This window comes from Trachypithecus francoisi, unplaced genomic scaffold (genome assembly GCF_009764315.1).
Source record: "Trachypithecus francoisi isolate TF-2019V2 unplaced genomic scaffold, Tfra_2.0 Lachesis_group2, whole genome shotgun sequence".
In the NCBI taxonomy this organism is placed as follows: domain Eukaryota; kingdom Metazoa; phylum Chordata; class Mammalia; order Primates; family Cercopithecidae; genus Trachypithecus; species Trachypithecus francoisi.
This window is the reverse complement of record NW_022681465.1, coordinates 37237715-37308949: the sequence shown is the minus strand read 5'-3', so window position 1 is coordinate 37308949 and position 71235 is coordinate 37237715. Positions and strand designations below refer to the sequence as shown.

The window sequence follows — 71235 nt, the reverse complement described above, 5'->3', positions numbered from 1 at the left end:
TGAAGTCTAAAAAATATTTGGATGGGTTTAGTAGCAGAATGGAGGTGATGGCAGAAAGTCAGTGAACTTGTAGTGAGGTCAACAGAAATAACTCAGTCTGAAGAACAGAAGAGAAAGAGAACACTGAAAAAATGAATAGACCTTCAGAGACCTGTTGAACAATATGAAAATGTCTAACATATACATAAGCAGAGTTATACCAGCAGAGGAAATAACGAAAAAAAATTTTTTGAAGAAAAAGTGGTGAAAATTTTTCAAGTTTATAAAAGTTAAAACAGATTCAGTAATCTCAGAGACCCATTAACTCCTCATAGAAAATTCCAAAGCCTGAAGACAATGAAACAACATCTTTAAAGTGCTGAAACAATGTAACTGTCAACTCAGCATTCTATACCCAGTGAAAATATTCTTCAAGTTTAAAGGCAAAATAAGGACATTTTTAGGCAAAAGAAAATGAAAAAAAAATATTGCCAGCAGGATTGCAGTACAAGAAATACTAAAGGAAGTTCTTTAGGCAGAAAATAAATATCAGATTGAAAGAAATCTTCAGTAAGAATGAAGAACATAAGAAATGGTAAATATCTGGGTAAATATAACAGTATTGTTTTCTTTTTTTTTTTTTTTTATTATACTTTAAGTTCTAGGGTCATGTGTGCATGACGTTTATATCATGTATAACTCCCCAATGCAATCCCTCCCTCCTCTCCCCTCCCCATGATAGGCCCCAGTGTTGATGTTCCCCTTCCCGAGTCCAAGTGATCTCATTGTTCAGTTCCCACCTATGAGTGAGAACATGCGGTGTTTGGTTTTCTCTTCTTGTGATAGTTTGCTAAGAATGATGGATTCCAGCTGCATCCATGTCCCTACAAAGGACGCAAACTCATCCTTTTTGATGGCTGCATAGTATTCCATGGTGTATATGTGCCACATTTTCTTAATCCAGTCTGTCACAGATGGACATTTGGGTTGATTCCAAGTCTTTGCTATTGTGAATAGTGCCGCAATAAACATACGTGTGCATGTGTCTTTGTAGTAGAGTAATTTTAATCCTTTGGGTATATACCCAGTAGTGGGATGGCTGGGTCATATGGTACATCTAGTTCTAGATCCTTGAGGAATCGCCATACTGTTTTCCATAATGGTTGAACTAGTTTACAATCCCACCAACAGTGTAAAAGTGTTCCTATTTCTCCACATCCTCTCCAACACCTGTTGTTTCCTGACTTCTTAATGATTGCCATTCTAACTGGTGTGAGATGGTATCTCATTGTGGTTTTGATTTGCATTTCTCTGATGGCGAGTGATGATGAGCATTTTTTCATGTGTCTGTTGGCTGTATGAATGTCTTCTTTTGAGAAATGTCTGTTCATATCCTTTCCCCACTTTTTGATGGGTGTTTGTTTTTTTCTTGTATATTTGTTTGAGTTCTTTGTAGATTCTGGATATTAGCCCTTTGTCAGATGAGTAGGTTGCAAAAATTTTCTCCCATTCTGTAGGTTGCCTGTTCACTCTGATGGTAGTTTCTTTAGCTGTGCAAAAGCTCTTTAGTTTAATTAGATCCCATGTGTCAATTTTTGCTTTTGCTGCCGTTGCTTTTGGTGTTTTAGACATGAAGTCCTTGCCCATGCCTATGTCCTGAATGGTACTACCTAGATTTTCTTCTAGGGTTTTTATGGTATTAGGTCTAACATTTAAGTCTCTATCCATCTTGAATTAATTTTCGTATAGGGGTAAGGAAAGGATCCAGTTTCAGCTTTCTACTTATGGCTAGCCAATTTTCCCAGCACCATTTATTAAATAGGGAATCCTTTCCCCATTTCTTGTTTCTCTCAGGTTTGTCAAAGATCAGATGGCTGTAGATGTGTGGTATTATTTCTGAGGACTCTGTTCTGTTCCATTGGTCTATATCTCTGTTGTGGTACCAGTACCATGCTGTTTTGGTTACTGTAGCCTTGTAGTATAGTTTGAAGTCAGGTAGCGTGACGCCTCCAGCTTTGTCCTTTTGACTTAGGATTGTCTTGGCAATGCGGGCTCTTTTTTGGTTCCATATGAACTTTAAAGCCGTTTTTTCCAATTCTGTGAAGAAACTCATTGGTAGCTTGATGGGGATGGCATTGAATCTATAAATAACCTTGGGCAGTATGGCCATTTTCACGATATTGATTCTTCCTATCCATGAGCATGGTATGTTCTTCCATTTGTTTGTGTCCTCTTTGATTTCACTGAGCAGTGGTTTGTAGTTCTCCTTGAAGAGGTCCTTTACATCCCTTGTAAGCTGGATTCCTAGGTATTTTATTCTCTTTGAAGCAATTGTGAATGGAAGTTCATTCCTGATTTGGCTCTCTGCTTGTCTGTTACTGGTGTATAAGAATGCTTGTGATTTTTGCACATTATTTTGTATCCTGAGACTTTGCTGAAGTTGCTTATCAGCTTAAGGAGATTTTGGGCTGAGACGATGGGGTTTTCTAAATATACAATCATGTCATCTGCAAACAGGGACAATTTGACTTCTTCTTTTCCTAACTGGATACCCTTGATTTCTTTCTCTTGCCTGATTGCCCTAGCCAGAACTTCCAACACTATGTTGAATAGGAGTGGTGAGAGAGGGCATCCCTGTCTTGTGCCAGTTTTCAAAGGGAATTTTTCCAGTTTTTGCCCATTCAGTATGATATTAGCTGTGGTTTGTCATAAATAGCTCTTATTATTTTGAGTACGTCCATCAATACCGAATTTATTGAGCGTTTTTAGCATAAAGGGCTGTTGAATTTTGTCAAAAGCCTTTTCTGCATCTATTGAGATAATCATGTGGTTCTTGTCTTTGGTTCTGTTTATATGCTGGATTACGTTTATTGATTTGCGAATGTTGAACCAGCCTTGCATCCCAGGGATGAAGCCCACTTGATCATGGTGGATAAGCTTTTTGATGTGCTGCTGAATCCGGTTTGCCAGTATTTTATTGAGAATTTTTGCATCGATGTTCATCAGGGATATTGGTCTAAAATTCTCTTTTTTTGTTGTGTCTCTGCCAGGCTTTGGTATCAGGATGATGTTGGCCTCATAAAAAGAGTTGGGAGGATTCCCTCTTTTTCTATTGATTGAATAGTTTCAGAAGGAATGGTACCAGCTCCTCCTTGTACCTCTGGTAGAATTCAGCTGTGAATCCATCTGGTCCTGGACTTTTTTTGGTGGGTAGGCTATTAATTGTTGCCTCAATTTCAGAGCCTGCTATTGGTCTATTCAGGGATTCAACTTCTTCCTGGTTTAGTCTTGGGAGAGTGTAAGTGTCCAGGAAATTATCCATTTCTTCTAGATTTTCTAGTTGATTTGCGTAGAGGCATTTATAGTATTCTCTGATGGTTGTTTGTATTTCTGTGGGGTCGGTGGTGATATCCCCTTTATCATTTTTTATTGCGTCTATTTGATTCCTCTCTCTTTTCTTCTTTATGTCTTGCTAGCGGTCTGTCAATTTTGTTGATCTTCAAAAAACCAACTCCTGGATTCATTGATTTTTTGGAGGGTTTTTTGTGTCTCTATCTCCTTCAGTTCTGCTCTGATCTTAGTTATTTCTTGCCTTCTGCTAGCTTTGGAATGTGTTTGCTCTTGCCTCTCTAGTTCTTTTAATTGTGATGTTAGAGTGTCCATTTTAGATCTCTCCTGCTTTCTCTTGTGGGCATTTAGTGCTATAAATTTCCCTCTACACACTGCTTTAAATGTGTCCCAGAGATTCTGGTATGTTGTATCTTTGTTCTCATTGGTTTCAAAGAACATCTTTATTTCTGCTTTCATTTCGTTATGTACCCAGTAGTCATTCAGGAGCAGGTTGTTCAGTTTCCATGTAGTTGAGCGGTTTTGATTGAGTTTCTTGGTCCTGAGTTCTAGTTTGATTGCACTGTGGTCTGAGAGAGAGTTTGTTATAATTTCTGTTCTTGTACATTTGCTGAGGAGTGCTTTACTTCCAATTATGTGGTCAATTTTGGAATAAGTGCGATGTGGTGCTGAGAAGAATGTATATTCTGTTGATTTGGGGTGGAGAGTTCTATAGATGTCTATTAGGTCCGCTTGGTGCAGAGATGAGTTCAATTCCTGGATATCCTTGTAACTTTCTGTCTCGTTGATCTGTCTAATGTTGACAGTGGAGTGTTGAAGTCTCCCATTATTATTGTATGGGAGTCTAAGTCTCTTTGTAGGTCTCTAAGGACTTGCTTTATGAATCTGGGTGCTCCTGTATTGGGTGCATAGATATTTAGGAGAGTTAGCTCTTCCTGTTGAATTGATCCCTTTACCATTATGTAATGGCCTTCTTTGTCTCTTTTGATCTTTGATGGTTTAAAGTCTGTTTTATCAGAGACTAGGATTGCAACCCCTGCTTTTTTTTGTTCTCCATTTGCTTGGTAGATCTTCCTCCATCCCTTTATTTTGAGCCTATGTATGTCTCTGCATGTGAGATGGGTCTCCTGAATACAGCAGACTGATGGGTCTTGACTCTTGATCCAGTTTGCCAGTCTGTGTCTTTTAATTGGAGCATTTAGTCCATTGACATTTAAGGTTAATATTGTTATGTGTGAACTTGATCCTGTCATTATGATATTAACTGGTTATTTTGCTCGTTAGTTGATGCAATTTCTTCCTAGCCTCGATGTTCTTTACATTTTGGCATGTTTTTGCAATGGCTGGTACCGGTTGTTCCTTTCCATGTTTAGGGCTTCCTTCAGGGTCTCTTGTAAGGCAGGCCTGGTGGTGACAAAATCTCTAAGCATTTGCTTATCTGTAAAGGATTTTATTTCTCCTTCACTGATGAAGCTTAGTTTGGCTGGATATGAAATTCTGGGTTGAAAATTCTTTTCTTTAAGAACGTTGAATATTGGCCCCCACTCTCTTCTGGCTTGTAGAGTTTCTGCCGAGAGGTCTGCTGTTATTCTGATGGGCTTCCCTTTGTGGGTAACCCGACCTTTCTCTCTGGCTGCCCTTAAGATTTTTTCCTTCATTTCAACTTTGGTGAATCTGGCAATTATGTGTCTTGGAGTTGCTCTTCTGGAGGAGTATCTTTGTGGTTTCTCTGTATTTCCTGAATTTGAATGTTGGCCTGCCCTACTAGGTTGGGGAAGTTCTCCTGGATGATATCCTGAAGAGTGTTTTCCAACTTGGTTCCATTTTCCCCCTCATTTTCAGGCACCCCAATCAGACGTAGATTTGGTCTTTTTACATAATCCCATACTTCTTGCAGGCTTTGTTCATTTCTTTTTCTTCTTTTTTCTTTTGGTTTCTCTTCTCGCTTCATTTCATTCATTTGATCCTCAATCGCTGATACTCTTTCTTCCAGTTGATCGAGTCGGTTACTGAAGCTTGTGCATTTGTCACGTATTTCTCGTGTCATGGTTTTCATCTCTGTCATTTCGTTTATGATCTTCTCTGCATTAATTAGTCTAGCTGTCAATTCTTCCACTTTTTTTCAAGATTTTTAGTTTCTTTGCGCTGGGTACGTAATTCCTCCTTTAGCTCTGAGAGGTTTGATGGACTGAAGCCTTCTTCTCTCATCTCGTCAAAGTCATTCTCTGACCAGCTTTGATCCGTTGCTGGCGATGGGCTGCGCTCCTTTGCAGGGGAGAGATGCGCTCTTATTTTTTGAATTTCCAGCTTTTCTGCCCTGCTTCTTCCCCATCTTTGTGGTTTTATCTGTCTCTGGTCTTTGATGATGGTGACGTACTGATGGGGTTTTGGTATAGGTGTCCTTCCTGTTTGATAGTTTTCCTTCTGACAGTCAGAAGGACTGTCTGTTGGTCTGTTGGAGATTGCTTGAGGTCCACTCCAGACCCTGTTTGCCTGGGTCAGCAGCAGAGGTTGCCGAAGATAGAATATTGCTGAACAGCGATTGTACCTGTCTGATTCTTTCTTTGGAAGTTTCCTCTCAGGGGTGACTCCACCCTGTGAGGTGTGGGGTGTCAGACTGCCCCTAGTGGGGGATGTCTCCCAGCTAGGCTACTCAGGGGTCAGGGACCCACCTGAGCAGGCAGTCTGTCCGTTCTCAGATCTCAACCTCCGCGTTAGGAGATCCACGGCTCTCCCCAAAGCTGTCAGACAGAGTCATTCGCGTCTGCCACGGCCCCGCTCTTTCCCCTAATGGACTGCAGCTGTGCGCTGTCCGCAGAGGTAGAGTCTACAGAAACAGGCAGGCTTCCTTGAGCTGCTGTGAGCTCCACCCAGTTCGGGCTTCCCAGAGGCTTTGTTTACCTACTTAAGCCTCAGCAATGGCGGGCGCCCCTCCCCCAGCCTCGCTGCTGCCTTGCGGATAGATCGCCGCAGATGGCTGTGTTAGCAGTGAGGGAGGCTCGTGGGCGTGGGACCCTCCCGGCCAGGTATGGGATATATTCTCCTGGTGTGCCTGTTTCCTTAAAGCGCAGTATTGGGGTGGGAGTTACCCGATTTTCCAGGTGTTGTGTGTCTCAGTTCCCCTCGCTAGGAAAAGGGATTTTCTTCCCCCTTGCGCTTCCAGGTGAGGCGATGCCTCGCCCTGCTTCAGCTCACGCTGGTCAGGCTGCAGCAGCTGACCAGCACCGATTGTCCGGCACTCCCTAGAGAGATGACCCCAGTACCTCAGTTGAAAATGCAGAAATCACCGGTCTTCTGTGTCGCTCGCGCTGGGAGTTGAAGACTGGAGCTGTTCCTATTCGGCCATCTTGCTCCGCCCCCTCTATTGTTTTCTTTTTATTTCTTTAAAACACATAGAATTATTAGGGTTCCAAGATGTCTGAATAGGAACAGCTCCAGTCTACAGCTCCCAGCATGAGTGACACAGAAGATGGGTGATTTCTGCATTTCCAACTGAGGTACTGGATTCATCTCACTGGGGCTTGTTGGGCAGTGGATGCAGCCCATGAAGTGTGAGTCGAAGCAGGCCGGGGCATCACCTCACCCAGGAAGTGCAAGGGGTCAGGGAATTCCCTTTCCTAGCCAAGGGAAACTGTGACAGACAGTACCTGGAAAATCAGCACACTCTCACCCTAATACTACGCTTTTCCAATGGTCTTAGCAAATGGCACACCAGGAGTTATATCCTGCGCCTGGCTCAAAGCGTCCCATGCCCACAGAGCCTCACTCACTGCTAGCACAGCAGTCTGAGATCGAACTGCAAGGTGGCAGTAAGGCTGGGGGACGGATGTCCACCATTGCTGAGGTTTGAGTAGGTAAACAAAATGACTGGGAAGCTCAAACTGGGTGGAGCCCACTGCAGCTCAAGAAGGTCTGCCTGCCTCTGTAGACTCCACCTCTGTGGGCAGGGCATAGCTGAACAAAAGGCAGAAGAAACTTCTGCAGACTTAAACGTCCCTGTCTGACAACTTTGAAGAGAGTAGTGGTTCTCCCAGCATGGAGCTGGAGATCTGAGAACAGACAGACTGCCTGTCAAGTGGGTCACTGACCCCCCAAGTAGCATAACTGGGAGACATCTCCCAGTAGGGACCCACCGACATCTCATACAGCCAGGTGCCCCTCTGGGATGAAGCTTCCAGAGGAAGGATCAGGCAGCAACAGTTGCTCTTCTGCAATATTTACTGTTCTGCAGCCTCCACTGGTGATACCCGGGCAAACAGGGTCTGGAGTGGACCTCCAGCAAACTCCAACAGACCTTCAGCTGAGGGTCCTGACTGTTAGAAGGAAAAATAACAAACAGAAAAGACATCCACACCAAAACCCATCTCTAGGTCACCATCGGCAAAGACCAAAGGTAGATAAAACCACAAAGATGGAGAGAAACCACACCAGAAAAGTTGAAAATTCCAAAAAATAGAGTGCCTCTTCTCCTCCAAAGGAATGCAGCTCCTCACCAGCAATGGAACAAAGCTGGACAGAGAATGACTTTGACAAGTTGACAGTAATAGGCCTCAGAAGATCAGTAATAACAAATTTCTCCAAGCTAAAGGAAGATGTTTGAGCCCATGGCAAAGAAGCTAAAAACCCTGAGAAAAGATTAGATGAATGGCTAACAAGAATAAACAGCATAGAGAAGACCTTATATGACCTGATGGAGCTGAAAACCATGGCACGAGAACTATGTGACATATGCACAAGCTTCAGTACCCGATTCAATCAAGTGGAAGAAAGGGTATCAGTGACTGAAGATCAAATGAATGAAATGAAGCAAGAAGAGAAGTTTAGAGAAAAAAAGAGTAAAAAGAAATGAACAAAGCCTCCAAGAAATAAGGGATTATGTGAAAAGACCAAATCTCTGTGTGATTGGTGTACCTGAAGGTGACAGAAAGAATGGAACCAAGTTGGAAAATGCTCTTCAGGATATTGTCCAGGAGAACTTCCCCAACTTAGCAAGGCAGGTCAACATTCAAATTCAGGAAATACAGGGAATGCTACAAAGATACCCCTCGAGAAAAGCAACTCCAAGACACATAATTGTCAGATTCACCACAGATCAAATGAAGGAAAAAATGTTATGGGCAGCCAGAGAGAAAGGTCGGATTACCCACAAAGGGAAGCCCATCAGACTAACAGCGGATCTCTCGGCAGAAACTCTACAAGCCAGAAAAGAGTGGGGCCCAATACTCAACATTCTTAAAGAAAAGAATTTTCAACCCAGAATTTCATATCCAGCCAAACTAAGCTTCATAAGCGAAGTAGAAGGAGAAATAAAATCCTTTACAGACAAGCAAATGTTGAGAGATTTCACCACCAGGCCTGCCTTACAAGAGCTCCTGAAGGAAGCACTAAACATGGAAAGGAACAACTGGTATCAGCCACCACAAAAACATGCCAAATTGTAAAGACCATCGATGCTCAGAAGAAACTTCACCAACTAACGAGCAAAATAACCACCTAACATCATAATGACAAAATCAAATTCACACATAACAATATTAAATGTAAATGGGCTAAATGCTCCAATTAAAAGACACAGACTGACAAATTGGATAAAGAGTCAAGACCCATCACTGTGCTGTATTCAGGAGACCCATCTCATATGCAGAGACACACATAGGTTCAAAATAAAGGGATGCAGGAAGATCTACCAAGCAAATGGAAAACAAAAAAAAAAGCAGGGGTTGCAATCCTAGTCTCTGATAAAACAGACTTTAAACCAACAAAGATCAAAAGAGACAAAGAGCCTTTCTCGCTCCCCAGCCATCTTAGCGGCTGCTCTTGCTTGGGGGCCTTCCCGCACCTGAGGCAGGAAGATGGTGGCCGCAAAGAAGACGAAAAAGTCGCTGGAGTCGATCAACTCTAGGCTCCAACTCGTTATGAAAAGTGGGAAGTATGTCCTGGGGTACAAGCAGACTCTGAAGATGATCAGACAAGGCAAAGCGAAATTGGTCATTCTTGCTAACAACTGCCCAGCTTTGAGGAAATCTGAAATAGAGTACTATGCAATGTTGGCTAAAACTGGTGTCCATCACTACAGTGGAAATAATATTGAACTGGGCACAGTATGTGGAAAATACTACAGAGTGTGCACACTGGCTATCATTGATCCAGGTGACTCTGACATCATTAGAAGCATGCCAGAACAGACTGGTGAAAAGTAAACCATGCAAAATTTTCCTTTAATAAAATTTGCTTGTTTAAAAAAAAAAAAAAGAGAGAAAGACAAAGAAGGCCATTACATAATGGTAAAGGGATCAATTCAACAAGAAGAGCTAACTATCCGAAACATATATGCACCCAATACAGGAGCACCCAGATTCATAAAATAAGTTCTTAGAGACATACAAAGGGACTTAGACTCCCACACAATAATAGTGGGAGAATTTAACACCCCACTGTCAATATTAGATCACTGAGACAGAAAACTGACAAGACTATTCAAGACATGCACTCAGCTCTGAATCAAGTGGACCAACTCGCTACCCAATAACAACAGAATATAAATTCTTCTTGGTGCCACATGACACTTATTCTAAAATTGATCACATAAGGAAGTAAAACACTCCTCAGCAAATGCAAAACAACTGAAATCATAACAAACAGTCTCTCAGACCACAGCAAAATCAAATTAGAATTCAAGATTAAGAAACTCACTCAAAACCACATAACTACATGGAAATTGACAACATGCTCCTGAATGACTCCTGGGTAAGTAATGAAATTAAGGTAGAATTAAGAAATTCTTTGAAACAAATGAGAACAAAGAGACAATGTGCCAGAATCTCTGGGACATAGCTAAAGCAGTGTTAAGAGGGAAGTTTATAGCACTAAATGCTAATGTCAAAAAGCTAGAAAGATTTCAAATTGACACCCTAACATCACAACTAAAAGAATGAAAAAACCAAGAGCAAACAAACCCAAAAGCTAGCAGAAGACAAGAAATAACCAAGATCAGAGCAGAACTGAAGGAGACAGAGACACAAAAAGCCCTTGAAAGAAATCAATGAATTCAGCAGCTGGTTATTTGAAAAATGTAATAAAATATATAGACCACTAGCTAAACTAATAGAAAAGAAAAGAGAGAAGAATCAATTAGACACAATAAAAAACAAAAAAGGAAATATCACCACTGACCCCTCAGAAATATGCACAACCATCAGAGAATACTATAAACAACTCCAGGCAAATAAACTAGAAAATCTAGAAGAAATGGATAAATTCCTGGACACATACACCCTCCCAGGACTAAAAGAGTAAGAAGTTGAATCCCCGAACAGACAAACAATAAGTTCTGAAATTGAGGCAGTAAGAAATAGACCATCAACCAAAAAAGGCCAGAACAAGACAGATTTAGAGCTGAGTTCTACCAGAAGTACAAAGAGGAACTGGTGCCATTTCTTCTAAAACTATTCCAAACAATTGAAAAGGAGGAACTTCTCCCTAACTCATTTTATGAGGCCAGCATCATCCTGATACCTAAATCTGGCAGAGAAAATAATAATAATAATAATAATAATAATAATAATTATTCAGGCCAATATCCCTGATGAATATCAATGCAAAACTCCTCAATAAAATGCTCAATAAAAATCTGGCAGCACATCAAAAATCTTATCCAACATTATCAAGTCAGCTTTATCCCTGGAATACAAGGCTGGTTCAACATATCCAAATCAAAAAACATAATTCATCACATAAACAGAACTAAAGACAAAAACCACATGATTATCTCAATAGATGAAGAAAAGGCATTCAATAAAAATCAACATCCCTTCATGTTAAAATCAGTGAACTAGGTTTTGATGGAACATATCTCAAAATAATGGCTATTTATAACAAACCCACAGCCAATATAATACTGAATGGGCAAAAGCTGGAAGCATTCCCCTGGAAAACTGGTACAAGGCAAGGATGCTCTCTCTCCCCACTCATATTCAACATAGTATTGGAAGTTCTGGCCAGAGCAATCAGACAAGACAAATAAACAAAGAGCAGTAAAATAGGAATAAAGAAGTCAAGCTCTCTCTGTTTGCAGACTACATGATTCTATATCTACAAAATGCTGTCTCAGCCCAAAACCTCCTTAAGCTAATAAGCAACTTCAGCAAAGTCTTAGGATATTAAACCAATGTGCAAAAATCACAAGCACTCCTATACATGAACATCAGACAAGCAGAGAACAAAATCATGAGTGAAATTCAATTCATATTTGCTGCAAAGAGAATAAAATACTAGGATACAGCTAACAAGGGATGTAAAGGACCTCTTCAAGGAGAACTACAAGCCACTGCTCAGGGAAATAAGAGAAGACACAAACAAATGGAAAAACATTCCATGCTCGTGGACAGAAAGAATCGATATCATAAAAATGGCCATGCTGCACAAAGTAATTTATAAATGTAATGCTATTCCTATTAAACTATCAGTGACATTCTTCACAAAATTAGAAAGAAAAAAAAAAAAACTAGCTTAAAATTTATATGGAACCAAAAGACAGCCTGTATAGCAAAGACAATCCCAAGCAAAAAGAACAAAAGCTGGAAGCATCACTCTACCCCACTTCAAACTATACTACAAGGCTACAGTAATCAAAACAGCATGGTACTGGTACAAAAACAGATACATAGACCAAAGAAACAGAATAGAGAACTTATAAATAAGACCATACATCTACAATCATTTTTTTCTTTGACAAACCTGATGAAAACAAGCAATGGGAAAAGGATTCCCTATTTAATAAATGGTGCTGGAAGAACTAGCTAGCCATATATGGAAAATTGAAACTAGACCCCATCCTTACACCTTATATAAAAATTAACTCAAGATGGATTAAAGAATTAAATGTAAAACCCAAAATTATCAAAACTCTAGAAGAAAATCTAGGCAATACCATTTAGGACATAGGCATGGGCAATGATTTCATGACAAAAATGTCAAAAGTGGCCAGGCATGGTGGTTCATGCCTGTAATCCCAGCACTTTGGGAGGCCAAGACGGGTGAATCACCTGAGATCAGGAGTTCAAGACCAGCCGACCAACCTTGTGAAACCCTGTCTCTACTAAAAATACAAAAATTAGCTGGATGTGGTGGCAGGTGCCTGTAATTCCAGCTACTCAGAAGGCTGAGGCAGGAGAATCATTCGAACCCAGAAGGCAAAGTTTGCAGTGAGCTGAGATCACGCCGTTGCACTCCAGCCTAGGCAGCAAAGCGAGACTCCATCTCAAAAAAAGAAAAAAAGAAAAAACATGTCAAAAGCAACTGCAACAGAAGCAAAAATTGACTAATGTGATCTAACTAAACTAAAGAGCTTCTGGACACCAAAAGAAACTATCATCAGAGTGAAAAGACACCCTACAGAGAGGGAGAAAAGTTTTGCAATCTATCCATCTGACGAAGGTCTAACATTCAGAATCTACAAGAAATTTCAACAAATTTACAAGAAAACAGCAAACAACCCTATTAAAAAGTGGGCAGAGGACATGCACAGACACTTCTCAAAATAAGACATTTATGCAGCCAACAAACATGAAAAAAAAGCCCAACATTACTGATAACTAGAGAAATGCAAGTCAAAACCACAATGAGATACCATCTCATGCCAATCAGAATGGCAATTATTAAAAAGTCAAGAAACAATAAACGCTGGTGAGGCTGTGGAGAAATAGGAACACTTTTACACTGTTGGTGGGAATATAAATTAGTTCAACCATTGTGGAAAACAGTGTGGTGATTCTTCAAAGACCTAGAACCAGAAATGCCATTTGACCCAGAAATCCCGTTACTGGGTATATACCCAAAGGAATATAAATCACTCGATTATAAAAATACATGCAAATGTATGTTCATTGCAACACTATTTGCAATAGAAAAAAAATGAATCAACTCAAATGCCTATCAATGATAGACTGGATAAAGAAATGTGCCAACACAGCATGGAATACTATGCAACCATGAAAAAGAACAAGATCATGTCCTTTGCAGGGACAAGGATAAAGAAATGTGCAAATACACCATGGAATACTATGCAACCATGAAAAAGAACAAGATCATGTCCTTTGCAGGGACATGGATAAAGAAATGTGCAAATACACCATGGAATACTATGCAACCATGAAAAAGAACAAGATCATGTCCTTTGCAGGACATGGATGGAGCTGGAAGATATTATTCTCAGCAAACTAACACAGGAACAGAAAACCAAACATCAACTTATAAGTGGGAACTCAACAATGAGAACACATGGACACAAGAAGGAGAACAACATACACTAGGGCCTGTCAGGCATGGGGATCAGGGGGAGGGAGAGCTTCAGGATAAATAACTAATGCATCCAGGGCTTAATACTTAGGTGATGGGTTGATAGGTGCAGCAAACCACTATGGCACAGGTTTACCTATGTAACAAACTTGCACATCCTGCACATGTATCCCAGAACTGAGAAAGAAAAGAAAAGAAAGAAAAGAAAAGAAAAGAAAAGAAAAAAGAAAAGAAAAGAAAGAAAGAAAGAAAGAAAGAAAGAAAGAAAGAAGAAAGAGGAAGGAAGGAAGGAAGGAAGGAAGGAAGGAAGGAAGGAAGGAGAAAAAGAGAGAAAGAAAGAAAGGAAGGAAAGGAAGGAAGAAATGCAAGCAAGGCACATGTTGTGAAGAATAGTGAATACCCATAGTTGGTTATTTCACCATCCAGCATCTATTCATGTTCCTCTGGGTAACAGTGCCCTGATGCTACCTCTCCCTCCCTCTCAGCACATGGGCTCCAGGTGAGCCTCCACATTCAGCTTAGGGGTGAGAATCAGCATGTCACATTACCCTGGGATGTATTGATTGGTTCAGTGATGGGCACATGATTCAATTAGAGACAAAGAAACACTTGTAGGAAACAGAGACAAAGGTTCTTGCCTTTTTGCATGGGATTTGAAAACCAGACCACAGAAACCAGAAAAATCTTGGAAAGATTTCTAGGATTATAAATTTAAAAACAAAAAAGGTAATATTCCTGTTGGTCATGAGGAGAGAGCCCTTCTGGGGTCAAAGTCAACCAAGACAATGTAGACATGAGAGAGAGAAAGAAAGTCCCCAGTTCCAGTTGTCATGGATTGGGCCTCCGGATGCAGCTGGCCTATGTATCCGTTGGTCAGTGTTATTTTGAAACACAGCTTCCAGAAAATAAAATAGAACCGCAGGAATTTTTCTCTATATTATATAATCTTGTATTTTCTCTACTGTCACCAGAACCTATTACTATATCTCTTCCCCTTTTCTTTACTCATCTGTGAATCACAATCATCTTTATTTTCTGTGAGTCTATTCATTCTACCCCTTTTCAAATGCACTTATGATGCAGAATTGTCTTGGTTACAGGCCTGTCTCCCTTCTGAAATACAAGTTCCCCCAGGAAAGGGGTTATGCCTCATTAATTTCATAACCATCAGCCTACATAGTTTAATTTACAGAACATAGTAAGTGCTCACACTAATTTTGGGGATAGTTGGGGTGTTGTGGAGAGAAATTTGAAGCAAGCACACCTAGGTTCAAACTAGCTACTTATCTAATTTACAAAACATCTTAGCACTGCAGAATCCTCATACAAAAAATGGGCATAATAATGTATCGTCCATCATTGCTCTGAAAATTAAATAATATTTGAAATATGTCTATATGATGCCTAGCTCACAGAAAGTCCCCGATAATTATTAGTTTTTTCAACCCCATTCCCAAAATCATTGTATAAGTTGATAATTCAAGGAAGAGATAATGAGAATATGACAAAAGACTGTTATAAGCAAAAAGACCAAATTTAGGAGATAATGTGAATGGAAAAACAATTTTGGGCAAAGGAGTAAATAGAATGAAAAATGCGGATAATTAAATGTAACCTAGAAAAGATTTGAGGACTCAGAGATGCCAGTGACAATTTCATCATGATGTGGAAAATAAGCACAGACCATATTATCAGCTTGTTAAGAAATTCTTCTCTAAGGTTGTAACGATGTAACTAGCAGTAGTAATGGTAAACTATAATTTAACTGCTGTGAACTTGTTAATTAGTCAGAGTCTAATTCTCTGTTAGGGCCTCCATCAGCCATTCCAGTAATTAATTGTCTGAATTAGTTGTAATTATTGAGCTCGTTGATAAAAATTTTCATGTTAACACAGAGCATAGGGCAACAACAATAAAAAAGAAACTGCTGAATATCCAAATTAAGTGTATTAGTCCATTTTCACACTGCTATAAATAGATAACTGAGACTGGGTAATTTATAAAGGAAAGAGGTTTGGCCAGGCATGGTAGCTCACATTTGTAATCCCAGAACTTTGGGAGGCCAAGGCAGGCGGATCACTTGAGGTCAGGATTTCAAGACAAGCCTGGCCGACATGGTGAAACCTCATCTCTACTAAAAATTGAAAAATTAGCTGGGCATGGTGGTGCACACCTGTAGTCCCCAGGAGGCTGAGGAAGGATATTCATTCAAATTCGGGAGGCAGAGGTTGCAGCCAGCTGAGATTACACTACTGCACTCCAGCCTGGGCGACACAGCAAGACTCAGTGCCCCAAAATAAATAAATAAATTAAGAGGTTTAACTGACTCACAGTTCCACATGGCCAGGTTGGTCTCAGGAAACTTAAAATCGTGGTGGAAAGTGAAGGGGAAGCAAGGACCTGCTCCACATTATGGCAGGAGAGAGAAGTGCAAGCAGAGAAGTGCCAGATGCTTATAAAACCATCAGATCTAGTGAGAACTCACTCACTATCACAACAGCATGGGGGGAACCACCCCTATTTATCCCGTCACCTCGCTCCCTTGACATATGAGAATTACAAATGAGATTCAGGTGGGGACACCGAGTGAAACCATATAACTAAGATCGAGCTACCCAGTAGAAATTACCTTAGTACTACTTAGTTGATACCATTCTCTCACTAACTACTTGAGGTCTCAGGTCTTCCTATAAAATTTCCAATGAATCCTTATGATGAGGTTTGCTGACTGGAAACATCAAAAATAAGTCTAAATATCAAAGTGAAGTGTAGGGTGAAACATCTGTTCAATGCATAGACACTGGATCAATGTGTGAACTATCTAAGCCCATTAATTTCTTTTTTATTACTAGAAAAAAGTTAAATTTAACTATGACAATGCATTTCCACCAAGGATGTGAGCAGTGCCAATAAAGGCCAATAAGATCATTTATAGATTAGCTATCGTATTAACCACATCTCTATTCAATCAACATAAATACATATACACAGATTTAGACAGAGTGAAAGGTCTTGGCTATGGAACTCTTGACGAATGGATATTTATGGATGGCTAACATTTCTTGAAAATTAACTTCATACTTGTACATAGCCAAACTCTTTTATCTTAATATTATTGGAATCATTTCCAAAATAAATAACTTACTTGCCTGACTCTTTCAATGAAGAATATTAATAACTCAAGTTTATCATTATAATGATTATTAAAGCCTTAATTTTCATAATCATGAGATTTAATAGTATGTCAGTGACCACTGAAACCAATCACCTTCTAAATGCTTAAGTCACCTGATTGACAACCTGCCAAGATGCCATCTCCCTGAACCTTGTACCCATTCGCTTATGACAGCTCACTTCTTTGACTGCCTATTTTTTCAGTTTTGTGAATTTCTTATGTATATTAAATCAAAATCAGTTTACCTTTTGGTTTTAGTGCTAACATTCAGGGCCATTCAAATTTAAACCCTTTTCCAATTACAGTTCTTCAAATATCTGAAAATAATTATCATGGTACACAAAGTCTTCTCTTTTTCTTCATTTTTCATTCGCTTCATGAATCATTATCAAGTGTCTACTTTGTGCTGGACCCAGTCTAGATGTTGGGAATATAGATAGTATTAAATAAGACCAATAAGTTTCTGCCCTCATCAATCTTATTGGTGGAGAAGATAATAGACAAGAAAATAAATAAGCAAACAAGATCATTACAGATCACAGTAAGTATCAAGAAGACACTGAATAGGCTTCTGTTCTGGAAAGGTACTGGGAGACACTGAGTGCATAGGGAAGACTCCCTATCTGAGCAGAGACCTGAAAGTTAAAGCTCCACCCAGAAGAAAAGTCAAGAGAAAAGTCCTTTAGACAGAAAGAACAGTAAATTAATTCACTGTAAGAGAAGAAAACTCTCGAAATCATCAAGGAATATGAAGGAGGCCGCTGTGGCTGGAGAGGTAAGAGTGGGAGAGGTAAAGGGCCTGAGATAAGGGGGAGAGGGGAGCAGTACCTGATCATGTAGGGACTTGGTAGAAGCCTTCCATTCCCTTCCAAATGCAGTGGCAAGTGACAAACATGAGAGCAATAAATCTGAGGTACATTTCTGAAAATCACTCTGGCTTCCTGAACCTTACAAATTCCTGTAACCATTTCTCACAGGAATGATCGCTTCTCTAATCCTGCTCCAGGTTTTCCACATTCTCCTCCAGAAGAGAGTCCATAAATGAAGGCACAGCTTTCCAGGTGAGCTGATCATTCAAAGTTAGGTGAAAATAATCACCTTAATTCCTTTAATGTTCTCCTCGTTTACTTAACGCAACTCAAGGTTAAGATTTCCTTTGGGGTATTCCAGGGATAGAAACCAAATAAAGAAGCTTATCAGAAACCAAAGTAAGTAAACTCTGTTTGAGGGCTTAAAAGCAGCAATTCTCAGTCTTGCCTGCCCATTGGAAATATCTGGGGACCTTTTAAAAACCCCTAGTGTGCAGACAACATCCCAGACCAATTAAATCAGAACCTCTGAGGGTATTCTTTTTCAGATCCCAAGATGATGTTATTATGCACTCAGAGGACAAACACCATGACTAGTGTTCCCCAACTGTGGCTAGCGCTGTGCTCCCCAACTTTCATGTATAGACAAATCATCTGAGGATCTTATTAAAAACATGTCCTGATTCAGTAGGTCTGGGGTAGGACCTAAGAATCTGAATTTTTAAATAGCTTCCAGGTGATACCTTTGCTACTGGTTAAAGAACTAAACTTCGCGTAGCAAAGGGCTTAGCCCGAAGGTCCTCACAACACGCACCAGAATCACCTGGTGGCAGAGAGGTGGGGAGGGGTAGTCGTTAAAACACAGGTTGCTGGGCCCCATCCTCAGGGATTCTGATCCCGTAGATCTAGGATGAGGCCTGAGAATTTGCATCTCTAACAAATTCTCAGGTGATGCTGATGTTACGGGACCAGGGACCACACCGAAAGCCACCGGATTAGTCGATTAGCAAAAACCACGTGAACTGTAGGCTCTCAAGTTTGGAGCACAGACTTTATAATTTTAACTTTCATTACCCAGAATGCTTTTCACCTATTTTCATTCTTCCCTGAATTCCATTTGGGCACACTGTTACCGTACATTCTCCTCAGGAAAATGCTAGCTAAAAGGAGTTTTATTTGAGGAAGGAGAAATATGACAATAATAGGCCAGCAAACAAGCTTTGGATGAGGAAAGGGAAATGTATCTGAAACGCTGAAGCTTCCCCGGATATGTCTTATCACTAAAAGCAGCTTAGACTAAATTTCGAATTGTCTCTTTCTCATAGATTTTAGCTATAGTGTGCAATCAGTTCTCCCATTTAACGAAAACTTTAATGTTCTCCATTGTTTTCATTGCGTGTCTGCCTCTCTGATTTCTTGTTTGCTTAGTTCCAATGCATCTTTGTGTCTCTTTCTTATGAACATGCTGCATAATGCAAACTAATAAGAATATATGCCTCCAAAGTGTGGAGAGTTGAGTGTCATAAATAGAAAATAAAGTGAATTATTCTTCCAACACCAAGTGTTTCTCAGGAAGCATTTTTTTTCCTGAAGAATATTTTTCCCTCAGGGTGATTTGCATACCAGAAGTGACATATATGTTATACTTCATCTGTTATACATATTTCCAAGGTGACATCACTTATTTTTTTCTTAGTATTATTGTAGGACAATTATTTAAATTGTTCTATTAGTGAAATGTGTTTTAATGAACCAGGGCATCTCTATTTTCCCTATATAAATGTTTATTCAATAAATAAGTTTTTGTTCATGTCTAGGAGTTGAAAATAATATGTCTATAAAGTAGACATATAACTGTCTATAAAGTAGATATTTTAAAAAACTACCACACTTGGCAATCTTCTGTGAATCAGTTAAGATTTCATATGGTTATGATATAATCAAAACCTTTTTTAAAAACCCTAAAACAATTATGACACAATTCACCTCAAAATAGCATAGAATCTTACAGCTCTAAATTGTGGTATGACAATGGTAGCAGCTAACTTGTCAAATCAGATAAGAGAGTGCATGATTAGAAAACTAAGTGTTCTATCAATCACTTATTATTCCCAGAAAAGAAGGGACAATAATAGAAGGTACACTGAGACAACATAACAGGACTTTTTTCTCTGCTTTAATTTAAAACGTCAAATTACTTTTTAAAACCCTCTCAATTAGAAATGTACTCTGAAGGATAACCAAAAACAGTCCCTTTGAGCTGTATTTTATTGTTATTTTTAAGAAAATAGAAAACAAAGTTTTGGCTTGAAGACTTACCTACAGTAAATCTATTCTGGCAGACACTCAAACAGATACTAAAAAATGGGATTTGATTGACATCTTGCTTGATATCTGTCTTGATAGTTTAAGAAAATCATTGAGTTAACAGAGAGTGCCTTGCAAAAAAGTACAGAAAAACCAAGGAACATTCCAAGACTCAGATTCCACGTGATAAATGTTAGAAAGGTAAATTTTGGGCAATGAGTTCAATGATACATGGCTTCATTATTTCTTTATTGACTCACTGGGATTACCCAGTATTGACCAGCGGCAGGAGCCATAGCTGAAAATGCATTCCCAAAGTCACTAGGTTATGAGTATTGCATGTGATCTGTTTGTTTGTTTTTAAGTGAGTTTGTATTTGCAGGCAGCCCTTGGGGACAATTAGAATTTTGGCAGCTGAGAAGGCAAAATGACTAACAGGCCCTGCAGCCAAAATAGCTTTACATAGAAATTCTTATTAAAGCCAATACTAAGTATACACAATTTCATCTATGACTAAGATCCTATAGATGGGAGAAACTAAAATTAAATTATTGGTTAAAATGACATTGCTATAAAACAACATGACCTTTGGCCCCCCCAAAAAATCAAACCCCAAAAGTAATTATAAATGTAAGGTATCCTTATTGGGAGAAAATGCTACTTAGAGTTTCACAGAAGTCCTTTAAAACCCAGTATCATTGAACATTTTTATTAAAAGCTTTGAGTGGAGATGTTAACACTAATCAAACTTACAAATGGTTAGAATTACAGTGTCTTAGAAAATTAAGATTAAAGTCGAATATGAGCATGAAAAGTTTGAGAAATGGGCAAAAAACAATAAAATGCTATGTTCAATAAAGGAAATATGTGAAGTGGTTTACACAGAAAATGGTGAGTACTACAAAACACTAACAAGAACAAAACACCGAAAAGTATGAGAAAAACGAAAAATGTCAATAATGTGTCACTAACACAAAAATGCTATATTTTATTCTTCATTTAAAAGAGTATTTAATACATTGAGTGAATTTCATTTGCATTGCTTTGGTTTAGTACAAGTGAAATTTGAAGTTCACTCTGGCAGAATTATGTAATAAGAGACAGTCAAATTACATCATTCAGAAAAGAATAGAATAATTAATAAAAGGTTAAGAAAGAAATACCTTCATGGCAAAAGTTATAGAAAGTTAATAGTCCAGAAAAAGAAAAGGCAGCAAAGGGGAAATGATAGAACTCTTGAGTAATATATAAATAGAAAGAAGTAGTAAGTATAAAGGTTAAAAGACTTTTTAGAGCTATACATATGGATTTGAATCTAATATGGTTTGGCTCTGTGACCCCACCCAAATCTCATTTTGTAGCTCCCATAATTCCCACATGTTGTGGGAGGGACCTGGTGGGAGATGATTGAATCAATTATGGGGTGGGTCTTTCCTGTGCTGTTCTCGTGATAGTGAATGGGTCTCGCAAGATCTGATGGTTTTAAAAACAGGAGTTTCTCCGCACAAGCTCCCTCTCTTTGCCTGCTACTATCCATGTAAAATGTGACTTGCTCCTCCTTGCCTTCTGCCATGATTGTGAGGCCTCCCCAACCATGTGGAACTGTAAGTCCAATAAACCTCTTTCTTTTGTAAATTGCCCAGTCTTAGGTATGTTTTTAATCAGCAGTGTGAAAACTGACTAATATAAATCCTACCTCTTCAACTTCTTACTGTGCAGAGAAAAATAAAGTCATGATTTAGTAAGTTTCCTCAATTCTCTAAATTTCCTCATCTGTAGAATATAGAAAATAAAGGTATCTAGGATTGGACAATTGTTGTGAGAATTAAGTGTGATAATACATTTAGTGCAGAGTTTGCATTGGTTTCTGGGTCTCATTTCCCTCATTAATTAATCAAATTTAGCTAAAATGATGCTTTTCTAAAGTCAAAGAGAGACAATGCTAGAGTAGATCCCAGATATGAATGTTTTGTTTGTTGTTTATTTTTGTTTTTAATTTTCTTTCCAGAAAAAACAAAGGAAGGAGATCAACAAATATAGATTATTTTAAGACCAAGTTATCCTTTCCCTCAAAATAAAGGGAATGGTCTAACTCAGATTCCCAAATTTGCAAACAAAGCTTGTTTATGATATTTTACCTTTCAGGAGTGCCTTTTGTCCTTGGAATCTGGATTACTCTTACTCTTTCTATCTTCTTAAATTAAACTTCTCAACATTTTCTTTCCTACCTAAACCCTGTATATTATCATCTTTTCTCTTTCCAAGATACATATAATCTGCAGTCTACTTTTTTTCCAGCCTCTTCCCTTAAGGTCCACATTTCTTATCACTTCTCTGACCACTTTGATCAAACTTTGGCTGTACTAGATGTCATATGAAATATGAGATATTCTACGAGGGTTGTTGAGAGGACTTTGGGAGAAATCCAGACCAAGAACCCATAATGTTATAACTAAACACACCAATCTATGTATTTTATTGTATGTAGTTATCAAAACTATTTTGATGTAACTTTAAGAGAATTTACTAAAGAAAGGTATAATTTTCCTAATTTACTGTACATCTAAGTGCCTAAAAGGGAGAGAACACATATATGTAGATAGGTGTGAATATGAAGTCAATCATGGTAAGCACCTTGCAGTCTTTCGTGATTCATGAAGCCTATCACTGAGATGCAGGATATCTGGTGGCAGGTGAAGTCTCCAATTTTGTTGAAATAGAGCATTTAGTAATGTGAAGGCTGTTAAAAATGAAACTATTTATATAATAAAAAGAAAATAATTAATCGCCTACATCTGTCTGCTGAAAGGAAATAAAAATTGGTTATTCAAATGACATATTGTTACATGTAATGTGAGAATTCAGGGATAGATGCAGCAAACACAAAGAAATATTGAAGAAATTCTCACTAGGAATTCGAACAAATCTTAAATTTAGTAAGTCCAAAATTATACTCATGCTTTTCCCCTGACAATGTTCAACTTCATCTGAGCACTCTGCTCTCACTCTTTTGTGTTCAAATAAATGGGGAACCACACAGAACCATCCTGCCCTTTAATATTCCAAGATAACCCATCTCTACCTTCCTCAATGACTAGGTTAAGAGGCCTCTCAACTCCTTCTCACCACTCTCAGAAGATAACCTGATGACATTCTTGCCTATCTGCCCTTCATGCAAGGCCTCTTTTCTTATCTTTGAGATCATCCTAGTTAATGAACTATCTCTGTATTGCAACAGAGTTTATGAAACCATTCCCTTAATTGTCTGGTGCATTTTGTCTAGTAAAAACTATTTCAACTGTTACCTTAGTTGATGACAATTCCTTTTTTTTTTTTTTTTTTTTGAGAGAGGGTCTTATTCTGTCTCCTAAGCTGGAGTGCAGTGGCACAATCACAGCTCACTTCAGGCTTAACCTCCCTGGGCTCAGGTGATCCTCCCACCTCAGCCACCCAAGTAGTTAGGACCACAGGTGCACACCACCATGCCCACATAATTTTTGTTTTTTGCGGGTTTTCTTTTGTGTGTGTGTGTGTGTGTGTGTATGTGTGTTTTGTAGAGATGGGGTTTTGCCATGTTGCACAGGCTGGCCTTGAACTTCTGGCTCCACCTTGGCTTCCCAAAGTGCTAGGATTACAGATATGAGCCCAGTGGCAATTCCATCTTGATGGCAGCTCAAGCCAAAACCCTGGAACTCATTCTTGACTCCTCTTTTCTCAAGCATCCCCATCCAATCTACCAAGGAATCCTTTTGGTTTTCACCTCAAAATACATCCAGAATCCTATCATTTCTAACCAATCCCATTGGTACCCCTATGGTTTGAGCCATTACCATCTGTTGCATAGATTATTTTTAAAAACCACCCCACAGGCCTCTCAGCTTCCACTATTGCCTGGCTATAGTACACTCTCAACAAAATTACATGAATGAACTAAAATTCAGATCATGTCATTTATCTGCTCAAAATTCTCCAAAGGTTACCAATTTCAGTCAGAGTTCTTACAATGGCTTAGAAGTTCTCTATGGTATTGCTTCTCCATGACCTGTCTGAACTCGTCACCTACCAGTCTCACTTGAATCTGACAGAACGAGCCTCTTTTCTCTGTCTTGAATATGCCAGGCATGCTTCCACCACAGAATCTTTGCACTGGCTATTTCCTCTGACTTAAATTCCCTGTTTTCAGATAGTTATATGGATCACTCTATCACCTCTTTCAAGTGTTTGCTCAGAGGTCACTTTCTCAGTGAAGGCCATTCTAACCACCCTTTTAAAACTTGCACATTCAAATTGGCATTCTGCACCCCATTATCATGTCCTATTTTTCCCAAAACACTTTAACCTTTTAATATATTATAGAATATCCTCATGTCTATGACTTATGCCTGTCTTCTCTTCTAAGAGGGAGAAGGATTTTTATGTTTTAATCATTAATGCATATCTTAGTTCCCTTTTCTCTTTCATTGCTATATTCCTAGTGCCTAAAAGAGTGTCTGACACATAGTAGGTAGTTCAATAAATATCTGTTGAAAGATTGATTAGCCAAATAACTAATTGATTGGTTGAATGAATTGATACATGAATATAATAATATTATCTGTTTAAAGTAATAACAAGTGCTGCAGCTATGCACTGATAATCTGAATTATTTTCCATTCTGATTCTATTCAACTTTTTATCAATACCCCTAGTACTCTTTCCAGGCTCTGAATGTGGTAAGAAACCATTAGTATTGCTGTGTTTCTAGCACCATGGACACCACACATGCATTACCATAATCACACAGCCCTACACAGGAAAACAGTGAGGAAATGGCATAAGCTAAGTTGTGAGGCAGACAAGAGAATGTCCATCAGATAATTCTGATTGTGAATTCATTAAAAACTAGGACTCCGATCAAATCAGTTGGAGTGTATATCAAAATTATATTCTCAAGATCAAGCCATAGGCTACTAGGCATTTAATCAAGCCAAGAATATTCATTCTTGACAAGTACTATATAAACTGGCAGAATGTAAATTGAGGAAATAAGAGACTCTTTAGCCCTCTCTTTTATTGAAAAGAGATTCTTGATTGGTCTAGGAGGGGACCACAGGATTAATTTAAAATTTCTAACAATAATTCCTAAGGCCTTTCTTTTAACTAGTTCATTTTTGATTTCCCTATTAATTACACTGACTTGATTTATCATTGCCTCAAAACTTTTATGACGAATCTCTGTGCATTTTAACATCAGAACTCTCCGGTAAATAATATAGAGCAAAGAAGTCTAATGAAAACAACTGTACTTTAGAATCAAAAAGACAAAGTTCAAACCCAGTACTAACCATTTATTTGTATCTTTAGCAGGTTATTTTTAATTGTGGTAGGAATATTTAACATAAGATCTACTCTCTTGATAAATGTGTAAGTGTACAGTTTGTTAATTATAGGTACAATGTTGTACAGCAGATTTCTTTTTTTTTTTTCTTTTTTTTTTTTTTTGAGACGGAGTCTCGCTGTGTCGCCCAGGCTGGAGTGCAGTGGCGCGATCTCGGCTCACTGCAAGCTCCGCCTCCTGGGTTCCCGCCATTCTCCCGCCTCAGCCTCCGAGTAGCTGGGACTACAGGCGCCCGCCACCGCGCCCGGCTAGTTTTTTGTATTTTTAGTAGAGACGGGGTTTCACCGTGTTAGCCAGGACGGTCTCGATTTCCTGACCTCGTGATCCGCCCGCCTCGGCCTCCCAAAGTGCTGGGATTACAGGCTTGAGCCACCGCGCCCGGCCTGTACAGCAGATTTCTAGAACTTATTTGTCTTGCTCAACTGAAACGTTGTGCCCGTTTGACTAGCAACTCTCCATTTCTCCCTCCCCTTGCCCCTGGCATCCAACTTTCCACTTTGATTCTATGTATTTGACTATTTTAGACATTTCATGTAAGTGGAATCATGCAGTGTATGTCCTTCCGTGACAAGTTTATTTCACTTAGTATAATTTTCTAGAGGTTCATCCATGCTCTAACATATTGTAGAATTTCCTAATTTTTTAATTCTCAGTAACATTTCACTTTACTTACACAGTACATTTTCTTTATCCATTAATCCATCAATAAACATTTAGCTGTTTTCACATCTTGGCTATTGTGAATAGCACAGCAATGAACATGGAGGTGATAATATCTCTTCAAGATCCTGATTTCAGTTCTTTTAGGTGGAAACCCAGTAGTGAGATTGCTGAATCATATGCAGTCCTATTTTTATGTTTTGAGCAATCTTCATACCATTTTTGATAGCAGCTGCATCATTTTGCATTCCCACCAACAGTGTGCAAGGGTTTCAATTGCTGCAAATCCTAGCCAATATCTGTTGCCTTTTTTTTATAACAGAGATTTTAACAAGTGTGAGGTGATATCTCATTTCTCTGATGATTAGTAATGTTGAGTATTTTTCATATACTTATTGGCCATTTATATGTCTTCTTTACAAAAATTTCTATTCAAGTCTTCAGGCCATTTTTTTGATAAGGTTATTAGGACTAATTTTGCTATCCAAGCGTAGTTCCTTATATATATATATTTTTTTTGTTTTGTTTTGTTTTTTGTTTTTTTTTGAGACAGAGTCTCGCTCTGTCGCCCAGGCTGGAGTGCAGTGGCCGGATCTCAGCTCACTGCAAGCTCCGCCTCCCGGGTTTATGCCATTCTCCTGCCTCAGCCTCCCGAGTAGCTGGGACTACAGGCGCCCGCCGCTTCGCCCGGCTATTTTGTATTTTTTAGTAGAGACGGGGTTTCACCATGTTAGCCAGGATGGTCTTGATCTCCTGACCTCGTGATCCGCCCGTCTCGGCCTCCCAAAGTGCTGGGATTACAGGCTTGAGCCACCGCGCCCGGCCGTTCCTTATATATTTTGAAGATTAACTCCTTATCAGATATATAGCTTGCAAATATTATCTTCAATAGCACAGTTTGCCTTTTCACTTTGTTGACTGTTTTCTTTGCTGTGCAGAAGCTTTTTAGTTCAATGTAGTTCCACTTGTCTGTTTTTGCTTTCATTGTCTATGTTTTTGGCATCAGATCTGTGAAATCATTGCCAAGACCAATCCGTAGTAGAGCTTTTCCCCATTTTTTCTTCTAGTAGTTTTACAGTTTCACTTCTTATGTTTACATCTTTAATTCACTTTGAGACGATTTTTGTGTATGTTGTGAGATAATAGTTCAATTTCTTTCTTCCCATGTAGGTATCCATTTTTCCCAATTCCATTTGTTGAAGATACTATTCTTTATCCATTGTGTATTATTGGCACCCTTATCAAAGATAAGTTGACTGAATATTTGGTGATTTATTCCTAGGCTCTCCATTCTACTCCATTAGTATATATGTCTATTTTCATGTCAGTACCATATTGTTTTAATTATTATTTCTTTGTAATATATTTTATATTTATGTATTATATGATATATTATAAATACTAATATTTATATACTGTAATACATTGGGCAGGTTTTTAAATCTTTCAACCTAAATTTTTTCATCTATAAGAACAATAATCTGTGCTTCAGAGAGAGGTTATGAGGATACATTTAGATCTCCAGATCAAGTGGAATTAAATTAAATAGATTTGAATTCAATAAATGCCTCTTCTGGGCCGGGCGCGGTGGCTCAAGCCTGTAATCCCAGCACTTTGGGAGGCCAAGACGGGCTGATCACGAGGTCAGGAGATCGAGACCATCCTGGCTAACATGGTGAAACCCCGTCTCTACTAAAAATACAAAAACTAGCTGGGCGAGGTGGCGGGCACCTGTAATCCCAGCTACTCGGGAGGCTGAGGCAGGAGAATGGCGTAAACCCGGGAGGCGGAGCTTGCAGTGAGCTGAGATCTGGCCACTGCACTCCAGTCCAGGCGACAGAGCAAGACTCGCCTCAAAAATAAATAAATAAATAAATAAATAAATAATAATAAATGCCTCTTCTGTTCCTTATTTCCCTGCGATTTGGAAACAATAAAAAAACAAAAACAAAAACAAAAACAACTCCCTCATTCAAATGCCAATTGGAATTAAAGGACTCTGCCTTAGATTGCTAAAAAGTCTTCCGGGTATGGCACTTTCTGCCATAGTTTTTCCCTGTTCCTTGCACACTCCAAAATTGTTTTCACCTTGAGACATTGACCTCTGCCTTGAATGCTTTTCCCCATTTTACTACATAATTATCTTGTACTCAGGCCTGAGCATGGGATCTCAGAAATTTATTTCCATTAATGGTGGCTCTTTCTCCCCCTTTTACTCTCTATCATAACACCCTGTTCCTTAAGCCCTATAGCATTATTGAATATTGACTTGTTTGCCTGCTTATACTTCCTTTTCTTTTCTTTTTTTTTTTTTTTTTTTGACAGAGTCTCACTGTTGCCCAGGCTGGAGTGCAATAACACCATCTCGGCTCACTGCAACTTCCACCTCCGGGGTTCAAGAGATTCTCCTGCCTCAGCCTCCCGAGTAGCTGGGATTACAAGCATGCACCACAACACCCGGCTAATTTTTGTATTTTTTTTTTATTTTTATTATACTTTAAGTTCTGGGGTACATGTGCATAACGTGCAGGTTTGTTACATATGTATACTTGTGCCATGTTGGTGTGCTGCACCCATCAACTCATCAGCACCCATCAATTCATCATTTATATCAGGTATAATTCCCAATGCAAACCCTCCCCCCACCTCCTCCCCATGATAGGCCCCAGTGTGTGATGTTCCCCTTCCCGAGTCCAAATGATCTCATTGTTCAGTTCCCACCTATGAGTGAGAACATGCGGTGTTTGGTTTTCTCTTCTTGTGATAGTTTGCTAAGAATGATGGTTTCCAGCTGCATCCATGTCCCTACAAAGGACGCAAACTCATCCTTTTTTATGGCTGCATAATATTCCATGGTGTATATGTGCCACATTTTCTTAATCCAGTCTGTCACAGATGGACATTTCGGTTGATTCCAAGTCTTTGCTATTGTGAATAGTGCCGCAAGAAACATACGTGTGCATGTGTCTTTATAGCAGCATGATTTATAATCCTTTGAGTATATACCCAGTAGCGGGATGGCTGGGTCATATGGTACATCTAGTTCTAGATCCTTGAGGAATTGCCATACTGTTTTCCATAATGGTTGAACTAGTTTACAATCCCACCAACAGTGTAAAAGTGTTCCTATTTCTCCACATCCTCTCCAACACCTGTTGTTTCCTGACTTCTTAATGATTGCCATTCTAACTGGTGTGAGATGGTATCTCATTGTGGTTTTGATTTGCATTTCTCTGATGGCAAGTGATGATGAGCATTTTTTCATGTGTCTGTTGGCTGTATGAATGTCTTCTTTTGAGAAATGTCTGTTCATATACTTTGCCCACTTTTTGATGGGGTTGTTTGTTTTTTTCTTGTAAATTTGTTTGAGTTCTTTGTAGATTCTGGATATTAGCCCTTTGTCAGATGACTAGATTGCAAAAATTTTCTCCCATTCTGTAGGTTGCCTGTTCACTTTGATGGTAGTTTCTTTTGCTGTGCAGAAGCTCTTTAGTTTAACCATATCCCATTTGTCAATTTTGGCTTTTGTTGCCGTTGCTTTTGGTGTTTTAGACATGAAGTCCTTGCCCATGCCTATGTCCTGAATGGTACTACCTAGGTTTTCTTCTAGGGTTTTTATGGTATTAGGTCTAACATTTAAGTCTCTAATCCATCTTGAATTAATTTTCGTATAAGGAGGAAGGAAAGGATCCAGTTTCAGCTTTCTACTTATGGCTAGCCAATTTTCCCAGCACCATTTATTAAATAGGGAGTCCTTTCTCCATTTCTTGTTTCTCTCAGGTTTGTCAAAGATCAGATGGCTGTAGATGTGTGGTATTATTTCTGAGGACTCTGTTCTGTTCCATTGGTCTATATCTCTGTTTTGGTACCAGTACCATGCTGTTTTGGTTACTGTGGCCTTGTAGTATAGTTTGAAGTCAGGTAGCGTGATGCCTCCAGCTTTGTTCTTTTGACTTAGGATTGTCTTGGCAATGCGGGCTCTTTTTTGGTTCCATGTGAACTTTAAAGCCGTTTTTTCCAGTTCTGTGAAGAAACTCATTGGTAGCTTGATGGGGATGGCATTGAATCTATAAATAACCTTGGGCAGTATGGCCATTTTCACGATATTGAGTCTTCCTATCCATGAGCATGGTATGTTCTTCCATTTGTTAGTGTCCTCTTTTATTTCACTGAGCAGTGGTTTGTAGTTTTCCTTGAAGAGGCCCTTTACATCTCTTGTAAGTTGGATTCCTAGGTATTTGATTCTCTTTGAAGCAATTGTGAATGGAAGTTCATTCATGATTTGGCTCTCTGTTTGTCTGTTACTGGTGTATAAGAATGCTTGTGATTTTTGCACATTAATTTTGTATCCTGAGACTTTGCTGAAGTTGCTTATCAGCTTAAGGAGATTTTGGGCTGAGACAATGGGGTTTTCTAAATATACAATCATGTCATCTGCAAACAGGGACACTTTGACTTCTTCTTTTCCTAACTGGATACCCTTGATTTCTTTCTCTTGCCTGATTGCCCTAGCCAGAACTTCCAACACTACGTTGAAGAGGAGTGGTGAGAGAGGGCATCCCTGTCTTGTGCCAGTTTCCAAAGGGAATTTTTCCAGTTTTTGCCCACTCAGTATGATATTGGCTGTGGGTTTGTCATAAATAGCTCTTATTATTTTGAGGTACGTTCCATCAATACCGAATTTCTTGAGCGTTTTTAGCATGAAGGGCTGTTGAATTTTGTCAAAAGCCTTTTCTGCATCTATTGAGATGATCATGTGGTTCTTGTCTTTGGTTCTGTTTATATGCTGGATTACGTTAACTGATTTGCGAATGTTGAACCAGCCTTGCATCCCAGGGATGAAGCCCACTTGATCATGGTGGATAAGCTTTTTGATGTGCTGCTAAATCCGGTTTGCCAGTATTTTATTGAGGATTTTTGCATCGATGTTCATCAGGGATATTGGTCTAAAATTCTCTTTTTTTGTTGTGTCTCTGCCAGGCTTTGGTATCAGGATGATGTTGGCCTCATGAAATGAGTTAGGGAGGATTCCCTCTTTTTCTATTGATTGGAATAGTTTCAGAAGGAATGGTACCAGCTCCTCTTTGTACCTCTGGTAGAATTCAGCTGTGAATCCATCTGGTCCTGGACTCTTTTTGGTTGGTAGGCTATTAATTATTGCCTCAATTTCAGAGCCTGTTATTGGTCTATTCAGGGATTCAACTTCTTCCCGGGTCCGAGGTGATATCCCCTTTATCATTTTTTATTGCGTCTATTTGATTCTTCTCTCTTTTCTGTTTTATTAGTCTTGCTAGCGGTCTGTCAATTTTGTTGATCTTTTCAAAAAACCAACTCCTGGATTCATTGATTTTTTGGAGGGTTTTTTGTGTCTCTATCTCCTTCAGTTCTGCTCTGATCTCAGTTATTTCTTGCCTTCTGCTAGCTTTTGAATGTGTTTGCTCTTGCTTCTCCAGTTCTTTTAATTGTGATGTTAGAGTGTCAATTTTAGATCTTTCCAGCTTTCTCTTGTGGGCATTTAGTGCTATAAATTTCCCTCTACACACTGCTTTAAATGTGTCCCAGAGATTCTGGTATGTGGTATCTTTGTTCTCATTGGTTTCAAAGAACATCTTTATTTCTGCCTTCATTTCGTTATGTACCCAGTAGTCATTCAGGAGCAGGTTGTTCAGTTTCCATGTAGTTGAGCGGTTTTGATTGAGTTTCTTAGTCCTGAGTTCTAGTTTGATTGCACTGTGGTCTGAGAGACAGTTTGTTATAATTTCTGTTCTTTTACATGTGCTAAGGAGTGCTTTACTTCCAATTATGTGGTCAATTTTGGAATAAATGCGATGTGGTACTGAGAAGAATGTATATTCTGTTGATTTGGGGTGGAGAGTTCTATAGATGTCTATTAGGTCCGCTTGGTGCAGGGATGAGTTCAATTCCTGGATATCCTTGTTAACTTTCTGTCTCGTTGATCTGTCTAATGTTGACAGTGCAGTGTTGAAGTCTCCCATTATTATTGTATGGGAGTCTAAGTCTCTTTGTAAGTCTCTAAGGACTTGCTTTATGAATTTGGGTGCTCCTGTATTGGGTGCATATATATTTAGGATAGTTAGCTCTTCCTGTTGAATTGATCCCTTTACCATTATGTAATGGCCTTCTTTGTCTCTTTTGATCTTTGATGGTTTAAAGTCTATTTTATCAGAGACTAGGATTGCAACCCCTGCTTTTTTTTGTTCTCCATTTGCTTGGTAGATCTTCCTCCATCCCTTTATTTTGAGCCTATGTATGTCTCTGCATGTGAGATGGGTCTCCTGAATACAGCAGACTGATGGGTCTTCACTCTTTATCCAGTTTGCCAGTTGGTGTCTTTTAATTGGAGCATTTAGTCCATTAACATTTAAGGTTAATATTGTTATGTGTGAACTTGATCCTGCCATTATGATATTAACTGGTTATTTTGCTCGTTAGTTGATGCAGTTTCTTCCTAGCCTCGATGGTCTTTACATTTTGACATGTTTTTGCAATGGCTGGTACCGGCTGTTCCTTTCCATGTTTAGTGCTTCCTTCAGGGTCTCTTGTAAGGCAGGCCTGGTGGTGACAAAATCTCTCAGCATTTGCTTATCTGTAAAGGATTTTATTTCTCCTTCACTTATGAAACTTAGTTTGACTGGATATGAAATTCTGTGTTTAAAATTTTTGTCTTTAAGAATTTTGAATATTGGCCCCCACTCTCTTCTGGCTTGTAGAGTTTCTGCCAAGAGGTCTGCTGTTAGTCTGATGGGCTTCCCTTTGTGGGTAACCCGACCTTTCTCTCTGGCTGCCCTTAAGATTTTTTCCTTCATTTCAACTTTGGTGAATCTGGCAATTATGTGTCTTGGAGTTGCTGTTCTCGAGGAGTATCTTTGTGGTGTTCTCTGTATTTCCTGAATTTGAATGTTGGCCTGCCCTACTAGGTTGGGAAAGATATCCTGGATGATATCCTGAAGAGTGTTTTCCAACTTGGTTCCCTTTTCCCCCTCAGTTTCAGGCACCCCAATCAGACGTAGATTTGGTCTTTTTACATAATCCCATACTTCTTGCAGGCTTTGTTCATTTCTTTTTCTTCTTTTTTCTTTTGGTTTCTCTTCTCGCTTCATTTCATTCATTTGATCCTCAATCGCTGATACTCTTTCTTCCAGTTGATCGAGTCGGTTACTGAAGCTTGTGGATTTGTCACGTATTTCGCGTGTCATGGTTTTCATCTCTGTCATTTCATTTATGACTTTCTCTGCATTAATTATTCTAGCTATCAATTCTTCCACTCTTTTTTCAAGATTTTTAGTTTCTTTACGCTGGGTACGTAATTCCTCCTTTAGCTCTGAGAAGTTTGATGGACTGAAGCCTTCTTCTCTCATCTTGTCAAAGTCATTCTCTGACCAGCTTTGATCCATTGCTGGCGATGGGCTGCGCTCCTTTGCAGGGGGAGATGCGCTCTTATTTTTTGAATTTCCAGCTTTTCTGCCCTGCTTCTTCCCCATCTTTGTGGTTTTATCTGCCTCTGGACTTTGATGATGGTGACGTACTGATGGGGTTTTGGTATAGGTGTTCTTCCTGTTTGATAGTTTTCCTTCTAATAGTCAGGACCCTCAGCTGTAGGTCTGTTGGTGATTGCTTGAGGTCCACTCCAGACCCTGTTTGCCTGGGTATCAGCAGCAGAGGTTGTAGAAGATGGAATATTGCTGAACAGCGAGTGTACCTGTCTGATTCTTACTTTGGGAGCTTCCTCTCAGGGGTGTACTCCACCGTGTGAGGTGTGGGGTGTCAGACTGCCCCTAGTGGGGAATGTCTCCCAGTTAGGCTACTCAGGGGTCAGGGACCCACTTGAGCAGGCAGTCTGTCCCTTCTCAGATCTCAACCTCGGTGTTGGGAGATCCGCTGCTCTCTTCAAAGCTGTCAGAAAGAGTCGTTCGGGTCTGCACAGGCCTCTGCTGCTTTCCCTGTTGTTTTTTTAGCTGCGCCCTGTCCCCAGAGGTGGAGTCTACAGAGACAGGCAGGTTTCCTTGAGCTCCTGTGAGCTCCACCCAGTTCGAGCTTTCCAGAGGCTTTGTTTACCTACTTAACCCTCAGCAATGGCGGGCGCCCCTCCCCCAGTCTCGCTGCTGCCTTGCAGTTAGATTGCAGACTGCTGTGCTAGCAATGAGGGAGGCTCTGTGGCCATGGGACCCTCCCGGCCAGGTGTGGGTATAATCTCCTGGTGTGCCCGTTTGCTTAAAGCGCTTAAAGCGCAGTATTGGGGTGGGAATTACCCGATTTTCCAGGTGTTGTGTGTCTCAGTTCGCCTGGCTAGGAAAAGGGATTCCCTTCCCCCTTGCGATTCCCAGGTAAGGAAATGCCTCGCCCTGCTTCAGCTCTCGCTGGTCAGGCTGCAGCAGCTGACCAGCACCGATTGTCCGGCAGTGAGATGACCCCAGTACCTCAGTTGAAAATGCAGAAATCACCGGTCTTCTGTGTCGCTCGCGCCGGGAGTTGGAGACTGGAGCTGTTCCTATTCGGCCATCTTGCTCCAATTTTTGTATTTTTAATAGAGACGGGGTTTCACCGTGTTGGACAGAGTGGTTTTGAACTCCTGACCTCAAGTGATCCACCCACCTCGACCTCCCAAAGTGCTGGGCTGCCTGCTTTTATTTCCACCACCAGAATGTACATTCATGGGAGCCTTGTTAAATTGTTTACAGCAGTATCTCCAGGACTTAGATTGCCAGGACCATTAGTAGGTGCTCAAAAAACATTACTTAATGAAAGAAATTTAAAAAGTTCTATTTGAAGATGAGTGAGAATCAGATTCTTTTTTGACAGGGAGAAAGTATGCTGGATGCTGACTGCTTACTGGGGGATGTAGGGGCAAGAATCCCCATCCTCTCTTCTAGCCCCCAACCCCCAGGGGCCAGGGGAAAAGGAAACTTCATCTATTTCACATAGAAGTCTGCACCAGTCATGCATTCCTCACATTCTTCATTGATGGACAGTCCCAGCTGGGACAGCTGAAGAGCACATTAACAACTCAATAGCAAGAGTCCAAACCTCAGAGAATCCCTTCCTCCTCCCAAGTTATCCTCTTCTTTTGAAACCAGCCCCACTCCTGAATTCAGCCAGATTTCTTTCACATAAATTTCTGACAAACATGCGCTATTTTTATTCTTGAGTTCATTCTCATTCTTGAGTTTAATCTTGCTTCTGGAGCAAACCCTACCTGAGCCTCCTCATGTGGCTCAGACAATTTGAAATGATAGGACAATGAAATACAAGAAGATAAGAAAAAAAAAGAATATTTAATATGTTTGTACTTGTAATTATTTGAACACTGATTTCTTGGTCCTATTATTTTTTCAATTTTGTTAGGTTGTATTAAAACATATCTCCTTGGAAATTTTGCTACTGTTGGTAAGGTGTAAATACCTATTATCTGTATATTAAAATATGCAGGAGTTTTTTTAATGTAAACTCTTAATTAGGAGTATTGGCTATAAGAATCAAGACTATTCAATTTCCCATATGTCTTAGATTTCATGGTACTTTAAGGATTGCTGCATATTCCATTCTGTCATGTTTTTATAATATTCTTGCCATCGTATATACAGGTGAATGTGGGTATAGAGATTTTGCCTATGGAAGAAACTTTGAATTATAGCAATAGGTCCAAATTGGTTCTCATATGGGCACCTTCAGGTATTTGCTTCACTGCAATGGTTCTTTTCCAACTTAATGGAGTTCATTTTTATAAAGCAAATGTAATGGAGAAGTATGGATATCTTTGGGATATATAAACTGCCTCCTTAGACTCAAGAGCTAGAAAAGACTGTATATGTGTGTGTTCGTATATCTGTGTGTGTCTATCATAATTGCAACTGGAATAACTGGCAGATACAATGAAAAAAAGTCCAGTCCTTGCTGTTTTATGTTCTACTATTTTAAACTGTGTTGAATGGCTAAAATGTTTTCACTTTGGGTTTTTTTTTCCCCCCTAAAAAATGAGACTTATTAGAAAAATAAATAAATAAATAAGCACTAGAAAGGGAGAAAGGCCAAGGAAAGAGGCCTTTATTCCATGAATACAAAGAAGGAAAGATGCTGAAGCCATTTCTTCCTGGCCAGGCTGGCAGAAAAGGAACCACTAAACTGAAGGTATATTGAGGATAGCGGTCAGGTCTGTTTTATTCACTGTTGTATAATCAGTACCTAATTACGGTGATTAACAGCTGGGAAACATTTGTTGAAGAATGAAGGAATGAAGACAGGGAGAGGAGAAGAGGGAGGGAGAGCTTCTATATGCCACCCAATGATGGAAGGATGAAGAGAGAAAGTTCTTCATGAGAAGAGCTTTTCTAATACTAAGTGGACAAAAAAAAAAAAAAAAAAGCTTTTTTTCTAGTACTTCTTTATAAATATAGACTTTACTAATTTAATGTGTATTCATGTTCCTTTTTTTGTACACATATGTAGGAATCCTTCAGAACTGCAGGATTTCTCTTGAAAATCAGGCTTGAATTACTGATAGAATATAATAGTGTTTATCTTCTACAGGATATCCCTTCTTTTCTTTTACTTTTCTTTGTTCATTGGGCATGTGGTTAGAGGTTTTATTTTTTAAATTTGCGATTTACCAGAATTCCTTTCTTTATCACATGAGCTGATGGTTCAAGACAACTGTCCTGTATCTTTGTTTGAGGGTGGGGAGGTAGCAAAGCAAATCCTCACCCTTTTAAAAGTACAAGTAGGTCTTAGATCTTGTGTTTTCACTCTATTTAAACACTGATCCTATAAAACAAAACAGAATTTTATGAACTTCAATGTTTAATTAAACAAATATTTATTAAATCATATCTAGAAAGCAACATTTTCTCCTAATATTATTTTATAAATATTCTTTTTTTGTTTTTTGAGATAGAGTCTCACTGTATTGACCAGGCTGGCCTCAAACTCTTGGCCTCAAGGGATCCTCCTGCCTCAGCCTCCCAAGTAGCTGGAACTGCAGGCTCAGGTAGCCAAATGTAGCTCATTTGATATTCTGTTCCTTGCCAATAACACTATTAGTGTTACTAATATTTAAAATAGTGTAATTTATTAACAATAATAATTCTCAAACATTATGAGTAAACAAAGGAATTATTAAGTTAGGCATCAATCTGAAACTAATTTAGAGAATATTTTTTTAAAAACATGCAAGAAAAGTAAAACAAGAAACAAGAAAATGGATTCATATGCTTCCTGATAATTAAGATGACTTCCACAATTGCAAATGAAAAAAACTTAGGAACATCAGGAGTAAGCAAACTATGATCTTGACAACTGAAGGGTTAGATGTACACATTAGTTGAATGTTCTAAAAGCTCAAGTGCTATCACCTTTTAGTGAATATTCAGAAGATGGTGCATATACACGTTGTATCACCGAAAAGTTTCTTTATAATCAGTAGAAAAATGTTAAGTTAACTTTACTGAAAGGAGACTTTTTGTCCCTTCTCTATTCCCATCTTTGTTCTATTTTGCTTGATGTGACGAAAAAAGAAAGATCAAGGCCAGGCGTGGTGGCTCACGCCTGAATCCCAGCTAGTTGGGAGACCTAGGCCGGTGGATCACCTGAGGTCAGGAGTTCGAGACCAGCCTGACCAACATGGTGAAGCCCCGTTTCTACTAAATACAAAAAATTAGCCGGGTGTGGTGGTGCATGCCTGTAGTCCCAGCTACTTGGGAGGCTAAGGCAGGAGAATCGCTTGAACCTGGGAGGCAGGGATTGGAGTGAGCCGAGATTGCGCCATTGCACTCTAGCCTAGGCAACGAGAGAAACTCTGTCTCAAAAACATAAAAGAAAAGAAAAATCAAAATGAAATCAGGTGGGAATGTTGTGAAGGATTGAGCAAGATTTTTTAAAAATGGGGAGAAGAAACAAGTCACGTCCTTTTACCAATAAAACATCCAAGATCTATTTAGAAATGTAAATGTTTTAGCATATTTGAATGAGGCAGTGGGAGTGTTGAGATTGATACAACTGAAAGCAACAGACTACTGTATAACATTTTGACTATAGTTACTAACAAAGTATTCTATTCTTGAAATTCACTGAGAGTAGATGTTAATTGTACTCACCACAAAAAAAGATATGTGAAGTAATGCATATGTTAATTAGCCTGATCCAGCCATTCTACAATGTACACATATTTCAAAACACTATGTTGTATACCATAACTATATATAGTTTTATTTGTCAATTAAAATACAACTTCTGTTTTTAGAGAAAGGGTCTCACTTTGTTGCCCAGGCTGGAGTGCAGTGACCAGACCACAGCTCTCTGTAACCTGAAATTTCTGGGCCCAAGTTATCCTCCTACTTCAGCCTCCCAAGTAGCTAGGACTACAGGCATGTGCCACCATGTCTCCTAAGTTTTTAAAATTTTGTAGTAATGAGGTCTTGCTATGTTCCCCAGGTTCATCTCTAACTCCTGGACTCAAGTGATCCTCCAGCCTTGGCCTCCCAAGGCACTGGGATTACAGATGAGCCTAAAATATAATCTTTTTTAAAAAATGAAAGCAACAGAATTAGACAAGCTCACAATATTTTCCTACCAATGTTGTTTAAGGAAACTTTTTTTCCAAAAAAAAAGTATCCCAAAAAGATACTTAAGAATCCTCTTTAAGGCCGGGCGCAGTGGCTCAAGCCTCTAATCCCAGCACTTTGGGAGGCCGAGACGGACGGATCACGAGGTCAGAAGATCGAGACCATCCTGGCTAACATGGTGAAACCCCGTCTCTACTAAAAAATACACACACACACAAAAAAAAAAAAACTAGCCGGGCGAGGTGGCGGGCGCCTGTAGTCCGAGCTACTCGGGAGGCTGAGGCAGGAGAATGGCGTAAACCCGGGAGGCGGAGCTTGCAGTGAGCTGAGATCTGGCCACTGCACTCCAGCCCGGGCCACAGAGCTAGACTCCGTCTCAAAAAAAAAAAAAAAAAAGAGAATCCTCTTTAATAGATAACTTTTAAAAGTGTGCATTGTATGAAAGCTAAGCCGTTTTAAAATTCTGTTGTTGAAATTGAAGCAAGATATTTGTAATTTAAAAGTTAATGCCTCTTTATGAGATTTTACCCTTTTTTGCCTTGGTTGCATAGAAATTTAACAGAAATCAGACAAGCTTGCACAGAGGGAGAACTAATGTTCAAGCTTCCAAAGTGGATAGTGAATTGAAAATCATGAAAAATGTTATGAAACTAAAGAAAAATTAAAATGTATGATCTAATGACTGTATTTATGTGATGACTGACAAGTTAGCATCCAGGTTCCACTGACCAATATTTATGGGGAAAGACTGGAGGAGACAGGGAATTCTGGCAGCTTTTGCCTGGTATTTATGTACCGTCAAGCTTAGCAGGAGAGGGAGGAAGGACTGGGGCTGCATTAAAAAACATCCTCTGGGCTGGCTCACTGGGCTTGCTTTGAACTCTTGTTCATCATTATTTTATGCTGCAGCTTGTCTTTGTGTTGGTGGAAGGGAAAAGAAAAACACAAGAGACTAGCCTTTAGTTTCTAAATCAAAGCTGTGCTTTGCTGACTGCTGGAGTGGCTTTTCAAAAGCAAAACAAGTGGGGACATTAAAATTCCTTGCTTTTGTGAACCAGGAGCTGAGTTGGGTTTTTTTTCTTCTTCTTTTTAAATTATCAGATGCAAAAGAGTATGTTTCAATGTGTCTTACATTTACCTTTAAACGATCTCAGTGTTTTTTTTTCAATTTGACTGGCACTTAGAAAAGATAAAGCAAGGCGGAAAAATACTAAGAAGGAACCTACAGAGGTTTGGAGGAAGGGCGTTCATTGTCATCGCATTTAAGAAAGAGAAAAATATGTAAATTTTACTAATTATTGCCTCTTACACATCCTTTCTTGATAGTGACCCCAAGGTCCAAAGACGTTAAATCTGTTGCCTAAGACTCAGACCCAGAAAGTCAGAACTAGACCTTCCTCTGTGGAGTCCCACTTGCCCTCTTTACGCTGCCCTATGCTGCCTCTAGCGTTAGCCGGAGAAACTATAAGGAGGTGTTGGGGGAGGAGAAGGCAAAGAAAAGCTGGAGAGGGTCGTAGATTCTTGCCTAAGGAGGCAAGAAGTGACCTCCCTGAGTCAAGATACTTGAGCGTTTGACTTGACTAAGAGAAGCAGCTCGCTAGTTCCAGGAGTTGAACACGCCGATTAGCTGCCGCTGAGTATTTATACTTTTTTTGTTTGCTTGTTTGTTTTTCTACTTTGGAAGATCAATGTAAGGTAGAAAATTAATCGCTTTCTTCTCGCCCTCCACGCCTTCCACGCTGATCGAAGCGACTGTCCTGCCTCGAACGTTTCGTGGGCTCATTCTTTGTAACACACTTGCTCTGGGCCTTAGGTGTCTCTTTAAACCCTCTCTCCCCTCTTTATTTCCAAATCTTTATCTTTGACTTTCTTAAGCTGTGAAGACACACTGGCACCTTAGGTGGTCAGGGAAGATCGCTGGATTCCTTATTTCGGCGAAAGTCCAGAGGACCATTCCCGCCACTGTCCCCATTTTAGAAACACTTGGAAGACCCTTAACAATCATTTACGGAGAGAAAGAGGAGCATTCTGCTGCTGCCGGCGGGCAGCTAGAGAACGTGGCGGGGGGCAGCGCATCTGGCGCCTTGGCCGAGGCGCGGAGTGGGAACAGCCCGCACGCGTCCGCTGCCGCCCTGCCTGGCGACGAGTGGCACAATCGCCCACCAGGAATCGGCTGGTGCCGCGGGTGGGCGAAGGCACGGCTGCCGGCCCGGAGGGCAGCGCGGAGGGTGGCGCTGGCGGCGTGAAAGGCGTCTTTGTGCAAGACTGAGTGTGGTGGGGGAAAGGCGAAGAGAGAACTGAGCCCAGACCCGGACGCTGGGGTCTGGGGCGCCCCTATGCCCCTAGCCGTCCGCTGTGCCGGAATGAGCCGGGTAGCGCCGGCAGGGGGCAGTGTGGCGATAGAGGAGTTGCCGGGAGGAGGGGGTTCTCTGTTCACCTCTATTTGAGGCTGGACTGGGGAAAAAGCTGCCTGGAGGAAGCAGCTGGGGTGCGGGGGACTGAGGGATTTGGCTCCCCGCCCTCTCCCCTAGGTGGCGGAGAAATCCGGCTAGCTGGAAGGGCGCAGCTCCTCTCCGAGAGCTCATTCCGGAATCGGAGAGCTGGGAGAGCGGCCCCCGAGGCGGAGCCTCCCTCCCGCCCCGAGTCCCGCTGCCCCCAACCTGAGGGAGAGGGGCGGGTGCCGCGCTGCCTTCCCTCCGCGCCTTGGCCGCGTGGCTTGCGGCTTATTTTCCCAGCTGGCAAGCGTCGCGCTGCAGACAAGGGAATGCCTGTGGTGAGTTGTTTATTTTGTTGAAGTTTGCGGTGGGCCCGGGGGACGTGGGGGGCGAGCGGCAGGCAGCGGCCGGGACTGTTTTGTTTAGGTGCCCATCCACCTGTGTGGTATAAATCTGCCAGCCTCAAGGCGGCGGGGGACCGGAGTGAGAAAGCTCTCCCAAAAGCCCCTTTTCGCCACTTACAGATATAGGACCACATTTGATTCTCTACGCCTGGAACCGGCTAGATCCTAGTTTACGCTCACCCCGCCCTCCAGCCTCCCATCAACGCTTCCCGCACCAGCTGTGTGCAGGGCTGGCGCTCCGCAGAGCAAACAGCGCCCACGACGCAGGGACAGCTGGCCACCGAAGTCCCTCCCCGGCTCTCTTCCCCGTTCTTTGAGGACAGGGGAGCTGAGGTTTTGATGTGAAGGGCGCCCATGAAATTCGTGGGAACTTGTTCTGGCGTCTTCTGGAGTGGAGTTCTTTCAGGGGTGTCGGGTCTGCCCGGGACTACAAAATGGGATCCTGGGTTGGCTGGAGTTTCCCAGACTAGGCTGGAGAGAGGTCGGCTGTTGGCTCGCGGGAGAGCCCAGAGGAACCCCTTGAGCTGATGGCAGTCAAGACCGGCGGCTGCGTTTGCCTGGAAGAAAAGCCTAAATACATTAGCGAGCCGGTAAAGCTTTTAAGGCCTTCTTGGGAACGAGTGGCTGGCTAATGAGAGGTTAATTTTGTTTCGAAGGGAAGGCTCCACTGGTTTCCTGAGATAAATGGACAGGAAGCGCATTACCTCTGCGTGCTGGCAAGCGGCTCCCAAATGCTTTTTGCACCTGCCGTTTTGAGCGGTGAGAGCAGCGGCGGAGCCCGCAGGGATTGCGGGGGCCCGTTGTCTACGAGCGGGTGATGAGCCCTTCGCAAGCCCCGGGCTGTCTCCCTCCGGGAGTGCATTGCTCACACCAAGCTCTGGGACTCTTCTCTCACACCCAGGTCCTGCGTGTTCCGAAGTTCGGGGGCCCCCTGATCCCGCTGAGCCCCCTCCAGGAGCGGAAGGGTTAAGAATGATGTAAGTACAGGCACTTGGTTTCTCAAGTCGCCCGCTTGGCCCTCTTCCAAGTTGTACTTTCCTTATTTTCTCTCCTTTCCTTTCCTTACTGTTCTAACGCTTTTTAATAAACTTTTACTCCTGCTACGAAAAAAAAAAAATGATGTAAGTACAAACTACAGGCTGCTTGACGCTGAGCTGTCGGACTCTGAGCTATTTCAGCCGCTGCTTTGGGTACACAGTGGCCGGGGAGCAGCCGGGGAGCCCTTACTCTAGAATGGATTGCACAAATCGCAAACCTAGGTGATCTGTTAAGCAGTCAGAGATTCTCCTGTTAGATTTCTGGAAATGGAGACATATTAACTGGAGAACAGTTAAAAACATCACGTATAGGTTCAGGAAATGAAACCGCATCTTGTTTAGAATCCATTAGTGTTTCTGACGTGTTTTAATTCTGTGCACTTGCACGTTCATACCGTGCTGTGCTTTGCTGGATTCTCTGGATGTACTGTTCAGGTCTCCTCCTTCCTTCCTGAAAACAAAGAGGAAGGGAGAAAGAGTACCAGTGGCAAGAAACAGGGTGGATGTGTGAGTTGCACAACTCATCAGTCACTTCATGATTTTTTTCTGATTAAAACATAAAACTTTTATAAGTCACCGATTTTATGTTTGTGTTCTACCTCACTCCCCGATTTTTCTTTGTAGAATCTAAAATCCTTTGTAACTTGCAGCTCACGGGATTGAGGAGTGGCTGCGCTATAAGCGACTATTCACTACACTCTTGCTTTCCAAGCCGATTCCTGCTCTTGCGAACAGTACGAATTTACCCGCGAGTGTGTCAACTGACCTATGTCTTGAAAATAGGAACCACCTTGCGGTTTAATTGTGAAAATTAGCATTTTCCTTTAGCGGCTGAACAATTATGCAGCAATAGAAAGTGAATTGTTAGGCTTATAAATCTCGAGCTTGTCAAATTTTACAACAGAGGAGCAATAAAGCGCCTTAGAGATGAAGTTTTTCCTCTGAAGAATAGTTCCGTTTAACGACACCAGGGTATGCAATGACTCGAGGACGCCCTCTATTGATAGGAAAATCTAGAGCACCCATGTACTTAAGGAACAGGATATGGGGGGAGGGGAGTAAAAAACATCATACAAAGTCACGAGTGGAAAGACCCAAACCAAACAGAAATTATTGATCCTTAACTATTGAGTATATGTTTTGAAGTATGATCAATAAAGTGAGATGTTTCTTGTATAGGGGTCGAATTAAATGTTGGATTAAGAGAAAAAAAAAACTTTAGTCTTTGTCAGCCAAATACTTTGAAAATCAGTATTTGATTACTTTTTTAAGATGCTTCTGGCCGGGCGCGGTGGCTCAAGCCTGTAATCCCAGCACTTTGGGAGGCCGAGACGGGCGGATCACGAGGTCGGGAGATCGAGACCATCCTGGCTAACACAGTGAAACCCCGTCTCTACTAAAAAATACAAAAAAATAGCCGGGCGAGGTGGTGGGCGCCTGTAGTCCCAGCTACTCGGGAGGCTGAGGCAGGAGAATGGCGTAAACCCGGGAGGCGGAGCTTGCAGTGAGCTGAGATCCGGCCACTGCACTCCAACCTGGGCGACAGAGCGAGACTCCGCCTCAAAAAATAAATAAATAAATAAATAAATAAATAAATAAGATGCTTCTTAGTATGTCATGAACTGTACCTCATTAGTTATATGAAGTAATTGAAAGATTGTAAATTTTTGCTCTAATAATATTTAATCCACAGTATTATCTAAAAATGTCATATACCTTCCTCCCCAAAAGTCATTTCTCCAGGCAACTGTGAAGCTATTATTAAGCATATTATGGATATACACAGGCTTGGATTATATCGTGGGTAGTGAAAGGTGTGTTTACCCCGTAAGTCATCATAGTATGTAATAAGTAACTAATGAAAAGTTACAGTAAAAACAGATAGGCATCCTTCATTAGGGACCTAGTGGTTTGGGCAATTCACAATGTGTCTAATGAGTGAGCTGGTGAGACCGAAGGTTTGCCCCTCAATTATCTTAGTCCATTGATTAGCACATTTAAACATGTGTGGAATATCAGCATGTCCGTGGTTGATACGAAATTCCTAATTAGAGATTCTGAGTAATGTAGCGTGTAGAGTTGCCAACTACGATTTGGATGTTAGTGGATTTTAAATGGCAGTCCTGTGCTGTTTGGGGAAAGGCAAAGGTAAGGGCAGTATCAAGTGTCTCTCAGCCTTGAGGTCATTCTTGAGATTAGATACCACTTCACACCTACTGATAACAAATTGGAATCTATCACCAGTCTCATAACTGCGTTTCTGTCTCCACTTGGCAGCCTCTTTCTTTGCAGACAATTGTCTTTTTCCTCACTTTCGGACCCATCCGATCATAAAAGGAGAAAGTGACCTGCCATTGAATTAATCTGTAGAAATTTGCGGAAAATTGAAATAATCTGTAGAAATATGTGAAAGTCACTGAGCAACAACAAATCGTGGCATAATTACACTGCATAAAAACCCACCATTCTCATTAATTACACTGTAACCGAACGTTGAAGTTTGCCCACTCTTAGACCTCTCCTTGCCGCTTTCAGGAAGGGAAATGTCAAAGAAACTAGAACACCTGAGCCTCGCACAGCTGCCAGCGAATTCCGCCGGGAGTTTACGGGTACCTTCCCAGCCCATCCTATCTGCTCCGGACCGCGGGTGACATTCAGATTTTCAACATTGCCCCGAGTTTGCTTTACCAGACACCCGCAAACGGTTCGGAACGCTGTTCCGCAGATGTGATTGGCTAAAAGGGGACCTGCCGCGCGGCGCTCTGTAAAAGCGCCAGCTTCCTCCAAGGAGGTGGAGCTGAAGTTGGCCTGGCCAGGGCGGGGTAGGGTAATTAAATTAAAAAAAAAAAAAACTTGGAGGGAAGAAGAATCGGATCACATTAATTCAAGCAGAGGTCAAAGGCCGGTACCTTTGTAACGCCGGCGGGAGTGAGAATTGCGGTCGCCCATTTCTATTGGGCGCAAGGAAACAGTAAATCGCGGAAGGTGGTAGAGAGCAGAGGAAAGGGAGTGCGAGGAAGGTTGCGGCGCAGGAGAGGACTTGCAGTCTCGATGGACACGGAACTCGAATTACACTGAGCGGGAGGGGGGAGCGGGCCCTCTGGGTCCTGCGATTGGCAGGCTGAGTCGGGCGGACGTGCGGTCAAAACCAATGGGAAGGAAGGGAGGGACGCGGCGGGGGATAATGGCGTCGCGCATTGGCGGGCACAGGCCGGGGCGGGACGGCAGTGCGGGACTGAGATTGATTGACCGCGGGGGCTGCCGCGCAGAGATATCCGGGCCGCCGGCGGCTGCCGCTCGCTAGGGCTGGGCGAGCCGCTTGGAGGTCCACGCCCGCCGAGCCCACGCTGGCTGGGGACGGGGTGCTGGCGCGCTCGGGACTCGTCTCAGCAGTCGCTTACCGTCTTTGTGTCTTCTCTTCCGCCCCTCTTTCCCTGCCCGCCGCCTCCGGCCGCCACGATGCCCTTGCGCCCGGTTGCTGCCGCCGCCGACTGGCTGTGTCCGCGGCGCGCTGCTTGCTGCGGCGGTGGTGGCTCCCCATCTGCTACACGGACCTGAAGGAGGAAGAAGAGGAAGCGAGGCGCGTCCCCCGGCCCATGCCGCAGCCACGGGCCCAGACCCGCCACGGCGCCCGCCCCGCCGCCCTCGCCGGAGCCCACGAGACCTGCATGGACGGGCATGGGCTTGAGAGCAGCAGCTTCCAGCGCCGCCCCTGCTGCCGCCGAGGTTGAGCAGCGCCGCCGTCCCGGGCTCTGCCCGCCGCCGCTGGAGCTGCTGCTGCTGCTGCTGCTCAGCCTCGAGCTGCTCCACGCAGGTAGGACGGGAGCGCGTGAGGGGAGCCAGCCCCGGGGCCGAGGGCTTTGTTCCCAAACAGCCCCAGGTCTCGAAGGCGCTCGCCGGGGCGGAAGGGTGGCGTGGCGCGGCGCTACGAGAAAGGCCTCCCGAGCCCCTGACACGCACCTCTGCCGGGCTCCCGGCGACAGAAACGCAGCCACCCACCGGGCGGCCGCCGGGCGCAAAGACGAGTCCTTTCCCCACCCTCGGCTCGGACCGCTGACAAATCTCCCCTCCGACAGCCGCTTATCAAACATTTAGCGGGCGGGGGCCGCGCGCCGGAGACAAATGTTCCGGATGCTTTATTGCTCTGCGCTGGTGTTTACTGAAAGTCAGGCTCGGATCAGGTTTCCGCCGCCGCAGCCTCCTCGGAGGGAGACCAGGAGCCTTGTGCTGTTTTTCTTCAGTTGGGGGTGGTGGCGAGGCGAAGGAAGCGCACCAGATGGAAAGATTTTCACCAGATTTTGCAAACCTGGGAGTTAATCTCGAAGTAACGTCAACTTTTTTGACTAGGGATTTCTTTCGTTTTGGCAAAAGCTGCTTTTAATTCAGCTATCAGCCTCCCGGGAAAAGCTCGTGCTCAGTGGCTAGCCGGGTGTCTTCGGGCTCCGTGAGGGGTTGACAGATAACCATGCTGCCTTCTGGAGGTCGGCGCTTCCCCAGCCTTGAGGAATGTGTTCCTAGGGAAGTAAGCCTGCAGATGAGCCTTCTACCATGTGATACCTATTTTTCTTTTTTAAAAAATCGTTTTATGAAAATCCAGGACGCTCTTCACACTATTTTATTTTAGGAATTTGCCTAGACAAAGAACTTTTTTTAATGCTAAGGTTGAAAGAGGCATTATCTTTTAGTCTTGAGAACAAACAGAGCATTGGATAAGTTTCTTTTCCTTCGAGACCTTTTTGTCCTGTGTATATGAGACACTTCACAACGTTCTGGTCTGGAAAATCCTGAACTTCGATGCTACGCAACTGTGCGGAGTAATTTTTACTTATTTATTAAACCATACCCGCCATGCTAAAAATCAGGGAGGTCTTTTAAGTATTGGGGGGAAAAGTGTGGCATCTGAGAAGATTTAATTTACTTTGCGTAGCTTTGCGTTGTGATGTAATAGCTGCTTTTCAACACCTACAATCAGGGAAAAGACTGACGACTTAATAAAAAAGTGTAATAGAAAGCTTTAGAATGATTACGGCTTTCAATTAGTAACTTAAGAACCTTAGAAAATAGTGTCAATCTGCATGTAGTTACGTGGAACATTTTTCTTGACATGTTAAAAGATATATTCAGGAGTGTTTTGTGCGAAAAATATGTGTCCATAATACAAAAAGATACTTTTCATGAAATGGAAATTGTGCTAGGTGGGACTCTGTCCCCCTTAGCTGCTTGGATATTGTTTCCCATAGTTGCCATAGGATCCTGTGACAGAATTGGAATGTGGTCCCTGAAGATTTCTTTGCTGGCCTTTGAAAGGCATAGTAAGTTGGCTTAAAGGTTTAGAAAAGTAGGGTGTCTTAGTTCAAGAATTTGGAATGTGAAGCTCTCAGTAGCTTCATGTATCCTCATTTAAGTCACCATTAGATTCAACCCAACATAATGTGGTGAGTGATTTCTATGGACAGCTTATTGGAGTGAAGCGATTAATCCTGTTAAAGAAAAGAACGCTGCTTTTGAGAGATTTCTTTGAAGAGTGGTGCTGTTTAAATGCCCGGGTTGTTTCTCAGAGAAGGGAGCCTAGCAAGAGTGCCAGTGCTCTTTGCAGATGGACTATACTATGTATTTTATGCCTGAATCCTTGTCATCTGCCTCAGCACCCCATATGGCTCCACATTTCACTTAGTTCAGCTTCAGAATATCTCATTTCTTTTAGTATAAACTGGTGATTGTGCTGCAGATTCACACGTGTAGTCCTGGTGTTAAGGAAACTGTCTTGAATGGTGAGGTCTTTATGTCTGACTCATTAAAAAATGATGAAATGAAAGCTCTAGACCCGCAAAGGCTTTAGCATATTCAGTAACTGATATGAAAATACTGTCACACTGATCACAGATGATCTGACCCAAAAGTAGAGAAATCTGTAACTGCAGAGTTTTAATTCTGCCCTTGGGGAATGAAAAGAGTATGAAAGGAGTACCTTTAGTTTCACTTTTTTTTAAAGCAAACCTCTGCAATTCGTGAATGGAGATCCAATATGGGAGTTACTTGCTTATTCATACACTTCATGGCCTTCTTGGCTACATCCTTGAAATTGTTTCTGTTCCGCATTGTCTTGGCATTTTGGCAGGAGGCTTACTTTACCACCTGTAACAGGCAAAGTGTGCATTGTCGTTCTAAATTCATGAAGCCTGGATATTTCTGGGTGTATGCTGCAAGTTAGTCATTATATAGGAGCCCACAGCGAAGCTGAAAATGCTGACCCAAATGCACTTTCTCTCTAGCCCTCTTCTCTCCCGTCATCTCTTTAGCAAAAGGCTGTTGGAAGCCTTAGCCAAAGCAAAAGAACCTCGGGAGATCTGTTTGATTTGAGATTTCTTTAAGCAGTCAACATCTACCTGCTATGAAAAAGGGAGAGGTTTAGGCCGGCGCAGTGGCTCACGCCTGTAATCCCAGCACTTTGGGAGGCTGAGGCGAGCGGATCACCTGTGGTCGGGAGTTCAAGATCAGCCTGACCAATGTGGAGAAACCCTGTCTCTACTAAAAATACAAAATTAGCCGGGCGTGGGGGTGCATGCCTGTAATCCCAGCTACTCGGGAGCCTGAGGCAGGAGAATCACTTGAAACTGGAAGGTGGAGATTGCAGTGAGCCGAGATCGCGCCACTGCCCTCCAGCCTGGGCAACAAGAGCAAGACTCCGTCTCAAAAAAAAAAGAAAAGAAAAGGGAAAGGTTGGGGGGTTGCAAGGAAGGTATGAAAAGGGAGCTGGGAAACTAAATTGTACTTTTCTTTCCTTCTGAATGATTCCATCTGCATTTCCATACTGTTCTTACTTTTGATATTTTATGACTGTTTGAAATAATTATAAAGAAACACATGCTCGGATAGATTTTATAGACCATAAAAAGAACAAATAGGCACTGCAAGTTTAGCGGTAAGTTCTTGTGCTGTCATTTATCTGTGGTCTTAAGAGCTCCTCATCACTGAGATATTGGCCCCGTGTTTATTTTCTTGCTTTCTGTGTATCTGATTTTAAAAGAAAAAAAAATACAGTGGCTACTTAAGTCTTTTTTTTTTGGTCATCAAGTACTGTCATTAGAGTTAGGAAATAAGAGGAGATATGACCTGTGATGGAAGAACAAGTTTTGAGGGAAAGCACCACCTCCTGGCTTAATAATGCTAGCTGTTTTATGAATCTGCTAGAACAAGCCTTTTAATATCGCTTTGCCTTGGTTTTTCCATATGCAAAATGGCTTTAACCCTTTTGGGATTGTTTAATTAGTTAATTTCTGTTTCAGTTTTGATTTGGTTCTAGTGAAAAATAGCCGAAAATTATTTGATCTGCTTTGGAAAGAGAAATTCTGTAAATACTGGGAGCTACTTTTGTCAGCTTTGGAATGAGCAAACATAGATTCCACACAAAGATGTTTTTGTAAATTTTTTTTTTTTAAGTATGATTTGATGATTGCTGTAAATCCATAGCTCCAACATATTAAAATGTTTTAATCTTTGACTCAGGTTAAAGTGAATACCAAGCCTTGACTACATAGTGTTTTCCCCTTTTGACCCAAATGCACTATCTCTCTATTTAGCCCTTTTCCCTCCCATCATCTCTGTAGCAAAAGGCTGTTGGAAGCCTTCGCCAAAGCAAAAGAACCCAAGAAGATTTGCAATTTAAAATTTAAAATGTAGAATTTTTCAAATTTAAAAATGGTGACAGAGTTGTCTGCAGAAGTTGTCTCCTCCCACCTATTTCTCCCAGCTAAAGCCAGAAACAGATTACAAGCTACTAAATTCAGATTTAAGAGCAGTTTACTAGTGAAAATGTTAAAATAGCTTTCTAAGACAATATTAGACGTAAAGTCTTTATCAGATGGAGTTCCCTAAATCTTGATATCATCCTAAAGTTTATTGCATCCACATCTTGAAATAATTACATATTTAATAATAATCTACTGGCCCTGAATTTTTTCCCACATCCAGAGTATAAATTAGAAGATATTTACTGTCTGGAAAAGATGACAAATTTCGTCTTAGAATAGCTTCCTCATTTCTCGGATGGAGGACCCTCATACTTAAAGAGATTAAGAGACGTCTCCATAGTTTAAAGACCTATAAAGATTTTATGTAACACAAATGTGTGTTACAGTTCATTTATATATAATTTGCAGTTGATGACAAAGAATAGTGTCTCTTTTCATTAAGTCTGTTGTTTCCATTTTATGGAACAGAATATTAAATTATTTGGGGGCACAAAACTGACCTAGTATTGGTAGTTCTTGTGCTTTTTGTGCTTTAGGAGATTTTATAAATTTTTGTTTGAGAAACTAGTAAAAAGCATCATTTGGAAATAGATTTTTTTAAAAACTAATAGGGCAGTAATACTTTGGTTTTTCGTAATGTTTATATGAATTGTTTTTATTTAGTGTGCTTTTACTTGTGATCTGCTTGGGAGCTAGATGGTAAGGAAAAAGCAAATACATAGCTTGGTCAAGTTAATCTTGTGTTTTGTTTTTTTTTTTCTTCTTAGAGCATTTACATTTTGTAGAAATTAGAAAATTGTGTCAGTTTATTTAAGTTTCTTGGTAAATGTGCCTCAGGAGAAGTAGAATGACAGTACCTGGATTTTTGTTTGTTTTGTTTTGTTTTGTTTTCTTATTCTGTAGCCATACAGGTAAATCAAGTAAAGGTGTTTTAACTAATTATACTATAATTTAGGATTTTACACCTTCCTGAGGTGGGAAGGTTTTAACCATGGTTTTGTGCCTAGTGCTGCTTTTCCAATGCTTTCTGAAGGATGTTATGCAATTTTGGAAAATCAAAACAATGTTCATGTTTTTGGCGTAACCTTAGAGTAGAGGAATCTTTTTAAAAACCTATGACAAATAGCCACATTGATAAAATATTTTATTTACTATTCCCTTGTAATCTCAACCTGTGATCACTGGACTAGACTCATGTTCACTCACAGTGGCTCATGTGTTAAAATTTTAAGTTAACTAATTGTATGCAGTTTTTCTTCCAGTGGCTTAATTTGAGGAAGACACAGGAACACAATGAAACCCTATTTCTGAAGATTTCTTAAAATAGGAGTACAGTATATAAAATAGAACAAACAGTTCCTAAAGAACAATGCCATTTTCTCATGTAGCCCAGGAAGTTAAGAAGAGTTTACAAATGTTTGGTCTTATCTTTTTTCCCATAGGTGACTGCCAACAGCCAGCCCAATGTCGAATCCAGAAATGTACCACGGACTTTGTGTCCCTGACTTCTCACCTGAACTCTGCCATTGACGGCTTTGACTCTGAGTTTTGCAAGGCCTTGCGTGCCTATGCTGGCTGCACCCAGCGAACTTCAAAAGCCTGCCGTGGCAACCTGGTATACCATTCTGCTGTGTTGGGTATCAGTGACCTCATGAGCCAGAGGAATTGTTCCAAGGATGGACCCACATCCTCTACCAACCCCGAAGTGACCCATGATCCTTGCAACTATCACAGCCACGCTGGAGCCAGGGAACACAGGAGAGGGGACCAGAACCCTCCCAGTTACCTTTTTTGTGGCTTGTTTGGAGATCCTCACCTCAGAACTTTCAAGGATCACTTCCAAACATGCAAAGTGGAAGGGGCCTGGCCACTCATAGATAATAATTATCTTTCAGTTCAAGTGACAAACGTGCCTGTGGTCCCTGGATCCAGTGCTACTGCTACAAATAAGGCAAGTATACTTTCTTTTTTCCCTCTCCCTACTCAACTTTCAGATGTTTGATTCTTCAGATAACTTTTGAAATGTGCCAAAAAGGGCCTAGGTTGAAAGAAACTTCTTTTGGAAAGCAATTAACAGTTGATAAAGGGTTAAATAAAAATTATTTAGTAAGGAATTTCTCATTGGAATGTAAACGTGGTTCTAATTTTAAATAGACAGTGATATGAAGAATAAAAAGTAAACAGTGAAATCGAGTTCTCCAGGGAAAAGACAGGCCTGTTTAATAAAAAAAGGATGCTTTTTTCAGTGATGTCTTTTTTTTTTGAGTGCATATGTGTATGACTCTTGAAGAAATCCAAGTTCAGATTTATCAGATGATTGATGTGGGTGTTCTAAATAAAGAAATCTGTGAGGCCTGAGGCACTGACCTATCAGAAAACATATTTTATTGGAGATTTGGAAGGTATAATAAAACATAATGGCAATAAGCCAGCTTCTCAGTGGTAAACCCAAGGTGGTGTTTTAGTTACTAACTTCTTGATGACCAAGAAGGTTAATAAGTGAATATTGCAGAGCAGCAATGTGTAACCTCTGTGTAATCTCAGGGCCTCAGGTTGACAGTTTCAGTCAGAAGCTAAGAGAAACACTGGCAAAATTTAGCTTACCATGACTAGCTGCCAGTTTCTGTGGTCTGTGTTCATTTGTTTTAAGGAAACTACTACTGTACAGAGATCTTTGAAACCGACTTCAAGGCACCAGTGTTTAGTGCAACCAGGTAGAGAGGACCTATGAACTGGGTTTCTGATTGACAGTCAATGTTAATCCAACCATTAGTAAGTAAAGTCAAAAGGGTTTTCCGCTAAAATAGTGTCCCAACTAACCACCTCTTTCCCTGTCTTTTCCAACCACAAAACCACACGCATAGATCATCTCATCTTGCTTTATTTCCTGCATTTATTGTATCTATTCAAAAACATTGATTTAGATTTTTTAAATGTAATTGACAAGACTCAAGCTTTTGAAATACTTAAGACTGTTCTCTTGATTCCAGGACACCCTCCCCTGCGTCTAAACATGTGTGGCATGCTTTTTAAATGAATTAAAGTTATTTTACTTGGCATTTTGTGGAGGGAATTTTACAACACCTCGGGAGGTATCTGGAGACACCCTAGGGTGTCACAAATTTAAGACTAGAAGTCATTGCCCTAAACAAAGACGACTGTTACACTGGTCTAGACATCTTAGGGGAGCTCCAAAATGTTTATACTTCATCTCTCAGTAAAAGCTTAGGCTTGTCTTTTGCCTTACCAAATTCCATATCTCAAAATAAAGTTTTCTCCCTCTGCTTTTGTATGTATGCAAATTATTTTTTTCTATAAATATCTCAGAATATGTATTTGCTATGTTATATATAGAGTTATAGAATTACGAAGTTATAAGAGAAACCGTGGCCCCAAATCCATCATTACTGCAGAGTCATATGGCACATGAAAGCTAGGAATAGTCTTTGGGTAACTGAAAGAAGGCAGTCCATTGAGAATGGAAAAAGTCATCAATTATGCAAATAATTGAGGACTTGGCAGAGTAACCTTCAAACAAAACTATAGAGATTAATCAGAGCTTGTACATGGGGAAATACTGGTTCTCGTCACAAGAACCAGTATTCAAATTTTATTCTCCATGTCTTCCATCCACTCATGTCACTTCTGTTTGTTATTCAGTCTTTCAGAATTCTGTTGTTACTGATTATGGTGAAAATATGTGGGGGATAACCTTATGAAAATTGCTATTATATAAATGGAACAGTTTACACTGAAGTATTTAAGATCATTTTATTTCAGTTGAATTAGTTGTAATTTTTAGCAAATAAATAAAAAGGACAATCTTGTTTTCTCCCTTGGTTTGGAATAAGGATCAAAGGTTTTACTCATTCAAAAAACGTTGGAGAAAGTGGTCCTCTGACATAAATTCAAGTAGATGATGAGAATGCTTGGTCTTTAATTGCACTATTGGAAAGTATTTTCCCACATCTGGTGACCATGCTGTTCAGCAACAAGCTATTCTGTAGCTTCATTTCACGACCTCTAGGAGTTGTTGGATTTGGTTCCCCACCCCCCTTCTCTTTGTAACTCTCTGCAAAGCACCATAAGCATCTGGAAGGTTGCTCTTGAAGACCTGTCTAAATACTAGTATGACGTGTGCTGGTGAAACCAACGAAAGTCCTAAAATCTTGCAGTACGATTTCCTTTTACCCACATAGGACCAAAATAAAACCTTAAGTACAAAAAAGTGGTAGTAATAAAAATAAAAACAATAGGAGGCACAAAGTGCTTATAAAATAAGTTCTAAACAAGATCTGAAATGTTCCCTTAATGTCTACCACAATACTTTCTTTGAAAAATCTTTTGAAAAATTTTTTCATGGGAATCTCAACTTTACTGAGAATTTAAGCAAGTGCATAGACCAGTTGTTGGGTAACCTAGTACTGTGCCTTGTAGATACCAGATCATCCTTGTGTGGTCAAGCGTTTTTAATAACCCACATGCGCAGTGCCACTAGATTGAAAGACTGATGATGTCATTGACTAGCTAGCCAGCTGTGATACTGAAATTTTTGTAAACATCCATTCATTTCGCTCCCTTTAGCACTGCGCTGAAGCACTAGACCCTAGGGTATTTTGCTCATTGAGGCTACTAAGACAACTCCTCAGTCCTAGGTACCTGGGCCTCTTAAGCAAGCCATCTTCAAGCCCAACTTTGTCAGCTCTGCCTGTTCCTAAGTACCCCCCTTTTCCTTATCACAAAAAGACAAAGTGGGGGGAAAATCTAAACACCATAAAATAAAATGAAGTCACCCAGGGTCATATATTAGCTAAGCTTTTTCTTTTTTTCTACATGCCAAGCAATGAGTTCAAGGCAGACAGGCTTGCGGTGCTTAATGATGTTGCCTCATCTCCCCTGGTCTACTGTTTTCTTCCTCACCGTGGCCCTCTCCTCCCCTTCCTTGAGAAAGGTAGGCTTGTTTTCCCGTCGGTCGTGGTGTGCACAGGTATGCCTTTTCAAGGCCTCTGTGTTTTTAGTTTTGCCCTCTGCCTGCCTCCCTCTCTTTGGAGGAACCTGTGCCAGTTGGCTACCTTGCCAAGTAGATGTGTTTCTGAAGGGGAAGCCAGGGCTAGTTTTCATCTCTCCACCCGGGGGGCTGCAGGGGTGTCTGGCACACACACATACCTCGGCTGACATCCACATCAGCTCTGGGCCATCTTCCCCACCTTTGGCTGTGAGAGGCGGCTACAGGCATGCAGGCACTCAGAAAGAGGTGAGAGGGACAGGCTCTGAACTGGCAGAATTAGCTACAGTGAGAAGAAAGGCAGGTTTTGTTTTGTAGGAGGAAGTAGCCCACCCTTCACAGGCTCCAGAGAGGGCACCTGTCAGTGGTTGTCCTGTACCTCACACACTCAAGAGAAACCGGATCATCTGTGTGGATGCTTGACTTTTTCCATGTTATTTTTGCCAGCCTTTCAGTCTCAACTCTTGTTTCATTCATTCTGTGGATCTTTGTATCTCTATTTAAGTGGGTTCAAGAAGAATCTGTATATGCCATGATCACAGAAGGTGATTGGGGAATATATTTTTTTATGAAAGATTCTGCTTTTGCAAATGTATTCCCAATAGCATATATTAAAATTGGCAGTCTCCAGGGAATTCAAAATTACTCCTTTTTCAAAAACAATTCAGAAGTCATTTATTATTAAGTTGCATACCTAAACAAATAATGGAAATGTTTTTAGTAATTATTTTTGTGCAAGTAGTTTGAATTCCTTCACTTTATTTTTCTTTGTGTTTTAATGTGATTGTATCCTTTTTCACCACTCTTGCTTTCTTACTCTATCCTTCTACCTCAGTAACACAAAATGAAAAGTAGGAGTGAGACTGGGGATGACAACAGGTCCTATTGCAGATCTTCTGCTACACATTTTACTGTGCCTCACCCTTGAGTGAAAGAAGGTGGTTTACCTTAAGGCATTTGAATTTGGGAAAGGACTGTGCTCATTGTACTTGACCAAGCCAGATGACCATTGGCCAGATGGGCAGATGCTCTGAGGTGCCTGTCTTGTATGTTTTTGGAGCTGCCAAGGGCCACCAGCTCCTGGTGATCTTATGGGCAGCACTCACCACCTGTCCAAAGCATAGTAGCATACCCTGCCCATCATGTATTATGGATATAGTCTAAATTCCATACTTACCCTGAATTTCAAATTCTGCAGCTACTTTCTTGGGAGTTCTTGAAAATTTCCGCTGGTTGAAGATACTAGAGATGTAGAAAGACTTAGTTTGGTTTGCTGTTGGTTAATGTCTTCTTCAAACTGTAACCTACAGTTTTCCATTGTAAGAAACACCATTGCCTTGTAGGCTCCTAGAGCATGAGGTAGGTCTACTGCTTTCTGGTGCCCCTTAGCGTGTAGTTATTGTTCGGCAACAGCATGTGGGCACGTAAACCAGTGTTCTGGGTCATTCTTTGTTGGTTATAAAATCAGACCAGGCATGCCTGCATTGCAACAGCTTTCAGCTGTCATTTTAAGTATATCTCTGCATAAGGTTTGGAAATCTGTCCTCTGTTGACCCCAGACCTAGTACATTTATTGTAGCTAAGTCTTTGCAGCCCATGGAAACCATGTGAGCTACATAGTGTTTATCATTATTTTTCTGGACTAAGGGATATGGTTCTTCCATTGACAGGTCTGTGTTTGAATGCAAGGCACTATTCTTGCATGCAGTGTTATAAAGAGGGGGACACATAGAATTTTGGGGGGGAAAATAGACCATTTTCCCTCCACAAGGAAACTACAACTCTCTTGGGGATACATTGTAACTAATCCTTACAGTCTGAGATTGCTCTTTATTTTGGTTATGATTATATTGCTGCATTGGTCATTCTTGCCATCTCTTGGAGATTTGCTCCTTATTGTAACCCGCCTTGCTTTATGAGGATGCTAAGAAGTTCTGACTTGTTGAGGCATATTGGGAACAGATGAGAAAGGATTTTGCAGTTACAGCTCCCTGCTTAATGTAATTCTTTCCCTGATAATCATTCTCTGATAAATGTATGGTTAATTTGGTGCTGCATTTGAAAGAGAAGGTACTAAAGGGCCCACTGTGGGCGATGTAGAGGTGAATGCAGCCTTTGCCTCAATCTAAGCACATAACTAAAATTTGCAGCAGTCGGTGGGAAAGCGTGGGGTTTGTGTGTAAACCCAGCATTTTCAGGGTTTCTTTGTGGAACACTGGTGAACCACATTGACAAGCTGGTTCCAATTGATGTTATTCATTTAGCAAGTTGGCAGGGGTGTCAAGAAGGGCCAGAAGAGTGGGCTGCTACAAAGGCCCGTCCCACGCTAACACCCCTCCTTACCAAATCATTGTCTTTACTCCTGGGATTTGGCACAGTCTCTTTCCACCTCCCACGGTAAGAATGCCCACCTGCATCTGTATTTCCTCATCTGCATGCAACCTAGCACGGCCTAGAACCCTGGCTCCCACTTTTGAAAGGCTGCTGGTCTTTGATGTTATACCAAAAAGCTTTCTAGAATTTGACCATCACAGTCGCCAGTTCTTAATTAAATTCATTTTCCAGAGCCTCATCTCATCTTTAAAATTCTCATAAAAGCATATATTCGCTATTTATACTCTCCGTGAATTTTTTTTATTGTAGAAACAATATTGAAACGTGAAAAGGCAGGTTTTCAGAAGAGCAGAAATCAGCTGTAGTTCCAGGTGGCAGTCTTCTTATTTGTCCTTTTCTGTTTACCACGCAGCTCTTGTGCATACTGGATTATTAAGGTCTTAGGCCCAGAAAGTACTCAACTTTGCTTTATATCATTTCAGTAAGTTGCCTGGAGGTGAAAAGGTTTCCAAGTGGATGTGAGGAAAGGAAGCAGAGAAAAATGGGGAAATTACTAGTTGTGTAATGAACCTATAAGTCTGAAAAATCATTTTGTAAGATAAATGAGCTACCTGTTTATTCTTTATGCTATACTTTTCGAACAAGCTATGCCTTTATTTCATTCATACACATTAAAAATTCTGGGTAATGAGTCTTTTACCATCTTTCTAATCTCCCTGACTGTGCCACTCCCTCTCCCAGATGTGGTTTAGAAGGAAAAAGAAACCTTCAGAACCCCCCTGTTTGTAAGTGAAATTAACCCAGCGCCTAGCCCTGTGTGAGCCAGTCAAGATTCCATGAGGGTGCTATGGGGCTCTACTGCTTTAAAACAAATCCACACTCTTCCATAGTTTAAACCAGAGGCATGAGGCCAAGTCTGATACACAGCTGAGAGTTAGAACTTGTTTTTCTGTCACATTTCCAAATGTCTCTCTGCCTGGTTAAATTGTCTTTGAGTCAACATTTTGAGGGGAGGGGGCGAGAAGGAAACATTGAGTGGTTGGTCCTTTTTTTGTTGGCTTCAATTAATGCTAACCAGTTTCTGCTCGTGTGGAATGTGGCGTGTGAAAAGTTACCTACAGTGTTGAACAATGAAAACTGCTACCTTACCCATTTTGTTTTTGTTTTGACTGCAGTAGAACTTGCTCTTCCACTGTTTTAAATTTTGTGTTCTTGTGGGTGGGGTAACTTAAGGACTTTTTCATACTGACAAGGAAGCTGGCCAGCTTGTCAGTAAGTGATCACTTAAAAGAAAAGCTAACATACATCTAAGTTACAGACTTGAACTGGACAGCCTTGCAGTGAAATCACAGTGCTACTGGGTCTAGAAAGAAGTTGAGGTGAAACTGGTTCTATGGAAAGAGGAGTTTTTTATGCCCCAGTTAACTGGTTATTTTAAGAGTTGGAGCCAAAAGAACATGGGTTCTTTCCAGTTGGGACATAGCATGTATACTGTGGATAGGATATGACACTGTCTAAAACTCACTTCTCATCTGCTCTGCGTGTGCTCCTGAAATGGGGGTCAGTTTCCATTTAAGACGTGTGTGTGCATGCATAGATGTACGGGCACGTGCTTTTACATGGTATTGAGGTCTTCCCCTTTCCCTACCCAAGGAAAATGCAGACATAAAGATATTGTTTTGTAGGATTTCAGTTAACTGACTTCTTGAAATGCATGGTGACCACTTCTAACCACCTCATTCCTGAGTTCTCATGGGCCTTTTCTTTTTTTTTCTTTAAGCCCTCAGGACTTAAAATTGAACCTAGAAGTGACAGAGTGAGTGTATTGTGAAGACCTTCAAGCCCTTTTACTTTTTTTGCTCACCTCCCAAAGCTGAAAAATGATCCAAGAGGCTGTGGTTTTCTAATCCCATCGGTTTGGAGAACAGCTGTGCTGAACCAAGGCCCAGAGTAGAGCCTCCGGTCTGTAGTTCTGCAGCTTCTCTCCACCAGGAGGGGGAGTGCCTGAAGGCAAGACCTGCTAGGACAGATTCGGCTGAGAGTTACAGATTCGCCACCAACCCTGACTCTCACTGTTCAAAATATTTTTAGCCTCTAGTCTTAAGCAAGGTGGCATCCTGGGCCTGTAATACTCTCCACACAGGCCTGACTTCGTATCTGGGCGCATAGTGAGTTCCTACACTTGCTGGCCTCCTCACCATGCAGAGTCCGAACACAACAGACAAGCTAAGGGAGAGGTTCCATTTGGAGTTTTTGGAATGACTGAGATTTCCAGGACAAAGGCCTTTCCTCATGCTCACCCTAGCATTGCTCTGGTCTGTACAAGGAAGTTGGCCAGTTTGCCTATCTCTGCACCTATGTATGCTTCCAGCCTTCATTGTCTTAATTGTACAGAAGTTACTCTTGGGAAGCTAGCATTTGTGTGCCTGTTCCTTTTATGTGTTTTCCGGGGCCAGCTTCCCTTTCATTCTCTTTTTAGCCACTGAGCTTGGTGCTGCTTCTCTAGACCACCCTAGCTGCCTTCAGCTCTGGGTGTCCTTCCCCTCTGGTTTGATTTCTTCGTTCTCTATCTGCTGCCAAGTACCCCTTCTGAAGCCAAGGCAGCCCCTGTTTCTGCATGTATTTATTACCTGGGGCAACACTGGAGAATAAGTTTGGTCCATTCCATTTCTCTGGATCCTGTAAGTGCTCCAAGCTCTGTGGAAAGGGACGTGAGGATAGAGAAACTGATACCTCTTTTGAAGGTAGCCCATTTCTTAGTTTCATGCAAGCCCTAAAAGGAGTCCATAGTATGAGTTTTAATCTGCTACTCACCTCGTCAACACAGGTACTGTCTTACTGTTAGTATCTTGTCCTAGTCCAATAAAATTGTTTAACAAAATGTATTTTTGTGGATCTTAAGTTCAGCTTCCGGTAGATATTTGTTTTATAAGATATTTGATACATTGGCTGAGTGGTGATAGTAAAATTACATCCCAGTTCATTGAGTTCATAGCTTCCTAACAGTTTTTTTCATAATTTTTAAAGGAAAATTATCAATGACATCAAATATTTTCTAGTCCGGTATTTTTTTATTAAACATGGCATATATAAAAACTCTCCTGAATTTTGCAAGAAATTGTTCAGAAAGAGTTATTCTAAATCAATATACCTCTTTCCCCCCCTCAAGGGAGAGACAGAGCTCTCCCCAGTTTTTATGTAACCAGGGGACAGTTGCCACCCTTCCTGGACAGAGTTCCTCTGCTCTGGCCAAGATCTACACTTCAAAATTACCCTGGCAGCTAGGGAGGAATGGGACCAGGGAAGACACTTGAAGGTGCTTTCAAAGGCCCCTGCTTCCTTTAGGTGCTTCAGAGCATCCTAGTCTCTAACTTCTTAACATTTAGAAAAATCGACCCTTGGAAGTAAAATTTGGGTTTCTTAGGAATGGAGAGAGAGCATGTGTATTTTTTTTTCCTTTGAAGTATGTGCTCTTGTTGGAATGGTTTCTTTTTTATTCACTGGGGAAGACTGATTGTAGAGGCTGCATGCTGTTACCATGTGTTAAGAGTAAAAGGGGCTGCGAGCACCATGTTCTTATTCTCCCTTAGGGTCTTCTATTTTTCAGCCTATCATTGCACCCAGAGGATATGGCAAAGTAGACACATCAGCTAATTATATGAAATACAATTCATTGACTTCTTTGACACAGCAGAATTTTAACCAGGTGCATATCAAAATTATGTTTCCATGTGTTTCAAGCTAGTTTCTGTGACTACTTCAGTTTAGTTTACTGACCAAGCTAGAGTCCAGAGATGAGAGCTCCTAAAGTCTGGTTCTCATATTTGAGGATTCCAGAAAAGTCCTACACTCACAGTGCCAAATGGCCTGATTAAACACAGATAAATGTTTCTTCCAAAATACATTATGCACAAATAGTCAAGGTGCACAGCCATTTGAGAAGTCTGCTATTTTAAAACCTGTTTGTGGCATTTTGCGAGGCTGCTGTGCCTTGGATAGATATCTCTCTATCTCTTGGCGAGGCAGTACCTGTGTATTTCCCTCCTTGTTGCCTACCTCATTTTCATTTAATATATATATATATTTTTTTCTCGTGGTGGAAAGGAGAGGCAGGTGCCTCTTAGAATTATTTCACAGCAAACCTTCTTAAGTTCTTGTTGCCTGTTTCATGTAGAAAGGTTGATTTGTAGCTGCTGTCTTTCTTTTCCTAATAAACCTTGTGGGTGGTGAAGATCTAGGAGAGTGAAACATTAAAAATGAATGAAGAGAACTGGAGTAGTTGGTCTAAAGTGGGGGTTGAGAGGGGCTGGGTGGAGGAGGTTTAACAAAAGGCATTGATGTTTTAAATGCACAGAAATGCCATCTATCAATAATAAATGGTGTGGCATAGAACAGATGTGCCAAATTGAGTTATGACGGCATATAGATTCGTTCATAGAGGGGAAAAGTAAGTAGCATAGCTAGTGTTTTTAAATTATCTTTGTGTGAGCTTTTGAAATACAATTTTGAATATTCAATTTTTATTTTCTAGTGGCTGCTAGCTGGAAATATTAAAAGTTTGGTGTTTTTTAAAATTCCAATTAAATTTTTTGTGCATATTTCTTTTTTTTTTTTTTTTTTTTTTTGAGGCGGAGTCTCGCTCTGTCGCCCAGGCTGGAGTGCAGTGGCCAGATCTCAGCTCACTGCAAGCTCCGCCTCCCGGGTTTACGCCATTCTCCTGCCTCAGCCTCCCGAGTAGCTGGGACTACAGGCGCCCGCCACCTCGCCCGGCTAGTTTTTGTATTTTTAGTAGAGACGGGGTTTCACCGTGTTAGCCAGGATGGTCTCGATCTCCCGACCTCGTGGTCCGCCCGTCTCGGCCTCCCAAAGTGCTGGGATTACAGGCTTGAGCCACCGCGCCCGGCCTTTTGTGCATATTTCTAAAGTAAGAGTTAAGAATGAATAAATTTTGCTTTTCTGAAGAGGAAGACAGTCTGAAAAGGAATTTCTTGCCCTTCATTGGCTGAGTGCTTGCCTTTTAAAAGCTCATGTTGTAATTGTTATGAGGAATGAAATTGCATTATAAAACTTAAGTCATGTGAAACTATTACCCAGTGTTTTCTAAATTTACATTGATTGTATCTCTAGGTACCTGTTCAGTGCATATTTAAACTATAAGGGACTACTCAGGAAACCCACTCATGCTTTACAATCAATTCATCACCCTCAGCATTTTGATTCAAGGAATAATTCTACACATATGCTCTGTGTACAAATTACCTTGCTCGGTAGGGAAATGAGAAATATCCACTTGTCTCCGAGCAAATCACCACTAGTAAATTGGAAAGACAAATCTGTTAGGTTAACTAGAATATTTTGTAGGTGTAGATACTAGAGCAGAAGACAAGTTTTAAGCTTCTAGATAGGTAGGAGTTATGGTTAATGTCACTGGCATAGCAGAGGACAATAATGTGGGAGGTGTTTGAAATGAATCCTGAGTTCCTGAGTTGGAATTGTTGTGCTTAATGAAAAACACAGTCATGGTGAAACGAATGGAACCATTCCATTCATCTCAATATGGACCCTTGCTTGCTTTTTGGAAACTTGTTTGGAATCAGTTACTTTTGCTTTGTTGGCCTAACACAAGTAAATCCTCTTTGTTTTTCCTAAGGTGAACAAAAAAGTAGTTCTTGCACATAATATCAAGTTGGTTTAAATTTTAGGTTTGTTAGACTAGAGAGACCAATTAGCCATTGTTGAAGAGTTTAATCTTTGAGTGAATATTACAAGTGAAAATAATCATAATGATTATATAAAAAGTCTATTACTATTATTTTAGCCGTCTATATTGTTAACGTTCAGTTTTTTCAGGTGTAAGATTTTCTTGAATCAATCTTTTCATCTCCAAGGGATCCCAGCATGCCTTAAAAAAACACTTGTCAACTGATTTTAGAGTCACCAAATAAAGCTATTTTATGGCCCCGTTAGATATCTAGCTGCAAACCCCCACTCACTCTGAAAAGTCCTATGATTGGATGCACAACAAATTTCCTGAAATCATCTCTGATGCACCTCCTTTGGGTTGTTAAGAAGGTGTTGAAATGTGAGAAGGCTGGTAGTGAAATCAAGTGGTGGCTCAGGGTAATTAGGAAGGGAGAAAACCCAGCATTTTCATAGTACATTGTCTGGCTTTTAGTTGCAGCTGCAAACAACGGATATGAATTTAACCAGTTGCTACAGTGCAGCTGGTTCAGATCTGGCTTTATAACTGGCTGAAGTAAAATGAAATGGCTGGAAAATTCCAGTCAAGTAACACCAGTGGGAACATGTGGAATTAAATAGTGTGAGCAAATGCTGGCCGAGTTAGAGAAAAACTTCAGACATAAACTTGAGGGTGGTGGTGAGGACTTCAGGGGGGGCCATTTTCTGGTCTTTTTCACAAGGGTCTATTGTTTTGATTAGTTTCCTTGCAGGGGGTAGGTTTCCTCCATCCAGGGTAATTCATATGGCATTTGGCCTGTCTACCTTCCTCCTGACTGAAATCACCTGATAGTTCTTGTTTTTTCAAGAAGGAAGAGAGAACCCTGTTGCCTCAGTAACTAGCAGTGATACAAATCTCAAAATGTGGTCTTTTTTCTTTGAAATAGGTTCTCCTTGTTGTGTGTGTGACACAGCAGCCCCTATCTCTTCATAGTTACCTTCCCTCCACCACCTGTACCACAGATGTTGGTTATGTTGGAGGTGAAGGTGTGCAAGGTTTTTAAATAACTGTTCTAATTTAAAGGATTCTGCTGGAAAGAACATGGGTTTACAAAAGAGAGGCTTTTGTATTATTAGTAATTTTTTTTATTTGATGAATTTATGTGCTTAGTTTGGAGAATTGAGAGTTGGCTGGGAAAAGATTTCTGAGGAGTTAAGGGACTCTGGTGCTGTTTGGGAAAACATTTGTTGTAACTAAGTTTAGGGTATTCAGTCTCTGCCAGTGCTTAGGAGCTATATTTGCCAGGTGATTTCCCTGGCACAGGGATTAGCCAGTGATGTGAAACATTTGATTAAGGGACTAATAGAAATCTTTCCTGGGGTACATGAGTGGTGGCTGTTACTGGGGTGCCCCCTCCTCAACTCTTTCTCTCTCTGTATTTATAATGAGTAAGTTTGTAGTGGTGAGTCATGGGATACGGTTTTTTAGTTCTATGAAGAATCTTTGTAGGAAACAAAGTTCTGTTAGGTATATTGTTAATTAAGCCCCTTAAAGTTTCTGCATCATAACTTAGAAACGAACCTTGTTCTTTTCTCAGAACTATGCCATGACTCATCCACTGTGGAAGGAGACAAGATATAAATTATCAGTAAAAATTGCCCATAATCTGGCCTGGCACAGTGGCTCATGCCTGTAATCCCAGCACTTTGGGAGATGATGGTGGGGGGATTACTTGAGGCCAGGAGTTCAAGACCAGCCTGGGCAACATAGCGAGGAACCCCCGACCTCTGCCGCCTCCCTCCCCCCGTCCAGCCCCCCACCAACCCCATCACTTCAAAGTTTTTTAAATCAGCCAGGCATGGTGGCATATGCCCTTAGTCCTGTGGACTCAGGAGGCTGAGGTGGGAATGCCCTTTGAGCCCAGGAGTTGAATGTTGCAGTGAGCTATGAATATGCCACCGCACTGTAGCCTGGGCAAGAGAGTGGACCCCGTCACTTAAAACAAAAAGAAAGAAAGAAAGAAAGCCTATATTCTGATAGCAACACTGCTCGCTCGCGCTCTTTCTCTTAGGAAAGTAAAAAAGTTTTGTGTTGATGTACATTGCCTGGATTTATGTTAAATTTTAATTCTAAATATATGGGACCTTAAAAAATGTTTTCTGAAAGTGATACCCATTTTTGAGGTACAAGCAGTTGGGTCCATTTTGGAAATACTGCCTTAAGCCATTCAACTTCAAAATGGATGGGAGCTTTTGCTACAGAGAGTTACCCCATTCTGCTTCCCTCCCATTCTGTTAAACCTTGTACATGCTCCTTCCCACAGATCACTATTATCTTCAAAGCCCACCATGAGTGTACAGATCAGAAAGTCTACCAAGCTGTGACAGATGACCTGCCAGCCGCCTTTGTGGATGGCACCACCAGTGGTGGGGACGGCGATGCCAAGAGCCTGCGTATCGTGGAGAGGGAGAGTGGCCACTATGTGGAGATGCACGCCCTCTATATAGGGACCACAGTGTTTGTACGGCAAGTGGGTCGCTACCTGACCCTTGCCATCCGTATGCCTGAAGACCTGGCCATGTCTTACGAGGAGAGCCAGGACCTGCAGCTGTGCATGAATGGCTGCCCCGTGAGTGAACGCATCGATGATGGTCAGGGCCAGGTGTCTGCCATCCTGGGACACAGCCTGCCTCGCACCTCCTTGGTGCAGGCCTGGCCTGGCTACACACTGGAGACTGCCAGCACTCAATGCCATGAGAAGATGCCAGTGAAGGACATCTATTTCCAGTCCTGTGTCTTCGACCTGCTCACCACTGGTGATGCCAACTTTACCGCCGCAGCCCACAGTGCCTTGGAGGACGTGGAGGCCCTGCACCCGAGGAAGGAACGCTGGCACATTTTCCCCAGCAGTGGCAATGGGACTCCCTGTGGAGGCAGTGAATTGTCTATCAGTCTAGGACTCACATGCTTGATCCTTATCGTGTTTTTGTAGGGGTTGTCTTTTGGTTTTTTTATTTTTTTGTCTATAACAAAATTTTAAAATATGTATTGTCATAATATATTGAGTAAAAGAGTATATATGTATATACCATGTATATGACAGGACGTTTGTCCTGGGACACCCACCAGATTGTACATATTGTGTTTGGCTGTTTTCACATATGTTGGATGTAGTGTTCTTTGATTGTATCAATTTTGTTTTGCAGTTTTGTGAAATGTTTTATAATGTCCCTGCCCAGGGACCTGTTAGAAAGCACTTTATTTTTTATATATTAAATATGTATGTGTGTGCTTGGTTAATGTGTGTAGTACATACACACAGACACCCATACGCAGCGTTTCCTTTGAAGTGACCAGTTGTTTGTAGCTATTCTTGGCTGTACCCTCCTGTCTTTTCCCATTGCTACTGATTTGCCACGGCGTGCAGCTTTTACTCGCCACCTTCCGGTGGAGCTGCCTTGTTCCTTTGAACTATGCCCTCACCCTTCTGCCCTCACTTGATTTGAAAGGATCGTTAACTCTCCCTTACAGGTGCTTGGACTCTTAAACACTGATTTTCAGAAGCGCTCTTCCTCTCTAACAGCTGTTACTTTTTCCCTCCTCAACCTCACCTTACGAATCCAAAGAACTGGGGTTAGGTTCTTTCTCTAATGTAGACGTCCAGATCCCATCACCACGTTTTTCATTCTTCCTTGTCCACCATGATCTTCATCACAGTCTTTGATATGTCTGCATGCAAAGTGGAACAGAGTGGGGCAGCAATGATAGAAAAGCTTCCTTGGCCTGACTCAGTGTGTGGCCACTTCAGCACTGCTTAATCCAGATATTCTTGTTAACTAAGCATTGTGCTGCTTCCCAGGTGGTCTCTGAAGTCAGGTACTCTCCCTCTTCACACCTGTAGTTGAATATGATTTAGTCAGTTGCTCATTGTAACTTAGAGAAATTTCTATAAAGTATGATCTCTCCTTGCCTTTTCCATTCCATTGTTGGCACCCCTTTGGAAAAGGAAAAGAACAGCAAAAGGCAGGAACAGTAATCTGAGAAAGTTAACTCCAGGATAGGTAGATTTCTATTGTTATATCTAGATGTAAATCTTTGGTTCCAACAAGAAGTGATACAGTTTGTGCTTTAATAATTTATTGATAAGTTTACATAAACAGAAATAAAAGGTACGAACTTTAAATACTGTAGTAGTTTATGCCAAGATTATGCTTAGTTTTAGTTCTCCAGGTAGTTACTTTTGCCATGTCCTATTGATCAGTGACACTGCCAGAGGCCCAGACTGGCAGGAAAAAGAGGACGTCGTTTTGTAAAGTTTTATTTCTTAGTGAACTGATGTGCCATCCAGTCACAGAGTGGAGTTGTGAATTCATGTAGAGGTGGCAAACCTCTACCTTGTGTTTATAGGAATAATCTTGGGCAGTTTGGGAAAATAAGGAGGGCATCTGCTTCTTACTTATAGAGATTCAACTGTAGAGAGTTGAAACCTAAAGCCACCTTCCTTTTACAACAGCTGGACTAGGGACTGACTGACCATCAGCTCTGAACTGTGGCTTTTTTTGTTCACCTGTGGAGCCATGTACCAAATTCAGAAGCTATTGTTGATAATTTGTTTTATAATTGAGTAGTACAAGTGAGGAAAAATACAGAGGATACTTTAACCACTATTTTTGTGCAAATAATACGAAAGTGAAGTAAAAGCAATAGAATTTCTATAGGATCTGGGTTTAGAGTGTATATGATTAATATACCTTTGCTCTTTACAGGGAAAATTACAAAACCACCCTTACTGATAGTTGGGAAACGAAGATTGGGTTATTTTGCCATATGTAGCTGGAAGTGACGCTTCCAAGTACCCTGCATCACTAGTAATAGTGTATTTTGCTATTCTCCCCTTATAATCGGTGTCCCTGTAAAACAGTCCCCACAGATTACTTTCAGAAATAGATGTACTTCTCTAAATAAGGGCCAGGTTTTATTTTCTCCTGAGATTTCTAGAAATAAAATGCTGCTTGCACATGTTGGTTCTTGAAACCTTAGCTAGAAGAGTTTCAGGTCATGCCAACATGTAGATAGGCTGTAGCTGTTCAGAGGTCTCCTGGGGGAGCTTAAAGCGGGGAAAACACTGGTTTTCACAGATGCTCCACATGGCTGTCTTTAAAAGACTCAAAACTTATTGTCCTCTTTGTTATGCTTGGAAACCCCCCCACAGTGTGTCGAGTCTTAGCAAAGAAACCTTTAGATGTGGTTCATAGATATATGAATACGTATCTGTGTAAAACAGTGAGTGTGCAGTGTGTAAATACTTTAAATTATTACGCTAGAAAAATAAAGTTACATACCATGCTGTGGAATGTCTGTTCTGTGATTATAGGGACACCTGCTGGAAGAACTGAGAACTGCAGAAGAAGGGGAGTCGGGGGAGGGCGGGATTGTATAAAATCCCTAAAGGTTGCTGATAAGTCATACCACCTGCCCACAAATTCACTGATTTTCAAAACCATAGCACTACTGTCATTTTTTTCTTTTTAAATTTTAAGCAGTTACAAATCAGTATCTGTAAGACTTGTCCACTAATATTGTCCCAAAGTTCTGTCTTTACTAACAGTTTTGGTCCCTTGAAGACATGCAGCCTGCACTCTAGTTCTTTTTAAGGCAATATGAACCGTAACAACTTCCTCCTGGTGGGGCGGATTTGGGAGGGCAGGATTTTCTGGCTTTGAAAACGTAAATCCTCACTTCTTGGGCTTTAAAAAGAGACATCAAGAGATCATAAGTTGATCTTTGTTCAAGAAACACACCAAAGAGTAGAAAAGTTAGGAAAATAAACGAAAGGCACAGGAAAGCAGTGTTATTTGTATTAGGTAGAATACTAAATGGATCAAATTCTGATTGGGGTAAACATACATCATTTCTTTTTTTTGTTTTGTTTTTGTTTTTGTTTTTGGAGACGGGTTCTCACTCTGGTACCCAGGCCGGAGTACAGTGGTGCAATCTCAGCTCACTGCAGCCTCCACTTCCTGGGTTCAAGTGATGCCCTCAAGTAGCTGGAACTACAGGTGCCCAGCTAATTTGTGTATTTTTTGTAGAGATGGAAGACAGGGTTTCACCATGTTGCCCAGGCTGGTCTCAAACTCCTGGACTCAAGCGATCTGCCCGCTTCAGCCTCCCAAAGTGCTGGGATTACAGGCATGAGCCACCACACCTGGCCATAATCATTTCTTAAAGAAATAAGCTTACTCATTGCAGTTGGTTATTTACATGCAGTAGTTCGGAGCAAAAAAAAAAAAGACAATCATGTCAGCTGAACACCATAGAAATGAAGTGACATAATCACTGAGTACCCAGTGATGTTTCTGTGCTGAATGGATGCAAATAATCTATAGCACAATGAAATGTGCTATAGACTATTTGACTTTTATGCTTAAAAGTCAAAAATAATTCTTTACCATTCTCTCTTCATTCCCAGAACTCCAGCTCTTTGGGAATGAAACTTCAACTCCAAAATCCCAACAGTGACACAACCCTAAGAGTCTTGTTATCTCATTTATTTTTTGTCTTAATTTTGTAGCATTGGCAGCATTCTATTGTCTGGAGTTAGCCGGAATAACACAGTATTGGATTGCTGCTGTCCTTTATGAGCAAAGATACTTTGCTGCAGATTTTCTCCCTGTTCTATTTGTATGTGAACCAATGTCTCCCCCACAGAGAAAGTAATCGGGATGTTCAAGGAGCAGTTCAAAGTTCTTTATTATTTCACTACCTAACTCATCATATTGTTTCTTTCTGCTTCTATCCCCTTTCTGTATGTCTTCCAAATGGACAAGTCACATGCAAACAATTGTTATTATTTAGATGGTATTTTCCTTTAAATTTACTGCTCTTTGGCTGGGCACAGTGGCTCACGCCTATAAACCCAGCACTTTGGAAGGTTGAGGCGGGCAGATCCCTTGAGGTCAGGAGTTTGAGACCAACCTGGCCAACATGGTGAAACTACCATCTCTACTGAAAATACAAAAATTAGCTAGGTGTGGCGGCGCACACATGTAATCCCAGCTACACGGGAGGCTGAGGTAGGAGAATCGCTTGAACCCAGGAGGCAAAGTTGCGGTGAGCTGAGATCATGCTACTGCACTCTAGCCTGGGTGACAGAGCGAGACTTAAAAAAAAAAAAAAAGAAATTCTGCTCTTCTTCACCCAAGTACCTCTAATAAGCATGCCATTTGATACTATCAACTAAATAATAGAATATGCTGTCCTTTGTACCCAAAAGGTTATGTCATGGCTCCCTGCCAGTGAAATATGTGCTTGGGGTGGTGATGTGTTTGTGTGTCACCTCCCTTAAGATCATGCTACAGATTTACAAGAAGACTAGGGCGTCCCGCACCCAGCAGGATACGCTAACATTCTACAAAGCCAGAATGGCTGCCCTCAGCCTCCTTGGAATGATGTTAAAGCAACTGAGTAAACTGGTCCTGCCAACTGCAATGTAATAAAGTAGGTCTATCAAACTTCAGCAGGAAGAAAGCAACAGGGCAATGTTTTCTAACTGAGTTCTTCATGGGTAATATTTCTCTGACCCATTTTTTATTTCAGTAATGAAAACTCCAACTCCAGAAAGGAAAAAAAAAAAAAAAAAAAAAAGCATTCTGCTACCAGATTGAGTATACAAGACCTAGCCACAGATGAATTAACCAAGTAGGAATTGCACCTGCCATAGATGACATTTTCAGAACATTATCTCAATCAATAATGTAACACTACCAAGGGAAATGGTGCTATTTGATAACCCAGAGGGTTTCCAAAGCCTTCTAACAGGAAGCAGTAAGATGGGATTCAATGAAGGGGGAGATGGAGAGGGACAATAAATTTATTTTCTAGTGAGCCCTTCTTTTGCGCTGCTAAATAGTGATGCCATTAATGCAGTGTTGGTCATCAGCACAGTGAGGACTGTGAGTAGAGCTATTGATTGGCTCACCCTAAGTGCAAGGGAAAGATTCTCGGCCTGAGTCAGCTCATGAATGTCCATCTTCCTTCTTGGGAAGGAAAAGGAAAAAGGAGTG

General features: G+C 41.1%; 3 protein-coding genes and 1 long non-coding RNA gene across 6 annotated transcripts; 2 read left to right on the top strand and 2 right to left on the bottom strand.

Annotated features, from left to right (window-relative positions):
* Positions 1–9091: 9091 nt before the first annotated feature.
* LOC117064869 (60S ribosomal protein L30-like) lies at positions 9092–9579 on the top strand. The gene has a single exon (XM_033179039.1). The coding sequence runs from the start codon at positions 9180–9182 to the stop codon at positions 9525–9527; it is 348 nt and encodes a 115-aa protein (XP_033034930.1). The 5' UTR covers positions 9092–9179; the 3' UTR covers positions 9528–9579.
* A 31323-nt stretch (positions 9580–40902) lies between these two features.
* On the top strand, positions 40903–66472 carry RGMB (repulsive guidance molecule BMP co-receptor b). Of its 2 annotated transcripts, none has more exons than XM_033179035.1 (5): positions 40903–41299; positions 42267–42342; positions 45963–46216; positions 51596–52104; positions 65496–66472. In XM_033179035.1, the coding sequence occupies exons 2-5, from the start codon at positions 42338–42340 to the stop codon at positions 66162–66164; spliced, it is 1437 nt and encodes a 478-aa protein (XP_033034926.1). In that variant the 5' UTR covers positions 40903–41299; positions 42267–42337; the 3' UTR covers positions 66165–66472. The 2 variants fall into 2 exon arrangements, with proteins under 2 accessions (XP_033034926.1, XP_033034928.1); XM_033179037.1 differs by lacking the exon at positions 40903–41299 and adding an exon at positions 41852–41955.
* LOC117064867 lies at positions 41292–47006 on the bottom strand. Of its 2 annotated transcripts, XM_033179038.1 has the most exons (3): positions 46067–46349; positions 45804–45956; positions 41292–41922 (listed from the first exon to the last, which is right to left on the bottom strand). In XM_033179038.1, exons 1-3 carry the CDS (start codon positions 46070–46072, stop codon positions 41542–41544), a joined length of 540 nt encoding a protein of 179 aa, XP_033034929.1. In that variant the 5' UTR covers positions 46073–46349; the 3' UTR covers positions 41292–41541. The 2 variants fall into 2 exon arrangements, 1 of the variants encoding a protein (XP_033034929.1); XR_004429716.1 differs by lacking the exons at positions 41292–41922; positions 46067–46349 and adding an exon at positions 46363–47006 and having other exon boundaries at positions 45563–45956.
* On the bottom strand, positions 42626–45210 carry LOC117064868. The gene is made up of 2 exons (XR_004429717.1): positions 44866–45210; positions 42626–42853 (listed from the first exon to the last, which is right to left on the bottom strand). It is a non-coding gene; the product is annotated as an uncharacterized LOC117064868 (long non-coding RNA).
* Positions 66473–71235: the final 4763 nt, after the last annotated feature.

Coding starts and splice junctions, on each gene's coding strand:
- RGMB (XM_033179035.1), top strand. Junction 46,217..51,595: donor CCTCGAGCTGCTCCACGCAG/GTAGGACGGGAG, acceptor TTTTTCCCATAG/GTGACTGCCAACAGCCAGCC. Junction 52,105..65,495: donor GTGCTACTGCTACAAATAAG/GCAAGTATACTT, acceptor TCCTTCCCACAG/ATCACTATTATCTTCAAAGC.
- LOC117064869 (XM_033179039.1), top strand. CDS start 9,180: ATGGTGGCCGCAAAGAAGACGAAAAAGTCGCTGGAGTCGATCAACTCT.
- LOC117064867 (XM_033179038.1), bottom strand. Junction 41,923..45,803: donor GAAGAGAAGACACAAAGACG/GTAAGCGACTGC, acceptor CTTTTCTTCCAG/GCAAACGCAGCCGCCGGTCT.